The sequence below is a fragment of the Lactuca virosa genome, chromosome 4 (assembly GCF_052849685.1).
Source record: "Lactuca virosa cultivar CGN04683 chromosome 4, Lactuca_virosa_CGN04683_v6, whole genome shotgun sequence".
In the NCBI taxonomy this organism is placed as follows: Eukaryota; Viridiplantae; Streptophyta; class Magnoliopsida; order Asterales; family Asteraceae; genus Lactuca; species Lactuca virosa.
In genome coordinates, this window is record NC_136429.1 from 415,959,502 (window position 1) to 416,031,590 (window position 72,089).

Sequence of the window (72,089 nt, forward strand, 5' to 3'; positions counted from 1 at the left end):
TGGAAGCTACAAGTTGCTGGTCAAATTTAGAAGGCATACTAGCAATTATAGTTACAGACTTATCCAAGTGGGAGACTGTTGGATTAGGTGTCTAAGCCCATAACTATAATTGGTATGTACTTGAATTGATAGCAGCACAGTCCTTTTTGGGTTGCCCTCAACCTAGCAACTGGACAAGGAAATTATGAAAGGAGAGATATTAATTTATAAGATTAATAAATTAATATGTAAATGATTTATTAATATGTTAATAGATTAATATATTAATTATAAATCATTATGTTTAATTAATAGTTAGCCAGAAATTAATCAAAATTAATTTTGGGGTTAAAAGAATTAATTATAAAGTGCAGGGACTAGTTTGCAATTAACTAATAGTTGAGTGGAAAGATCCAGAACCCCCTTGGAAGGAGGTGGACGAAATCCATAGGGGAAACCCTAGAGATTTCGTCCAAGGGGTCCAGATAAGGCCCTTGGGTTTTGCTTAGGCCCTAAGCAAAGGATAATTAGGGTTTTCCCTAAACCCTAGATCCCTCAGCTATTTAAGGAGCCTCCTGGCTCACATTTTAGGTGACTTGTTCTTTGGAAGAAACCCTGGCCGAAATTGCATACTCCCTCCCCTCTCTCCTCTTCTACTTTCCTTCTTGCTAGTTCTTGGGTGTGATTCCATTAGAGGCATTACACTTGTGGTGCTAAGCTTCCAAGAAGATCAAGATCAAGATCAAGGGAATTATCAATTGTTTGCTATAACAATTGAAAGGTATGTATCTCCTAAACCCTAGTTTGTTAATTTCGAAATTAGCCTCTCTCCTCTAGGGTTCTTGTTTTGCAATTCAAAGTTGTATGTTCAATAGTTAAAACATAGATCCAAAGTAGGTTGCATGTGAACTTAGGAATTGTTTCTTGGTTTATTTGTTTTACTTAAAACCCATCAATATGAACATTTGATGGTGGTAGTTTGGTGGTTAAATAAGATGTAATTCACATACGAATTACATGTGATTTACATGTAAATTCACAAGTAATTCACTTGTAATTTACATGTGAATCACATGTAATTCATATGTGATTCACTTGTGATTTACATATGAATTACATGTGATTCACATGTAAATAAAATGTAATTCACATGTAAATCACAAGTGAATCACATATGAATCACATGTGAATAAGATGTAATTCACATGTAATAAGATGTGATTCACATGTAAATCACAAGTGAATCACATATGAATTACATGTGATTCACATGTAAATTACAAGTGAATTACTTGTGAATTACATGTAAATCACATGTAATTCACATGTAAATCACATGTAATTCACATATATTTCACTTTTGTAATTCACATGTAAATCACAAATGTATTAGCAATTTTCAAGATGATGATAACACAATATATATTAGCAAAACTTTCATAATTTACCAAAAGTTGTTAAACTTAGTCATTATAGTGTTTTACAAAATAAAGTGTATACTACAATTTTTTGCCAAAATAGCCCATATAATTAATTAAATCCTAACATTCTACTCGATAACAAGAGCTTTGTTTTTAGACATTCCTATTCCTTTTTTTCTATTACAATTTTTTTTAACTTGTTCTCAGTGATCCTTTCAGAAGTTTTTCTAGTTCTGATCATTTTAGAAGTTTTTCTAGATCTTCCTTCCTCTGTCTTATGGACCTCATCTGTGTAATCCACATGCTCTTTGTTATTAACCTCATTATCTTCCTTCTTTTCTTCTTCACCAATTCCTTTTTCTGACATATTATAGTATAGAAAAAAATAGATGTTAGTTATGTTATTAGAATTTAAAATTTACTCAGAACTTTAAAAATATACCTTTGGGATTTCTTTTGATTTATGAAAGAAGTCATCAAATTCCTTAAGTTGTTCTTTGGTGATATTAAGAATCGAAATGATATCTTGCTCACTGTAATTTGATTGTCTCAAATCATTCAGAAGTTTACGAAGTCTTTCTCCTTCAATGATATGCTCGACTTGAACACATGCTTTTGGAAGATGTTGATTTTCCAAAGTTGTTTGAACTTTTTGAGTAATTTCCAAATTGTCAGGTTCTCCATCTATATTGTAAAATTTGTGCTGCACTCTATCTTTTTTAACTAAATCAAATTCATATAACACTTTTTCCCATTTTTTTAAATCTTCATTTTGCTGAAAATTTTCTTTTGCTTCTTCAAATGTTGATATTAACTTACTTTTCTTCTTACAAAGACTTTCAAAAGTTTTTGTCAAAGTTGACAAATAATCCTGCGTAAAATAAAAACATGTACATATATGTATATTATTTCACATCTGATTATCAAAACAAATATATATAAGTATGTATATTTTGCATTAATATTTATTTATATATGTATATTATTTCACTTCTGTTTTGTATATCTTCATCCATTATTTGCTCAATAATAAAGTATGTGTTATGATCTTGAACTCTCTCATATGGTGTGGTTGAGCATGTCCAGACATAATCTTCTATTTCTTTTTGAAATAATTTGAATATATTATGTGTGTAGAACTTTGATGCCTGTACTTCAAATTGAAGATTTGTTTGAATTGGTGGGTTTTTATTTTTGGAATTAAAGTCATTTGTTGATTGAAGATTTCTTTGCTCATCCATTGCAGATTCAAATTTGCACATGAACATAATTAGATTTGAATATTTTGACATAAATCTTTTGAAGAAGCTATTTACACTCTCTTATCTTGATGTTGTCCTCATCAGACCTGACAGTGCAGTGTCTCTAAAATAAGTCGGAATCCAACTTGTTCGAATATTATACATCTCTTTCAGCCATTTATTATCTTCTAGTTTATATCTTTTTATTAGATACTTCCACTTTTCTTCAAATATATCCGGATCAATACAAGAATTCCAAATTAGACCTTGCATTCTTTTTCTAAAGTTAGTCTCATTTATTATTTTTGCAGAAAACTACAAAAGAAAAAGTTACATTTAATAAATAAATTGAAAACATGATATTTAATGTTCACATGTGAATGTTGTTTTAGTATTATAATAACATAGGTGATCAACTACACTTTTGGTGACAATACAGAGTTGGCTATAAAGTATGTTTTATTTTCATATTTTTGTCCCCTTTATACAACTTGATTTTCTTCCTTAATACATTTATCAAGTATGTAGTGATTCATATGTAAATAACAACTGAATCGCATATGAATCACATGTAAATCACATGTTATTCACATATGAATCATATGTAATTCACATGCAAATTACAAGTGAATCACATATGAATCATATGTAAAAATCAAATGAATAATTGGTTATATATCAAGTATGTAGTGAATCATTGGTCATAATATATTGGATGCTTTATTTTAATTTTTTTTTTTGAAAAAAAAAAATACAGGCTTGTATGCATGTCCGTATACAGCTCTGTATACAGTTATATAAACAGATCCCAAAAGTTCAATGCTTTCATCTGTGAATGAATAAATGGGACATTAAAAAAAGTTTTTAATCAAATTATAAGTCAAATTATAAATGAAAACTTATTTAAACATTATAATACAATTTTACCTTATCTGTTAATTTCTTTCCAATGTGCCACATGCAAAGACGATGAGTTGATTCATTAATAACGGTTTCTACAGCTTTAGCCATAGCTGAATCTTGATCAGTGACCACAACATTAGGTTGTGTACCAAGGCAATTGAGAAAGCATTTGAGAAGCCATGTATAGAATTCTGTTGTTTCTTTAGCTATCAAACCAGCACCAATTGTGACACATCTTTTGTGGTTATCAATTGCAGTAAATGGAACAAAGATCATATTATATCTGAAAATCATTAAAATATTTAACATAAATACTAAATGGAAATATTTTAATATATAAATATTAAAGAAATTAAGTATTACTTACTTGTTTGTTTTGTATGTAGCATCGAATGATACCACATCAGAGAATTCTTTGTAGTTTCTTTTTGCTATTGCATCTGCCCAAAACAGTGCCCTTAGCTCATCATCCTCCAACAAGTAATAAAAAGTGAAAGAAGGCACATTTTTACGTCGTTGTGTTAAAAGATTTATCAACATATTTGCATCACTGTCTCCTATATAGCAGTTTAAGTCTCTTGAAAAATTTTTGTAGTCGATTTTCTTTGCTCCTTGTTTACTGTAACCACCCTTTAAACCAGTAACCATGCTATGTGCTTTGCTTGCTCCTATATTTGATGTGCTTAACTGAGTTATAATTGTCTTGTCATAATGATCCAACTTTCTTTTCGACTTTGACATGTGCACTGTACTGTTTGTGTAGAGCTCATGGTTGTGTTTTTCAACAAATGTATTGATGAAAAAACGATCAATATTTTTTATAAATTTGAAACATATCTTTGCTTCGCAAGACATCATTTGGCTTGGATGTTTTCTTTTTTGTCTGCCTTCTACTCCATTCAAAGTGTCAGCATTTTTTTATCTGGTTCACCAGCCCTACTACATATAATATACTTGTATTGTAAAATACCATTAATAGTTTTACTTGATGCAAGTCTGCAATCAAATCCTGCTTTCTTTGCATATATTTGGTAAAACTGAATTCCATGATCTAATGTTTCAAACACCATATCTTTCTTTGGCAGGAATGATTCATCAACTCTTGGGATCCACTCAATTGTTTTTGTGCTACAAGGAGATTTTACTTCTATGCAGCTTAATTCATCTTCATCTTCTGATTCAAAATGTTTTGCTGCAAATTAAATAATATTAAATCAAATCATATATAGGAAAACATGTCATTTAAAATCAAACTAATATTTTAGTTACAATCAAGATTAATATTAATAGAAACTTACCTTCTTCATTATCATTCGACTGGGATGTCGAAGAAATTTGCTCATCCTCTTCAATAATATCTTTGAAAAATGCATATTCAACATGTATATCGTCATGGTTTATGTTAAATTCAGTAGATTCTTCATCAGCATCACCTATTAAAATCATATATTTATTTATCATCGGTGTATGTAAATCACAAGTGTATTACACGTGAATTCATATGTGAATTACACGTGATTTACATGTGAATTACATGTGATACACATGTAAATCACAAGTGTATTACATGTGATTTACATGTAATTCACAAATGAATTATATGTGATTTACATGTGAATCACATGTAATTAAGATATGAATCACATGTGATTCACATGTAAATCACAAGTAATTAAGATATGAATCACATGTAATTAAGATATGAATTACATGTGATTTACATGTAATTCACAAATGAATTATATGTGATTTAAATGTGAATCACATGTAATTAAGATATGAATCACATGTGATTCACATGTAAATCACAAGTGTATTACATGTGAATTCATATGTGAATTACATGTGATTTACATGTAAATCACATACAATACACATATGAATTACATAATTCACATGTAAATAACATGTAAATCACATATGTATTACATGTGATTTATATGTAGTTCACATGTAAATCAAATATAATTCACATGTAAATCATGAGTAAATCACATGTACTACATCTTTGTCAAGAACAGGTTCCTAGAAATTGAAAGTGTAGCTTGGCCTGAACTGGAGACAACTGATATATCTTCTAATTCAGGTATAAATCACATGAATTTTTAATGAATCAACTATGAATAACATATGATTTATATATGATTCATATATGAATATGTGATTCATATATTATTCATATGTGATTTTAATATGCATATCAATACCATACGTTTATTATTAAAAAAATTATGAATCATTACCTGCTAAAAAATTTATCTCGTTTTGCAGATCTTCAATTATTTTTCCTGAATCCATTAAATTGCTGAAAAAATCTCAATTTACATTCAATAAAACAACGTATTAGAAATCGGAATGCTACTTAGTTAAATATACAAATAAAACGTAAAATATTCGGCAATCTGTTTTTCCTTCATTGATATAATCGTAATGAATGAATCGTATGAATTTAAGATAACATGCTAACCTCGAAAGAAATCAATGACGAATCGTATGAATTTTGCTTTGTAATCGATCTCGAATTTGCGTTAACAACTATTTTAATGACGAAATCAATGACGAAAGAAATCAATGAAGAAAGAAATTATGAATTTAAGATAACAACTATTCGATCTATGTAGATTTGTTATGATTTCGTCGTTGATTTTGATAATTTTGAAGGTTAGAAGATGATATCTTGGAAAGAAAATCGTACAGATGTTGTAATACTCAAATAAAACGTAAAAGACAATTTTACCCTTATGATCTTAAATCCAATCCAACGGTCCACTTTTAGTTCTCGGGTTCTCGGAAAACTATGAGTTCTCAACCGATTTCAACCCTATATATATATATATATATATATATATATATATATATATATATATATATATATATATATATATATATTACTTTTAATTAATAAATTAGTTATATTTAATTAGAATTAAAAAAAACGAAAAATTTAAATGTATATAATAATAGTAAAAATATTCCTTTCTAATATAATATATGGTATTTTTATAATATAATTTATAATATGATTGGTAATAAAAAAAAAAAGAAGAAGAAGAAGAAAAAACTAATTGGGTTGTTTGGTAAGTCATGGGCCTGAAGTTGCTTCCATTCGTACTTATAGTGTATATATAAATATGACCCAATATGATTTAAAAGCTATCCATGAAAGCCCAATATATATGAACGTCAGTTAAAACCCCTTATACAACCGCCAATCTCATTCTCTCTGCCGTTTCTGCCACTACTACCGACCGCCATGGCTGCTTCCGATGACTACACAGACACCATGAACTTAAAAATCGCAGAGCTAATGAAGGAAGTCCAGCTCGATTACTCTTCTACAACTACTAAAACCGTCAACGATGCCATTTCATCTATCAAAAAACGCATCAATAAAATCCCTGAAGATATACAGGTGCTTAAACCTTAACCTTAAACCCTAAACCCAAACTATTAGTTTGTGATAATTTGGTATTAATTTTTTCTGAATGTGTGAATTTGCTAGGTTAAGGCCGATTTGGCTCCGAAATTTATTAAAGATATTGGTGCAGACAAGGTCGAATTCAAGTTCAAAAGGCCTACATCGATTAATATTGGTGGAAGCTATTCGATTCAATGTATCGTGAAGCCTGATGTAAATGTTGATCTTTACATTCGGTTGCCGAAGGTAATTATATGTATTGTGCTAATACTAATTACTAAGAGCAGTCATGTGAATTTATCTGTTATAGTTCTGGAGAAAATAATGCCGTATTTATGTTTTGCAGGAGTGCTTTCATGAGAAAGACTTCTTGAATCATAGGTACCATGGCAAAAGATACCTGTATCTTTGCATAATCAAGAAATATTTGGAATCTTCTTCCATAGCTCAAAAAGTAGAATGGGCCTTCTTTCAAAATGAAGCCAGAAAACCTATTCTTGTTGTCTATCCTGGTGATTTCTCATTCTATCCTTCTGTTTCTAACTTCTCAGTCTTTTCAACACTAGTTTTGTTGATAGAAATGTTCTCTACATATTGTAGCTGTGAAGTCTACTGGAATTCCAGGGTTTTCTGTAAGGTTGATTCCAACAGCTGAATCCCTTTTTAATGTCCAAAAGTTAAACATAGAGCGCAACAATCTTCATGTTTTGAGCCAAGGTAGCGCCTTTTATCATTTAAACACATCTTAATTTATCATTTTGCGATTATTTTCACCTTATGAACTTATCTACTCTTAAGGCGATTCTGAAGCTACTCCTGTGTACAACAACAGTATATTAGAGGACATGTTTATAGAACATGGTGCAGAGTTTGTCAGCAAGGCTTTCAACGGATGGAAAGCTTTAGGAGAGGCTTTAGTTTTGCTAAAAGTATGATAAACTTTATTTAAATTCTAACTGTTTCATGCACCATATCCATGATTTTGTGAAAGAAATTTAGCTTTTTCTTTTAAATGATTTCAGGTGTGGGCCCGACAGAGAAGTTCTCTACACACTTATGACTCCTTAAATGGCTACCTTATCTCAATCTTAGTAGCATACCTTGCCTCAGAATCTGGTAAATTTCGCATTAACGAAGCAATGACAACAATTCAGATCTTTCGTATCACATTGGACTTTATGGGTATGTTTATCTCCTTATGGAAATTCAGTGATTTAGTAGATTCTAAACTTATATTGCTAAAGTTCTGATTTTGAATTTTTCAGCCACCTCTAAGTTATGGGGCACTGGGATTTTCTTCAAGCCTCAAGGAGGAGATGATATGTCAAAGGAGGTATGATAATATCAATGATAACAACACTCTCTCATCTTCTTGAGATTTTTCTTGTTTTGTTTTATGTAGAGTTTTATTTTGCTCTCACAGTTTGACTTTTTTATTTTGTAGGAAAGGAAGAGATATGTACAGTATTTTCCTGCAGTTATATGTGATTTATCAGCTCATTTCAATCTAGCGTACCGCATGACAAAGAGTGGTTTGATTGAGGTACAACTAACACCTCATTATCATTTTTTATATGCCCAAAGACAAAAGACATATACACCCCTAACGTTTTCTCTGAGTTTCAGCTTCAAGAGGAGGCTGCTTTGGCACTCAAATGTATTGATAAATGCAAAGAAGGGGGATTTGTTGAGCTATTTATGACCAAGATTGATTTTCCTGCTAAATTTGACTATTGCATGAGGTAACTCAATCATACCCTTTTCTCCATTTCTTCCAATATTTTGAAATTCTCCATTTATTCTTTCATGTATGCTCTTTTAGATTGAACTTAAAGGGGAAGGTTGAGGTTTCTACACAAGGGTTCTGTTTAGATAATGAATCATGGAGATTGTATGAGAGCAAGCTTCATTCTTTGCTTGTAGAAGGCTTAGGAGAAAGAGCAAAGTTTGTACGTGTGACCTGGCGTAATACATCATCAACACACAATATGAATGATGTATGTTATTTGACTGATTGATTTCATGTATTTGATTACACTTATAATTATAATAATGACATCATTATTATAATTTTAGGGTTTGTCAGTGCTTGATAAAGAGCCATTAATAGTTGGAATTTCTGTAAGTCTGCCAGAAGCTTTTGATGAGTATACACGTGGGCCCTTTTTTGGGAACAAAGAAGAGGTATTTGACTATTTTGTATGATGAATTTATATTGATAGTTTGATACACACAATCACAATCACATATGCTAATTGTATTATTATCTTTATTTTATATTTTTGTAGGCTTTGAAGTTCAGAAAGTTTTGGGGAGACAAAGCAGAGTTGTATCAATTTAAAAGTGGCACCAGGGAATGTGTTTGTAAGTAATTTCCTTCAAACTCTTTCAACTTTCTAACTTTTTTCTTTTTTCTTTCTGCAAATTTAATATATAAATTCCCTATTTTGATAGTGTGGAAATGCAAGGCATCAAAGAGATATCATATTATAAAATGGGTTACTGAGTATGTTCTTAATCGACACCTGTCATTGACACAAGAAAACATTACACATGCTGTTGACCAACTTGACTTTTCATTGGTTCATGATGATGGAGGTAACAATATTACAATAACATTAACACTTATCAATATTACACATACAATTTCATCATTCCAAATATTCAGATTTTCATCATGTGATACAGATTTAGCTTCAGATGGAAGTTTGAATGAAAGCTTTGGAACTTTGTCTAAACGTTTACGCCTTTTAAGTGATGTTCCTTTGTCAATCACCAGTGTGCAGCCTCTAGACTCAGGTTAATTTTGTAATTTATAATTTAATATCTGAATCTTTATCCCAAGTTTCATATTTCATATGTAGTACTATTCACAGCTTTTAGACATACATCTGTTTTTCCTCCAAGACCTCATCCTTTAGCAAATGGAACCAAAGTTGGAAATAAAATCATATCAACATGTATACCATCTCTTGAAGTTATGATTCAGGTTCTAACTTTGAGAAATTACTTTTTATTTTCTTCATATTTGAATAATCTTATGGAGTTAAATTTAATTAATTCTTTTGTGTAAAATGTAGTTGGAAGGTTCAGGAAACTGGCCAATGGATGATGTGGCAATTGAGAAAACTAAATCTGCTTTCTTGTTAAGAATTGGAGAATGGTGAGTTGAAAACTTGAAATATTATGTTTTTTTTTTAGTATGATGTGGAAAATAATTTTGATTTATGCTGTATTTATATTTTATAGTCTTGAGAAGGATTATGGAATGAAATATTGTCCATATGAAGAAGGTGTTGATGTTTTTATATCTGGATACGTTTTTCGCTTGAAGATTTTGCATGAAAGAGGCCTAGACTTGTTAAATGGACAATGTAAGAAAATGTTTTTCATTTTCATTTTGAAATTTTAATGAAAGGTTAAAAATAAGAACTTGGTAGAAACATAATGATTTGGATTTTATCTTTTAATGCAGCTGAAAGTTATCAAGTAAAGAGAGTTTCATCAATTGACAAACATCTTTTTCTTAGAAGTCAACATTCTAGCATGATTAATGGTCTTTCAGGTCGATATCCTTTATATGGACCAGTTGTTCAGTAAGTTTCTTCTTTTCCCATTAACAAGGGCAAATTCGTAAAATGTTGAAGTCTCATTTAATGATTTTAATCCTTGTTTTTTACCATGAAGATTGGCAAAAAGATGGGTTTCTGCACATTTATTTTCAGCTTCTTTCATGGAGGAAGCAATTGAGCTTGTGGTTGCATCAATTTTTCAAAACTCATTACCATTTTCAGCTCCTTGTTCACGAATTTCTGGATTCATGAGGTTTTTGAGACTTTTATCTGATCATGATTGGATGTTCACTCCTTTAATTGTTGATATAAATGAGGATATGACTCCAGATGATGAAAAAGAGATCAATGTAAGCAATCTGCAATCACTACTTTCTTATTTATTTACTATTTCTGACAGAAGTAGTTATAATTATTAATTATTTATTTTAATTTACAGGAAAAGTTTTTGTTAAGTAGAAAAGCTTATGAAGAAGGGACTGGAAGTGTAACATCTGCCATGTATTTAGCCACTGCTTATGATAAAGCATCTGAAACATGGACCACTTTGTCTCCAACTGTTTCAGTAAGTGTCTTTTCACTTTTACCTATTTGCCCTTCTTTTTTCCTCCCTACTCCTCTCATATTGAAATTGAATATTGTGAAAATTGTTTCCAAATGTAAGGGTAAAATGGTCATTTGGTCTCATTCAGATGGTTTATAGAGTATGGAAAAAAACAAATATTTCGTATCCATAAGTGGCTTTTCACTTTTACCTATTTGCCCTTCTTTTCTCCTCCTCCCACCTCCTCTCATATTAAAATTGAACATTGTGAAATTTGTTTCCGAATGTAAGGGTAAAATAGTCATTTAGTATCATTCAGATGGTTTATATAGTCTAGAAAAGTAACAAACATTTCATATCCATAAGTGGCTTTTCACTTTTACCTATCTGCCCTTCTTTTTCCTTCCGACTCCTCTTGTTTTGGAATGTAAGGGTAAAATGGTCATTTAGTCTCATTCATCTTTTTGAACTTTTGATGTGATAGGAGGTGAAAAGGTTGGGGGTTTATGCAAGAAGTAGTTCAAACTTGCTGACTAAACTAATTATGCAAGATCAGGTGGATTCTTATGGATGGGAGGTGAGTTTTGAGTTATTTACTTTTTATTTATTTATTTATTTATTTATTTATTTATTTATTTATATGTTAATGAAGATAATGAATGTTGTTTTGCAGTGTATATTTAGAACTCCATTGAACAACTATGATGCAGTGATTCTTGTACATAGAGAAAAACTGTCTTACCCTGAACGCCTTCTCTTCCCATCTGAACTTAATCATGGTATAATAATTATAAATAAATCTCTTCATTCATATGATGGAATCAGGGAATGAATGGAATGATTGATTCCATTCCTTTGAACAGGGAAGCTTGTAGCACAAGGAAAAGCAAGCAAGGCTTTTCAGCCACTTTTATTGACCAACAATAAGACAAAGGATCCTCAAGATCAGTTGTACATCAACTTTGATCCATTAATGTGTTATATCAAACACTTGGAGGCAAGTAACAAAAAAAATCTTTAAATTCATTTTTAAGATTTATTTAATAACTGATTATTTTTAATCATTGCTATTTGCAGAGTGCTTTTCCAGATAAGTTTAAGTTGTGGTATGATTCATTAGGTGGTGATGCAATTGGGCTCACTTGGGAAAAAGAGAACTCAAAGGTAAAATTAATAGTTTTTTTTGCATAAATTGGTTAAAGGGTGGATAATTACGTATTTACCCTTATGGGTTTTTCAGAAGAGGAGACGAGAAGATGATGGGGATGTAAAGAAGAGTGTGAGGGATACTTTGAAAGATGTTGGTGAAGTTGGAAAAGGATTTGTGAAGAGTGTTTATTTGCTAAAAGAACCAACAAGGTAATAAGGAGATTGGAGGAGGATACCATTATTTTATTTACCACCAAGTTAATGTTGTAGTAGTAGTGCCCCGGTTTTGAAATATTGAAGGGGAGAGTTTCACTATAATTTATTGATTATATGTAAAAAAGTATTTTGCTGTTTTATTAAATTTTACTTGAAAGAGGTTTTTGTAAGAGCACGGCAAGTAATGATTCAGAATGTTGTTGAGTAAGATTTAAAGAATATTTTCATCTAATTTCAACTATTTGTATTAATATTATGCAAAAATATAAGCAGACATGACAAACGTGTATGGGTTGAGAGGGCTTGACTATAACCCGAACTGTTTCATTATCGTGTCGTGTCAATCTGTTTATTTTTGTGTTGGGTTTCAGATTAGTTTTAGTTTTTGAAATATGTTGTGTCATGTAAGGTGTAAGGTCGAAACACTAAACATGTATATTTTTATAAGGAATATATATTTTATGGTACAATGTCTTACTAAAACGTATTTTGACAGTTATAATAGTGTAAACAATAGACAAGGAGTGGGAAAAACGGTATGTTGAGTGTTGAGAATTAAGAAGTTTTTTTTTAAAAAAAATATTTCCATTCTTTAAAATAAATACTAACCAACTACAATTTAACCCTATAAATATTATATCTTCTTTATACAACTTTCACACAACTATTTTACAATCTAAAATTCTACACAAGCACAATTGAAAAATTGGAATATTTTTCATCTCCATCTTTAGACGACGATGATATGTTTTTCAACACATTTTTCAAATGAAAACCGATACACTTCATAGTCTTGTACAAATTGTACCTGGTATCCCACACTATTTCACAACCCTTTTGGAAATACAAAACAAAGAAGCACTCGTCAATCTTCATCAGGATTTGACAGAACACATATACCAAATGCAAGGGCCAACGACAATGAAATCGACGACAACAAGGAATACATTTTTTTATTATGTAATGTAAAATTTTAATTTGTATTATCTTATTTTTTTTAATTTTAAAAATGCAAAATTACTATGATGTTTTTATGTTTAATTGATGTTATATTTTATGAAAGTCATTTTTTATCTTATATAAATGTTGTATTTAAACAATATTAATAAAATAAACTCATCTTTGACTGCTAACAATTCCAATGTTGATAATTCTAATATTCAGGCTATTATGCCTATTTTCTCTCAACCTGATCATGAACTCATAAACAAGATGAAGTCTAATATATCCCTTGTTTGACTTAAATCCAAAGATATGATGCTAACGTTCCAAATGAACAAGCCGCTCCGACTAAGGGATACTTATAGGACTCTGAGAGAAGCAAACACTTCTTTGCTTTGCAAGAATTTTGTTTTTTAGGAATTCTTCTCTAAAGTCTTATGCTTCGATATTCTGATGTGGAGTAGTGAATATTTTCTAAGTATGCAGTGTAGAAGTGAAATTAATGTGATACCGAGGTGACAACACTTTTTAATGTGGATGGGGAGCATGCATACTCAAAATCTTAGGCCGACCGATATACTCACAACAAAGTGAGTTTGTGCCCATGGTGACATACCACCACGAGTGTGCACACCATCTCTGTGCATTGTGGTCGCCATGGTTGTGATGGATTGTGGTCACCACCACATGTGACAACGCCCAATGTTTCTTTATCCTTTTATCTTATCTTTTTATTTTCTACGTCGTAATATCTAATATGTAAACCATTGTTGGTGTTGAAGAAGATGATGGTGATGGAGGCTGAGGTGATTTGTGGTTAATGACATACAATGACCTTATAATTACGGAAAATTTGTTCTCTTTTCATAGGGTGTTTTTTGATTGTTTATTTAACTTAATAGGTAGTTTTTGATAAAAATACTTATTAGCTTATGTGATGATAAAAAAATAATTTATATTGTTTGTTTAAAAAATATTCATACAAGCTTATAGTCATTTTGTTAAAAATAATTTTTTTAAAAATAAGGAGAAAGTTATTTTTTATTTTCAAAAACACTTTTCAAATTTCAAAACATTTTTTAATAAAGTCGATAAAAGAAATTTAAATTTACGATGATCAAAAGGAGTGACATTGAAATCAAATCCAACCTACGAGCTTATTACAGGTTAGCTGCCTCCCCCTGCGCCTGATGCTCAGCGATTGTGCCCAAGAACTCCCCGATTTCAACCCTCAAGATCGATTGAAGCCCCTGCGATCCTCGGCATCTGGATTTTTTTCTGCGACTGCGATTCTCGCCATCTGATTATACTTCCGATCCTTTCCTGCGAGGGTTTTTCACCGAAGATGGGGCTCCTCAGCATCATTCGGAAGATCAAGAGGAAAGAAAAAGAAATGCGCATTCTTATGGTGTATGTAATCGTTTTCTCTCCTAATACAATTATACGTTTGTTTGTGTTAGTATAATTCATCATTGAATCAACAGTGGACTTGATAATTCGGGGAAGACAACAATCGTATTGAAAATCAACGGCGAAGACACCAGTGTTATCAGCCCTACTCTTGGCTTCAACATCAAAACCATGACCTATGATAAGTATAAGCTCTCGCTCTCTGTTATACACACACACACACATTTCCTTTGATTCTGTGATTCGCTGCTATTTTGCCTGTTTTTTCTTTCCATTACTCCATATCTTCGTGTTGTTAAACGCAGAATGAACACTTACACACAAAATCTATGAACAATGTCATCTCATTCCCCCATAGTTTAATGTTATTTACAGAAGTTACAAGTACAATGATGATTGAAAATGAAAACTAATTCACCCTTTTACTTTGAAATGATTAGCAATCCGAATCATATTGTAGCTAGCAGAAACGATTTAGAGTGTTTTTCTCTCTTCTTTTAACTAACTACATGAGTTACTGATTAGTTTGATGATTAGCTTCATCACTGTAGCCATGGAACTTGGTTTATTTTATTGTATTAACTGAAAGTTAATGCTAGGTATACCCTTAACATATGGGATGTTGGAGGTCAAAAGACTATAAGATCTTACTGGAGAAACTACTTTGAGCAAACAGATGGATTGGTTTGGGTTGTAGACAGTTCGGATCTTAGAAGGCTGGATGACTGTAAATTTGAGCTGGATAATCTATTAAAGGAAGAGGTAGGTTTTTTTTTTTTTTTTTTTTTTTTTTTTTTTTTTTTTTTTTACATTCATCTTGTTGTTGCAAATTAGTTATTGCATGAATTTGGAAATGAATCAAATCTTTATGAACATGGTTCTTGAATCTTTATAGGGGCCTTAGTACTTTCACCATTTTATTGATTATGTTCATAAAAAAATAATAGTTCGGTGGCTAAATTGATAAAGTGATGAAAGTATGTTGTGTTTTTCTGTATTTTAGAAAAATGGTTCTTTTTAGACAGTTGGAAAAATTGAAGGACAAGAATTTAATCTTCTCAAACATTATTGATAATTTATATTAAGTAATTTGATTAAAGTTGGATAGAAACAATGTAATTGATATATGATTATGAGAATATGAATCTTCGCCTTATGAAAAAAGAGTGAACATACAGAATTACAGATACATCTTTTTATATCAAATATATGTATGTAACAATACACATGAATACTTAAATAAAAGTATTTAAGATATGGAAGAGAGAAATAAAAAGGGCAAATTGGTAAAATTCACGACTTATTGGGGAGAAATTTTTTGTTCCTAGTTTTTTTTTATCAAAAAGAATCACTCATTTCTTTTTTGTGATGTTGATGTAGAGGTTATCAGGAGCTTCATTACTTGTTTTTGCTAATAAGCAAGATATTCAGGGTGCTCTTTCACCCAATGAAATAGCTAAAGTAAGCCCCTGTTTTTGTTTTTATTTTTCTCATTAAGTGATGTCTGGATAAAAAAATTCTCAACTTTCTCTATTAAGAGCAAAAAGAAACACCCAAAGTTTATTGGAAGCATTAATTAAAACTTTAATTTGGGAGATTGCTAATTGTGTATAAAATCTTTAAAGGTATTGAACTTAGATGCAATGGATAAAACTCGGCATTGGAGGATTGTTGGGTGCAGTGCTTACACAGGAGAGGGATTGTTGGAGGGATTTGATTGGTTGGTTCAAGACATTGCTTCACGTATTTACGTTCTTGATTAGTGGAAAACTTTGAAATGAAATTTGGAATTTATGTGGAGTATGATTAGGGTTTTTAGCCTTGCTCAAATTGTTAAACATTAATAATCAAATCTTGTAATCATGAAATATGGAGGAATCTTGAAAGTTTATTACAAATGGTGCAACTTATGTAAAGATTATTGCAACGGCTCTTTCATGCTTCCATATTCATTTTAGTGGGAAGCATGGAAGAGCCTTTCTTCAATGTATCTTTGACTTATTTTCTTATGTTTAATGTGAACAATAAGTAGTTTATATGTTAGATTTTTTTTTAAAGTTGTTTGACTTGTTATTGATAAGCTCTTAATAAGTTTTCCAATATACCCATATACATTAGTTTTTAGTTTTATATTTAAATATCATGTCATTTTATATTTGTCATCTAATTTATCAGCTACCTTGTTTATCCTACAAAAGCTAGATATTTAGCTAAAAGTTAATTTGCTATATACATAAACTTGTACAAAAAACCATAAATGAGCACAAATCCTTGATTTTGTAAATAGGATTTTTTTTTTCACGAAAAATCATCTCATTCTTGAGCTCTCAAACTTTAACTCTTGAACTTAAAATAGATGTAAGACCTCAAATATTCTTTTATATACAAACTATTTCATAGCCAATATAAGAAGGTAAATCACAATGTCTTCAAAACAAGTATAATCACGTCTACATAAGTGTATTTTTACATTTATACCACTAGAACAAACGTGCATGAATTTGCTTTCTATAATTCTATACAACAACCCAACACAATTGGATAGAGGTACATACGTCATTTCACATTCATTTGATTTTTATAGGGCCCAATTCGGTGTTTAAAGGCTTTTTTTGTCATTTTCTATTTATTATAACTTTAGTCGCATAAAAAAAAAAAACAAAACAAAGAGGTTGTACGGTATTTGTGCATCATGTGATTGTACTATGATGCTTATAAACCTGTACGAGACTAACCGCCATCCATAACCGAACGATGCAGTTGCAGATATATATAGTACGCCACATACGGCGTCGTTGTGGAAACAACCTGACTAAGGTTATGTTCATCGTTGCTCATAATTTGAAGGAGCAACACAAAAATGGTGCACACTGCATACGATTCTCGCGAATTGCTCAATGATTGTCCGAAGAAGATCAATGCCGTCGAATACTACGGCGCAAAGCTACTCCTCGCTTGCTCCGACGGATCCCTACAAATATATGGTTCAGAATCCGCCAATCGATCTTCCTCCTCCGATCGCCTGTATCAAACGCTGGAACTCAAGAAGGAACTGTACGTGCTTGAAAGAAACGTCAATGGATTCTCGAAGAAACAGGTGTGGTCAATGGAGGTATTGGCGTCAAGAGAGCTTTTGCTGTCTCTATCGGAGTCAATTGCGATCCATAGGTTACCCAATTTGGAGCCGGTAACGGTGATTTCGAAGGCAAAAGGAGCCAGTGCATATTCATGGGAAGATCGCAGAGGGTTCTTGTGCTTCGCTAGGCAAAAAAGAGTTTGCATTTTCAGACACGATGGTGAATTTTTGTTTGATTTCCAATTGAGAGTAAGTGCAAATGTGAATTTCGGAACTATACATTTACCCTAAATCTGTTTTTTATCTCTAGGAGTGAGGGGATTCGTGGAGGTGAAAGAATTTGGTGTTCCAGATACAGTCAGATCAATGTCTTGGTGTGGGGAAAACATATGTGTGGGAGTTAGAAGAGAATACACGATACTGAATGCCACAAATGGTGCACTATACGAGATCTTCCCATGGGGGAGGATTGCTCCACCTGTAATGGTGCCTCTTCCATCGGGAGAACTTCTTCTAGGGAAGGTACTATGCATTCTCATCATTTTAAATGCCATCAAAGGATCATAATTACATCATATATGAATATGAACTAATGATCTGACATTTTTGTCAGGATAACCTTGGTGTGCTTGTAGACCAAAACGGTAAGCTCATTCAGGAAGGCAGAATTTGTTGGTCTGAGCCACCCTCAAGAGTTGTCATTCAGAAACCATATGTTATTGCACTTTTACCAAAACACATTGAGGTATCTCAACAATCTACACAACCAAATTGAATACTACTTTCTTAATTCCATCATAATCTTTAAAAATCAGTATCTACACATTCTATTCCACCTAAATATTTCAGATACGCTCTTTGAGAGTCCCTTACCCACTGATACAAACTATTGTTCTACGCAATGTACGCCATATTCAACAAGGAAATAATGGGATTATCGTTTCCTTAGAAAGATGTTTATTTGGATTGTTCCCTGTTCCTCTTGGTGCACAGGTTTGTTTCATACTAATCAAAATAGTTCTGTATGTAATCTTATGTAAGTTGTATGCTTATTTTATTACACCATTTTCTTGAAGATTCCTGGAAGTGTATGCAAATTACCGTATGTTTAATGCAGATTGTACAACTGACAGCATCTGGAAATTTTGAAGAAGCTTTAGTATTATGTAAGATGCTTCCACCAGAAGATTCAAGTCTACGAGCCTCAAAAGAGCAATCAATCCATATCAGGTAATTAAGAGTTTATAACATGAAAACTTTTGATTATGGGTAATGATGACCTGTTTTTTGTCCAATTCTACAGATATGCACACTATCTGTTTGAAAACGATAGCTATGAAGAAGCCATGTATCATTTTGCAGCATCTCAAGTGGAAATAACCTATGTGCTTTCTTTATATCCATCTATTGTTCTTCCCAAACCAGTTGACAAAAGTACTGATGTTAGTGGGGAGTCAACCTTATCAAGAGTCAACTCTGGTACAACTGAATACTATACAGACAGTTCTCCAAGTTCTCAAATCAGTCAAATGGAATCTGATGACATTCCTGCTCTTGAACCCAAGAAAATGAACCACAATACTTTAACAGCTCTCATAAAATATTTGAAAAAAAAGAGGCCCAACATTGTTGGAAAGGCGGCTGCTGAAGGCACAGAGGAAGTTGTTTCAGATGCTGTGGGCCAGACTACACGTTCCAAGAAATCAAACAAGGTAAATCAACTCTAATAACTTAACTTTTTCCACATGGGTAAAAAAAATTGAAACTTTTTTGTAATTTTGATTTCTTTTTGTGTTTTTAGGGACGAGTTAATATTCCTACTGACTCAGGTGCTAGAGAGATAGCAGCAATATGTGACACTGCACTTCTGCAAGCTTTACTTTTGACTGGTCAAATTGTTGCTGTTTTGGAATTACTCAAGGGTTTTAACTACTGTGATATGAAGATATGTGAGGAGCTGTTGCAGAAAGGAAATCATGATGTTTGTTTGTTAGGGCTTTATAAATACAACTCAATGCATCGTGAAGCTCTTAAACTTCTTCATGAATTAGTGGAGGATTCCAAATTAGATCAACCTAAAATCACTACCAAGAATAAGTTCAAACCTGAGATGATAATCGATTATCTAAAAGTAAGTTCATAATTCTCTTATTATGTCAAACACAATCTAAGACAAAGTTTTGTCTGTATTGGATAAATGATGTTTTTGATGGTTTTCATATGCAGCCTCTATGTGGGATTGATCATATGCTTGTGTTAGAATTCTCAACATTTGTTCTTGAAAGTTGTCCTACAAAAACAATTGAGCTTTTTCTATCAGGAAATATCCCTGCAGATTTGGTTAATTCTTACCTAAAACAACATGCCCCTACCTTACGTGCCACATATTTGGAACAAATGCTCTCAATGAATGAAGATGGGATCTCACCACATCTTCAAAATGAAATGGTAATTCATTTCATTTATTAACACAAAATTTAACTTTAACTCTTATGTGAATGAAGTTATGATTTTTTTTTAGGTGCAAATTTATCTTTCAGAAGTGCTTGATTGGCATGCTGACCTCACTGCTCAAAACAAGTGGGATGAAAAACTGTATATTCCACCAAGGAGAAAACTCATAACTGCATTACAGGGTATTTCAGAATATAATCCTGAAGCTTTTTTAAAAAGAATCCCACCAGATGCTTTATATGAAGAAAGGGCAATCTTATTAGGAAAAATGAATCAGCATGAACTCGCATTATCCATATACGTTCATAAGGTATTATTTTGGTTGTTTCTTTTTTACTTAATCTGGACTTAATGGTTCAAAAGGGTAAAACGGTCATTTACTCCAGACTGGTGATGTGGAATTCTGTTACGATTACAGCTTCATCTTCCTGAATCGGCCCTATCATATTGTGATCGAGTATACGAGTTGGGAGGAGCTCATCAACAATATGGAAAAGCTCAAGGAAACATATACTTAACTTTGATGCAAGTTTACATGAACCCTAGAAAAACAACAAAAAACATCGAAAAAAGAATCACGAATTTGGTAACTTCATCGAGCACTGGTAATTTAAAGAGTGCTTGGTCATCAGTTAGGGGTAAAGGAAAAGGGTTAGGTAAGAAAATTGTAGAGATAGAAAGCGCAGAAGATTCTAGAATCAAAGCAAGTAGTGGTGAATCTGGGAGAAGTGATTATGATACAGATGAACTTATTGAGGAAAGAAGCTCAACAGTTATGCTTGATGAGGTGCTGGATCTATTAAGCCAGAGGTGGGACCGGGTTCATGGAGCAAAAACTGTTAGACTCTTGCCTAAAGAGACTAAGCTACAGGTTAGGTTACACTTACATTACAATTTACACCTCTCCTTTCTCTTCTATTGCCAAAAATGGCTAAAAACTATTTTCACTGTAAACAAAATACCATTTTTAATTTTTTATATGGTTTAATATCTGAGAGGTAAGGTACTAAATATACAGGTTACCTAAATTTTAATTTTTACAATTTTGGTCAAAGTTTTAATATTTGTTATGAATTTGGTCCCAACTTTTTTACAAATGTGTACAAAACTTTTTTACAACTTTGTTTTTACATTTTTTTTTACAAAATGGTTTTTTTCTTACAAATTGGTTTCTAAACATTTGTTTTCTAAATTTTTTACGTATTCATTTTTTAAATGGTTTTTATAACTTTTTTTATAAGAATGTTTTTTTTTACAAATTCGCTTTTGTGAAAATGAATATGTGCATGCTTTTTACAACATTTTACATGTTTTTTTCACAAACTTTCATGGTTTTTTTTCACCACCTTTACATGCTTTTTACAAAAAAAAAAAAAAAAAAAAAAAAAAAAAAGGTTATATAAACAACTTTGTAAAAGAACGAATTTATAAACGAATATGTAAAGAAGGTGTTTTTACAATCTTTACATGCATAAAAGCGAATACAATTTTTTTTTACAAAACAAATTTGTAAAAAAAATCATTTAAAAACAAAGTTGGGACCCAATTTGTAACAAAAATTAAAACATGGGCCAAATTTGTAAAAAAGAAAAGTTGAGTAACATGTAAACTTGCTATAACAAGTCACCGTGACCAATTTGGAACAAGTTTCATAGTATCAGAATGTTAAAGTCTGTAAAAAGAATGGCATTTTGGACACATTGAAAATAGTCACTTAAAAAGACCAATTTATTAGGTTTAACCCTTACATAATGTGGGAAGCAAGTATTTTAATTAAATGAAAGCATATTGCTATTCCAGAGGTTGTTTCCATCTCTGGGACCACTCATGAAGAAGACGAGTGAATCATGTCGGAATTTTCAAGTCATCAAGAGTTTGAGACAATGTGAGAACCTACAGGTATATTTATATATGTTTAATTAATTAATTACCTTCTCGTGTTACATATAATGTCATCCAAATACAAAACAATTTTTACAGGTTAAAGACGATCTGTATAAGCAAAGAAAAGGAGAATTGAAGATCACGGGTGATAGTGTATGCTCCCTTTGCAATAAAAAGATTGGAACGAGTGTTTTTGCGGTGTATCCAAATGGAAATACCATTGTCCACTTTGTTTGTTTTCGAGACTCGCAGAATATGAAAGCCACCAGAAAAGGATCCTTTTTAAGGAAGCGATAAAAACATGTTTTTTTTTTCAACTCGAAATCATCGGCTAATTCAATAAGTTAAACATCCAACAGGCTAAAGGCACTGTATATATATATGGTTAATAATGTTTCTTTCATGTTCTAATCGAGCTTCAGTTTTGTCGGGGTTTTTTTTAACACATAATAAGCTTGTGAATTTGTATCTAATTTATGCAATATTTTTTATGCATTTTTTTAATTGTTGCAACAAGATGGTTTATTTTAGGACCAAAATGTGTAATACGTGTAAACTATGTTAAATGGTTGGAACCTGGTGGAAAAGTATTTTTTTTTTTTTACAAATCGGTTTGACAAGTTTACCATTATTGTATAATTGATAAAAAAAAATGGAAAAATTACTCGATAGATAAGACTATGGTGGTGCTTATTCATTTGCCCTTTCAATTAGATTTATATATGGCAAACATCTTTTTAAGTTTGGTTTTTCATTTCCAGTGAATAGAAGCCTATTGGTTGAGGTGTGAAATTCCACACAAGAGGTCTATGGTTCAAACGATGTAACACCCAAATATTACTAATTTTCCGTGAGTGACCTTTCATGTGGGCCTTGAGGAGGGGGTGAGGAACGCTGCTCAGCTGGTACGATTTACCATTTTTTAGATATTCACAAGGGGACAATTTAGGTCATTTGTTATTGGATTATATACATGGATGGAGCATAAATAATATTATGAGCATGCTCGTCGATAACGCAATTTCAAAAGATAAGATGAAAAAATTGTCTAAATATTATGACGGTAGAAATCATTTTCACATAGGGTGCATGACCCATATCTTAAATATTATTGTCAAAGATGGTCTAAAAGGAAAAAACTACTATATGGAATATGTCCAAAAAATTGTCAATATATAAGACAATCCATCCACAGAATTACAAAGTTTAAGAAATGTATGAAAGAATGTGGAGTAAACTCGAACAAGTTCTTTTGTAGTGATTATCCTATGAGATGGAACTCCACTTACGATGAAGACAATCTTGGAGTTAAGAGAGATGTTTGTCGAATGTGAAGTTCTAAGGTATTAAATTTTGATTTTTTTTATTTATAAAAAATTTCAAGTTATATTTTTTATGATTTTCGAATATATTTTATATTTACCAATAACTTTTTTTTTAGATATTTCATATACAAGGGCTTTAGGTAGAGTTTCGGAACATTCAAATTTTGGTGTCGTAAAGAACATATTGGAGAATTCAAGACAAAAACAAAAATTGTATTGACATCGTCAAAACCTTTGGTCCATCTATTTTGGGAAAACTACAATAAAGTCCCTACATATTGACTTCATAATCGATTTAGTCCCTATATTTTTTTTATTCAATTAAGTCCCAAAAACCGATAATCGTATTCAATTTGACCCTTTACCGGGTCAACAGGTCATCCAACTTTCAAAAATTACATTTTTGCCCAGATTTCAAAATTTATTACAAATTTGGTCCAAAATTTACACTTTTGACTCGGATTTTAATTTTTTTTTACAAATTTAGTCCAAATTTTAGAATTTTGTTATGAATTCATCCTAACTTTAGTTTTTTTTACAACTTTTTTCTTCAAAAAAAAAATCGAATGTTTTTTCTTTATAAAATCATATCTATACAAAAAAAACATATTTTCACATAAAAAAATTTATATTTACTTTATTAAACCTTTTTTTTTTGTATACGAAATACCTATTTATAAATTTAGATATTTATTAAGTACATAAATATATACAAATCCGTTTTTATAAAAAAAATGTATACATACATGTATTTTACAAACACCTATTTTATATATAAATATGTTTGAATACAAATGCATTTATTATAAAATAGGTGTTTATAATATTAATATATATATATATATATATATATATATATATATATATATATATATATATATATATATATATACACACACACACTAGTAGCGTATCCGCGCGTTGCGGCGACGACGATTAGTTTCCGAACGAAAGTTAGTGTCATTCGGCGCTCTTCAAATTGTTTCCTTTCGATTTGTTTCATTTCGACGATTTGTTCATTCCATCGATACCTAGACGATTTGTTTCATTCCGACGATTTGAACAAATAGACGATCATAAATCTCACAAAAAGTAAATTGTGGCTTGGAATACAAAATCGATTACCAATATTGAAATAAAAAATCGAGTGCATACATTCAGAAGATAAAATAAAAGAAAATCCTAACTTTAACCGTTGCTAATAATAAAGAAACAACGATAGATCATGGTGTAGCGGTCTGATGTAGCAGATGTTGTAGGCACGACATTTACGTTGGTGGTGGTTATCTTCTATAATAAAGGTGGAGATGATTGTCAGGAGTAGGATGGAATTGAGATTAAAAGAAAATCCTAACTTGTGAAAATATGTTTTTTTTGTATAAATATGATTTTATAAAGAAAAACATTCGAATTTTTTTTAAGAAAAAAGATGTAAAAAAACTGAAGTTTGGATGAATTCATAAAAAAATTCTAAAATTTGGGCGAAAAAGGTATATTTTGGACCAAATTTGTAAAAAAAAATAAAATCTGCGTCAAAAGTGTAAAATTTGGACCAAATTTGTAATAAATTTTGAAATCTGGGCCAAAAATATAATTTTTGAAAGTTGGATGTCCTGTTGACCCGGTAAAGGGTTAAATTGAATGCGATTACTGGTTTTTTGGATTTAATTGAATAAAAAAAATATATAGGGACTAAATCGATTATGAGGCCAATATGTAGGGACTTATTGCAGTTTTCCCATCTATTTTCCAGAGAAGTTTTAGATGTCGACAAACATCTAAGAGACAGTTCAGCAAAACCGGACTTTTGTTACATGTATCTGGTAATATAGTTGGAGTATGACAAGCATTACGGTACATTTAACATACCAAACGATTACATGTACTTAACAGTGTTATTGGATCCATAAATGAAATCATCATTTATGGTACATGCCTAATGAAGATGATTTGGATGGTTGGAATGAAGATGAAGCATTTATTTATAACATACAAAGAAAAGTTTAAATATCATGTATCATATCAAGAAGAAAAACATGAATAAATAGTGGCTTGTGATGATGATAACTAGTGTAACGTCTAGGGGTGTTCAAAAATATCCGTATCCGAAATTCCGATCCAAAATTCCGAAATTCTGAATCCGAATTATCCGAAAAATCGGATATCCGATTTTTCGGAATCGGAATTGGATAGTGTTTTTAAGATTTTTCGGATAATTCGGATATCCGATATCCGAAAATTTTGATTTTTAATTTATACATTATTTGTTATTTTAATCACATGTGTCTTATAAAATAAATGTTAGTAACTAAAACATATTCATAATACCATTAATTAAATACATATATTACTTCATATGCCTTTCTAATTTAAAAATATGTCTTTCTAGTATAAAAACTTTCAAATTTGAACAAAATTTCAAATTTTCGGATATCCGTTTTGGTATCCGAATCCGTATCCGAAATTTCGGATACGGAATCGGATACCAAAAATCAACTATCCGAAATTTCGGATATCCGAATTTTCGGATATTCGGTTATGAACACCCTAGTAACGTCCCAAAATGTTAAGTAAAATTTCATTTTTAATAAGATAAAAACCATCCATATCATTCCATCACAAAATAACCAGAGTATAAAATGTATTCTCAAAACATCAAAGTAAACATAAAATAGATAGTGCAGAATCTCCGGTGGATACAATACAATCACGTCGGAATCTTCCCTTTGCTACCAAGGGTACCTAAAACATTTAAACTTGAAAACGTAAGCACAAAGTTTAGTGAGTTCCCCAAAATACCACATACTATTCATGTACAACCTATTTCAGCCTACGGGCACAACCCTAAGGTCTATTTCAACCAACAGCCTATTTCAGCCATGTGAATGTTACGATCCAACCATAATCTTACAGTCACTTCCGTTGCTACAACCCCACTGTGCAGTCTTTTCTGTCATGATCCAACCATGGTCTTCCATGCAAGCCACAAAGACATACAACATACAATGACACCTAGTGTCCTACGTAGTATAGTGAGAATACTTACCTCTCTACGAAGCAGACTACACCAGGGTTCGTAAAATTGCAAGGCTGGTGCTACACACCACCTAATAAACACAAAAGGCCAAACCTTAGTCTACATCTACAACTACTCATTTAACTAGAACTCAACGGTCAACAGTCAGCCACCACGTAGTGGCCAAATACTAATCACGTCGTGGCAGCTACACGACAAAATAGTCGTGTAAGAAACCCTCCACCACGTCGTGGCGAGCATAATGCCACATCGTGGGAACTGGCCAAAATAGCTTAATGGATTAAGCCCTTAATCCGTTAAGCGCAACACGCATACTTTCCAGAAAGCTTCTTTGTACTAATAAGCTTCATAAAAATCCTTGGTTTATGGACATGCATGTCCAGTGCATATCATGTACTCAAACTAGATCAAAATGAGGGAAATGGGGGTAAAAACCCATGCATGGCAACAAATAAACAAAGAAGTCCAAATATGAACCATATAATGAACTTGGGACTTCATTGATTCATAAAGTTGCAAACTTTATCAAGATGTACCACTAAAATCTTCCCAACATCAAGAACTAGACTCAAAGCCAAGATCTATAAGGAAAAAACAAAAAGGTGATGATTTGAGGGACTTATAAAGGTTCAGAATATACACAAAAGGTTGGAGATGAGCTAGCTTGGTGGTTCAATGCTCTTTAAGACCTTCCTTCTCCTTCAAAAGCCACAAATCACCAAAATGAACACCGAGAGATCACAAAAGGCTAAGGCTTTTTTTTTTTGGGGGGGGGGGGGGTCTTCTAGAGAAATGGGGGCTGACGGTTGATGAAACACTAGCCCTCATATCCTTTATATAGGGACCAAAGCCCGAAACTTAGGGTCTTGTGCCGACGGTGGCGCCATGCCGTGGTCATTAAATCACCACGTCGTAGTGAGGTGGCACCACCAGACCGTAAAAGTTTAGTAGGTTTTTTTTCTTTTAGTTTAATATTTATTTTTACATGTGAAATTTTATTCGGTTTAACTGGTAAACCGAACCGAATAAACCGAAACCAAATTAACCAAAACCGATTAAACCAAACATTATTTGGTTTGGTTATGGTTAGTTTTAAGATGTAAAAAAAATTGATTAAACCGAAAATCAAATAACACCCGATTGATAACGACATTATGAGTGATTTCCTATACGTTGAAGGAACCAATTTGGTTTCATTGGTGTCACAACTCGAAATTTTAAACCTAGCAAAGTCTAAACCCTAATCTAGCTCAAGTGAATCTACATTGCACTCCTTGTTGCATTATAGCCTCTATAACCATTATGGCTTATTTATAAATTAGTAACTAAGCATGGTTTGAAACTTAAGTAATTTATGTTAGTATAAGCTAATATAAATCAAAGGATAAAGGGTTAAAACATAAGTATACTCCATAAATAGGAGAATTCGGTCGATACTTCAAAGAAATAAAGAGAATTCGGTCATGGAAATGAGTTAAAACATGAAATCGTTTTTGGGAATCTTCTCCCTATGGTGTTTTCGGCCACAACATTCAACAAAGAGAGAATTCGGTCTTGGCATGACCGAATTCTCCACAAAATGGCCCATTAAGGACCGAACACACAAGGGCCCAAACCCATTAAGACCGATTTCCCATCTCTCTCTCTCTCTCTCTCTCTATATATATATATATATATATATATATATATATATATATATATATATATATATATATGCTTAGGTTATTCTATTCAAACTAAGTATTGTGTTATTGTATGCATAATTGTAGGCCAATCATTTTACTTAATTTTGGAAAGTGAATAATACATATTATTAAATTAAATATAATTAAAAAATACCATCTAATTTCATTCTAAGGATATTTTAGTCAATTAACATAAATTTAAAAAAGGAAAATTGCATATTTTAAGGAAAATAGATTCTATTAATTTTAAAAATCTGATTGTATGTATGATAATTCTCCTAATTCGAAAATTATGACGGAATATTTTTATCAATATATTGAAAAATAACAAATATAATTAAACCATACAAGAATACACATTCTGACATAATATATATTTTGATTTAATGAACTTCTTGAAGAATAACAAAATTTTGGATACAAGTTAAAAAAATTCATTACATTCTTAGAAAAGAAAAAAATATATATACTATTTTATGAGAATGTTACACTTATTAATAACCAAAAAACACAATATATAAATCATTCTACCAGAATATACTATTACATTTATTTTTTTCATTATATTGTATACTATTCTGGTAGAATAATCCATTCTTTTTGGAAGATCGGTGGTCATTGTTCATCTTCATTCCATACAATGTTCATCTTCAAGATTCTATTCTGTCAGAATCAGAATTCAAGATTCCATTCCAGTAGAATGTTGTAAGTTTCATATGTACCATGTTTTGCTTTGATATCTCTCGTTTCGTACCTACAAAAATAATGGTATTCAACACTTGATCATTATAAACCAACAATATAAGATAAAATTCAAGCATAAAGAAGCAAACCAAAATAAAGTCACGCAAAACCCATTAAAGAGAAATAAAATTTAAACAAAACCATGATGAAAATTGTTTAAAATGGCAAAAAAAAAAAGGAAGACAAAAATACCAAATCTACGCCTAGATAAGGAGAGGTCTTGGTCTGGTCAACACTTTGTTTTCTCAACAGCATGAACATCATCGAGTAATTCAAGATTCTTCCATCATTCCATGGGATTGTCAAAAAAGGACCTTCAGAAATGACTGCTAACAATGGATTATGAATTCCTAATATAAAACAATATAACAAATGTAAATTAATTTTCAATTTTTTTTAAAAAAAGTGAAGGAAGAGAGTTGTTCACTTTGTTGCACCCCCAAATTGACATAATTGTATGAAGCGAACCATGTAGTTGATGTTGTTCATCATGAAAAGGTGCCCTAGGGCTTCGTCTTTGTACAATTTTGACTTTTCCTCGAGGTTGCATTCTAGAATCGACATTAATGATCGGAAATGTAAAGCCATTGGAGATGAAGATGTGTTAATGTTCGAATCGTCTTCGTGTCCAGGGCTTGTTTCAGGTGAAGACGATGAATCTAGATTGTCTCCGACACGGTGGTCACGCATGCACGCGTTTAATTCATCGCTGAAATCAGTTAGGGTTTTGATGTAATTCATAACGTAACGAGCGAGATGGTGGTTTCCACCGCTGGGGAAGGCGGTGTTTGACGTATTCGCCACCACCAAGGACCCCGACTTCTTCACTTCTGTTACTGATCGATTACCACCACCAAGACCACCTTTGTTCGATGATTGATCGCTCGATTCTTCCCTCTCCCGATCTATGAAGAAGACGATGAAGGGCAACCCCACAAAGGGTCGTTGGTGTCGACCGGAGTGTCGCTGCGCTGGAGGATTTCGAGCTCGACGAGACCGAGAGAACTGTACTGCGTTTAAATCTCGTTTCCATCGATTGCTCAATTTAGGGTTTTTCAGAATCGGTTTTTAGATAAAGAGGGGAACGAGATTCAATAAAAGTCAATACCATGATTATAGAGATTATTTTTGGAAGTTATTAAACAAATTACTAAATTACCCTTATTTATTTATTTAATTATTTAATTTTTTATTTAATTTTGATTGACCCACATTTATGCATACAATAACATAATAATTACTTTAAACACCTGAACCTAGCTATATATATATATATATATATATATATATATATATATATATATATATATATATATATACATATATGTTTAACGGATTTCCCAATTCATTTCTCACTTTTGCCACCGAACTCTTGCCAAATTTTCTCTCAAAAGTCATAAGAATTTTGCCCAGAATCTTCAAATCTTCAACCGAATTCCTCATGAACATTCATCCCATCTTCAAATATTCATAATATTATTCAAATCTCCAAGCACTCCTCAAGAACATCCTTCAAAAACTCATATTTTCCCAAGGATACACCGAAAACCCTATATCCCCACCGAAAACCCATTTTTCGCACCGAGTTCACACTTCAACAATTCCAATAATTCCAAATTAATTTTGTAAGTATTGTTTATATAATTAATTATTTAACCCATTATTTAAATTAATTTATTATTAATTTAAATACGATGACGAATACAATTATTTTTAGGGTAGCGTTATTAGCGCGTACGCTTACTCGGGGATCGTCTCTACAACTCGCTACTTCCAGTTAACGCACATTTAAGGTAAGTTCATATCCCTACATTTTCACTATTTTTAAACGTTTTTAGGGGGGGGGGGGAATACAAGTAAAACACAAAGAAATTTTGTGTTAATATTCAAAGGATTTCAAACACTTTCAAAGTACATCAAGTCGTTTCAACTGATTCAAATTATTTTAAAAAGTGTTCAAACTACTTCAAATGTTTTATACTTTTATTTCAAAGTACATGTTTATATGTATATGTCTTATACATATATGAATGCAATTTTATTTAAATAAATCTTTAACCCTTTTGTAACATGTCGAGCAAAAGGGTACCTTTCTCATCGTTTTATTGGGTTATACAAACTGTTTAGTTACAAGGACTTTCAATGCATACAGAAATCACAGAACATACATTTAAACTATAATAGGTATAGTTTATGGAATACTACTCTAGTTCACTACTACAAGGATACACTATTAAAATAATTATTTTGTATTACAAAGTACATCACTACAGGATAATACAAACGATTACTAACACAAGAGAACACTATAACACTACGTGTATACTAGTTAATATAGGATTGTGAGACACTACTTCATTGTACCCCCAGGGTACAGGTTCAAGTCCTATAAATTATAACCAGAGTCTCCCGGACGGAGAGCGTGAGATTTGTGTATAGATCTATACGGGACTGACAATCCCACACCAAAGCTGCTTGCAACAGCTAGGTCGGCAGACCTGAGGTGACAAATGTCATAAAATACTGACGCCTGAAGAACATCGTAGATGCCACTAGGTCATATTAGCATGGTTATATGAAACTCACAATAGTATCAACTAAATGATGCTTACGGGATTAACAGTACTTCACGAGTTTTATCTAATAATAAGACTATACAGTTTTACAAGTAACAAGAGCATACAAAACAAGAGGGACCTATAATGTTAACACTATGAGTTCTTGGTTTATGTGTCAAAGGTTATTTATAATTATAGTGCCTGATAGGTAATAGGATGTGTGGTTTCTACTTTATTTCCTGTTCCTTGTTTAGTTGTGGGCTTAGAACAGATTCACACAATTTATTACTTATTCGATCTTGGTTATATATGACCTGTATAAACTAAGAAAATATAAGGGGTAACAGGTATGGGTCAGGTCGCTATATACAAGTACAGTACACTATTTTCTAATATAAAACATACATTCTTTAGAGAACATACAATAGAGTACATGCATACAAAAAGGGTCGCACTACAAATACAGTCACATTACATTACTTTTCTAAGTATGAGTCAAAGGAACTTACAAGTCGTTACATCAAAAAATATAGGATTTTCTGGGAGAACATACTTACATTTCTAAAAGGGTCATTACAGTTAACTTTGTAAGTACCTAGTGAATACGTCCGGGTTATATACAATGAGGATCCGACAAACAATGGGATGTATGCCTTCCGCCCCATTTCCTGTTCCTTGTTTGGTTGTGGGCTTGGGGCAGAACCATACAATCGATTGTTTGTTCGGTCTGGATTGTATATAACTTGTATACACTAAGTACTCGTAGAAGGAATTAGTATGAGTCATTTTTCATATCATCCATCCTATCAGGAGATATAGGATTTCCTGGAGAAACACATCATGTTTTACAAAGAACAAAGGACATGTTTTCTAAAACAAAACGCTTATGAACTCACCAACTTTAATGTTGACACTTTCAAAACCACTTGTATTCTCAGGGCACTAGTAGACAGGTACTCGCGCAAGTTCTAGAAGACGGAGCATAGTAGCTTTAAGTCTTTATTTTGCTATTTACTTTTGGAGTCAATCGTATGTGATTCAAATACAATGTAAACACTATATTATTAATACAATGGTTGTTGTTGCTTTGATTACTATTATTCAATTGTTGTGATACTATACATGACGTCCTCTACCCCCGAACGTTTCCGCCGTCTCGGTTTGGGGGTGTGACAAATGGATACCGAGTTAAAAATGTATTTGAATGAACTAAAAGTGTCTAATACTAAAGAGTTTGACATCCTTTACTGGTGAAAACAAAACTTGTTACGTTTCTCTATTGTTGCTCGGATGACTAAATGGTAATTTTGAATACTTTTTTTAGTATTCTCGAGTTTATTTATAAAGTAATCGGCCTATAATTTTTAATCGTTATGTTGTTAGATATTTTGGACATATACGTTTTGACCATGGCACTCGAGTCCGCATTTAACACTTGAGGTTATATATTATATGATTATCGAACTTAATTGAGAACACCGATAGTGGAGGCATTGTTTCTTTTTGGTTTATCTATTGAAAGGTACTTAGTGCTACAAAACTTGTAATGTACCGCTTACACCTTAGGATTTTTTTTATGCTTTTGATCCTTGTATTCCATGTTTATGGAATTGTATCAACAACTTAAAGGCTTGTACAATATGAAAATCAGGTTTCGAGGGATGGTACCCAATAGGGATGAGCAATTGACCCGGACATACTAGACCGAACTGGACCAATTTTCATTAAGAGGGCCGGTTTTCGGTTCTTAAATTTAGGAGTGAGCAAAAAACGAACCACAAACCGAAAAACCGTATAAAAACCAAAAAAATGAAACTGAACATAAAATCGATGGTTTGGTTTCCACTTTTTCAAAAACTAAAATATTTTGTTTAGTTTCAGGTTTTTGTTGGTTCTAGGTAAAAAATCGGGACTAGCCTAAAAGGTGTTTGAATTGAATCTGTCATATTCTTTAAACTTCCATAACTCTTTCATTTGAATTAGAAATGATATGATTTTTTTTTCAACATGCAGTTAACTGTTTTTATTTTATTTTAGATTATATAAACACATTATTTGGTTACATATTGATTGAGTTACAGGTCCAGAACACAAGGTATCAAAACTGAATTTATGTTGTTTCAGCATTGACTTATTGCTTGTATTTCATTTTATATTATACAAACACATTATTCTTTTTTTTAATGTATTGCGTTAATTTTTATTGGTTGATGTGGTATTATTTTAATCATTTCAGCTTAAAGCATTAACTAGTTGTACCAACTGCATAAAAACATATATTGGTTCCAATCACGTATTTGACTAAATAACTGGAACCGGTGTAGTCTAACCAATCTAGTTATCAGTTCCCATTACTAGTCAAAAAGTTCATCACTAGTATCAAATACCTAGAAACAATATCGGTATCGATCCAATACCATATATGCATATACCAGTTCAGTGATCGATTCTGGATTTGGGCAAATATCATTTTCGTTACCAATCCCATAGAAGTTAGTTCAAGTCAGGTTTAAAAACGACCCGTAGAGTCCTTTCTATCCCCGGAAGAGTCAACAACAATTTCTAATTTTATTATCATATTTATTAATTACTTATAATTGATCGTTATTTAATATAATATTAACGTGGGAAAAACGATTTAAAATGGCAAACAATGATCGAAAATTTGCTTTTTAGGTCATTAATTTTTTTTTATTGTATCTAATAAACAAACCAACTTTTATTTTGGTTTTAAATACCAACGATTACAATTTTTATCGGTTAAAGTGACAATGAAAATCATTATTGCCCCTGCCTCGTCTAACTAAAAAGCCTATTGTAGTCATTTTTTTTTAAACCGATACTTCAACTACTTCGATTTTTACCGATTAAAATGACAATGTTACAAAATAATATGACGTTGCTAATAGTTATCATTTGTGGTTTGACAAAAATGATTAAAGTAAGCTTTTTTAGTTAGATGTAACAAGGGCAATAATAGTTCTCATTGTCATTTTAACCAAAAAAAAATTGTAATTGTTGGTGCCATGGTGGTGTTATTAATTATCACTTTAAGTCATTTTCCCAATAAACTAATAAGGTTTGAGAGAGTCTCGTAGTGCCGTGGCGGTGTTATTTGCGGTATAATCAGCTCCGTTGCAAGTGATATTTAACTTAGCTGGATTGATGCATCGGGTTTGATACACATGTGAGTTTGAGGTCGAGATTTTAAATCTTTAAACCTGTTAAATTTGGCTCTTGCAATTATGCCCGATATGTAGAAAGTTTTCACTGAAAATCCCCTTTGAGACTGAATTTACCCTGTAAACGAGCCCGAATTTGAGGTCACCAATGAAATATTGTGATGTAAAAAAAAAATTAGCTTCATCCTCCAAAAGGTACTACTCTTATTGAATAAGGTGCACGTGTGGAACACGTGCCTACTTTTATCAAAACTTTGTTCGGTACAATCGTATATATTAGGAGCAGGAGCTATTCGCGACATTTCAAGTCTCATGACTCCAGGATATCCATTAAATCGAGTTTGAGATTAGTATAACGCAAAACCAGGTGTGCATTGATGATTTCTACGTTACAAGTATTATTGCCTATAGAAAGTTAGAGATTTGCACATCTTTAAGAAGGTATATCATCTGAAAACAGCATCTTTCTTCGCAAAACGGTAGACAACAACACCAGTTCTAGAATCACTAGATGGACCATCTTCATGAATCAATTCAACCTGAAAATACTTCTTCGCTCTCTTAAAGAATCCAGATTCCTTCTTCCACCGCCTCAAATGCCCCATCAAAAACACCTTCTCACCGCCATCTCCTCCGCCGTCCAACAACAAGAATTTCAACGTCTGAAGCAAAGGCTCATAGAGATGATCATGATAAACCACGTCAGAACCAATAATCAAGTCGTATTCCCGCCCTATCGCTTCCATTTCTTCCGTTTCCCCCCAACTCATCGGCGCCACGTGGACTTCGCCGCCGCGTGGGGCTAATACTTCGGAATTAGCGTCAGCATTGAACTTGAGATTTACCAGCACGTGAGGGAGATCCGTCACGGTGACGTCAGCGCCGAGAATGGCGGCGGCGGCGATCCCAACGATGCCGGTTCCGGATCCTAGCTCCAGAATGCGAAGGCGTGGACGGCGTTTGGCGGTAGTGATGGCGGCGGAGAATGGATCGGCGTTGGAGGCGTGGTAGCTGTCGAGGAGTTTGACGAAAGTGGCGGCGGCTGGCCAGAGCTGGAAGGAGAGGCCTTGGGAGGGAAGTTGGCGGATTACGACGGTGGAATCGATTGACGTAAGGTGGTAGTTTTGGTGTTGAATGGGTGTCGGAGCAAGTTCGGGTTTCTTACCGTTTTGCTGTTGAGCATCATCGTCGTTGTCTAGTAAAAGCATTGTGACCGGATTGATCTCTTCGTCGTCGCTGTCTACGGCGGAGACGGTGGTCATGAGATGAAGGCGCCGTCGTTTTTAGGGTTGAAGAAGGTTATGGAGACGCTATTTTAAGAAACTTGCTGGGGAAGTAGGTTAAGATTTGGACGATTTTGCCCTTTTGTCCCCGTCAAGTGGATAGCGTTGACTTGATTATTTTGACCGAATCTTTACCATTGGGAGAATCAGGCGAACAAATCTTCTATTCTGTTTCTTTTTCCTCTTTTGGGCATTGAAGTATTTGAGGAGGGAATGGAATGGACGATTCCATTCCGATCCAAAAACACTGTTTACTGCAGAAATAAATCATATTTTTCTATTCGAGTAGGAATGCGTCCCTAATATTCATTCCTACACCATTTTTTTTTTTTTTTTCATTTTGCTTTTTCATTTTCCACGAGGTAAAAATTGTAATCGTCTAATATATTAGTTCGCTATTTTTTTCAAATCCGATTTTGCCATAATAGGTTATCAGGTTTTAACTAAATCCGTTAAATTCTTTATTTTATAAAATATAAAAAGATTCTTAAACACTCCACAATAATGTTTATAAAAAAACATAAGTAGTTTCTGATTTATATTAAAATTAATTACAAAGTAAGTGAGGATATAAATTCTAAACAAGAGCTGTATTTTATAAAATTAATTACAAAGTAAGTGAAACTTGAATCACCGTTGAAGCCCTAAATCAAAGTTAATTTCCCAAAAATAGATGCATTTATGCAAATTCTAATAAATGATGGATTAGAAACCACATCAATTTCATGAAAATAAGTTGAAATTTCAGATTTCACCATTGTTAGGGCTTTGAAGCCCCAAAAAAACCATTTATGCTCAAAATCATGTTAGGAATATGAGAGAGATGGAAGTAGATTAGCAACCTAACAGCTAAAACTAACATAAAACCTTCATTAAACAAACCTAACATAATAAATTTTTGGATTTGGAGTTTCCTCCAAAGTCCAAACCCTAGTTTGAAAATGTGAAGAACACGTGAGAGATTACTTTCTAATGGTCCAAAGGCGATTATTCTTAAGTTACTTCAAACTCTCTCTAAAGCTCATTCCGTGGAGAAAATCACCTTCAACCTTCCTTCTTCCTTCTCAAATATGTTGCATTCGAGAGAAAAGAGTGTGTTATGTCTAGTCTTTCTACATCTTACAAATAACGTCCTCCAATTAAAAATCTTTCTAATTTGACCACCAATAAACATAACTAGGTAGCTTCTCATTATATTTTCATTATCAACTCCTCTACCAAAGTTTCCAACAAAATGATCCTCAAAGAAGTTAGGTTAAATCTTGGTCAAATACCAAGTCTTTTCCCAAATTACCAAATTAACTATCATTAAACATATTAGACTAATACTAAAATTTTGAGCTAAATTAATTGTAGATTTTACTCCACGAACTAACAAATAGCATATCTATTTATTTTATTTTACTATTTTATTTATTATTTTATTCATCAATTATTTAATTTAATAAAATTTATTTTTGTCATATATTTTTACAGTGATATACCCTTAATTTTCATTTTTAGGTTCTCCACATGCCAGAAGGCATCATTGTCATTCTTAAAAGACATAATTGTCGACATCTAACTGTTATTTTATTTTAATTTATACTTGCCAAATTAAGGAGATATCACAAAAACATTTAAAAAATATATTTTCAAACAATTTTTTCATGTTTTTCTTTTTAAACATTTTTGTTCATTGTAGATTTATATCTATTTATTTATACTATCCTACTCTTTTTTTCACAAATTAATGAGATTTTTTCAAAATATGATTAGGGATTTTATTAAATGACTTATTTCATGTTTTCTTTAGATTAGTCAGGTTTAGGGTTTTCAAGATGTCGTAATCACATTTTTCCATAGCTACACGGTGGCGACGTAGCCACATAGATGTAACAGTGAGCCTTGGCCCATCCACACAAATTTGAAGTTATATATATATATATATATATATATATATATATATATATATATATATATATATATATATATATCTTTTTGTTAAATAAAAGGAATTAGGAATCATGAATTGTGATATGATCCATCCATTAAAAACTTCAAATTCTATATAAAGAGAATATTTTTTGCTACGGTATGTTGATGAAAGAATTGTGGTTGCAAGTTTTTGAATAGATCACATCATTGTTCATCAAATTCGTTATTATTTTTTTTTTCTATTTTCTGAATTAATCAATTAACTAAGTTATTTTTAATCTTAAACAATTTTTAAAGAACTGTTGTAGCAAGTTTTTGAATTATTCTGCTAGTCGTTTATATTTTGTAAATTATTTGGCCTACCGTAAAATAAAATTCTGACTACGTCACTGTAGCTACAACCATTAGACCCGAGGGTGTGTGGAAAAGATCCCTCACTTTTTGTCTGTCACATCAGCTTTTATTTTATTTATTTTTTCCATCACCAAAACTCAAAACTCAGAATGTGTATGGGAAGAATCTCACTTTTTATTATTATTTTTTTTAATTTATTTCATACAAATATTATTTATTTTGTAGGGAATTAAAAACCATAAATTTTGATATATTTTTATAGTTTTTTAGAAGGTATATAATTTAATAAATATTAAAAAAACTGAAAAAAAAATACGAAGACAGAGAGTGGGGGATAGACTCCCCTCACTTTTTTCCCATGTTCCAAGATAAAGGGAAGTTTTCCCTCACTCTTTTTCCTCAACAGACGGTTTAGAGATGCAAACTGCAGTCTTGGAGTACAATCAACTTTTATTTTTATTGGCAACTATACTCCACTTATACTTCCCATGTTGATCATTCTATCAGTGTTACTACTTGCACTAACCCAGTTGAGCCCAATTTCGGAATTAGTTGGATAACATGAACATGCAATTTGCCCAAATATCACTCCATATTGCGTTTTCCTTTTGGAAAGATGTGCAACGTGATTTGCATCGATTTCTTAAATTTACACTCCATTCTTTTGTCATTTTTGTCATTATCCCATGGAAAAACAACTTAAACATTATTCCTTCATGGAATTTGCAACAAAATTATTAAATCAAGACACCGTTTACTCATAATAAAAAAACAAGAAGATTTGTGATAAAAAAAATAGATGAAGTAACACTACATGTTAGTACTAGACTACAATCAATGATGATAAACAATTTACCATTTTACCCTTTGATGTCATCTATAACCACACGTGCAGCGTTGCGCCCTGGTGCACCCATCACACCACCACCCGGATGGGCCCCACTCCCACATAGATACAATCCTCTCACCGGTGTTCTATAATTTGACCTGAATTAACAAAAGAGTAAATTACATTTTTGGTCCTTGAGCATAGCTGATTTTGCAATTTTGGTCCCAAATTATAGTCATTTCAGAACAGGGACCAAAAATGTTACAAAAACCTCAAATAAGCATCGAAATTGAAAGACAATACTTTTTGGGACCGATTTTGCAAATTTCAGCTATACTTAGGGACCAAATATGTAATTTACTCAGAAAAAAATTATGATGATTAGAGAGGGCCACTGGTTGTTGACACTTACCATCCTTTTACAGGTCTCATGAGGAAAAGAGAATCCAACCCCATTGCACCATGGAAAATATTCCCTCCTGTCAAATCCAATGTTTTTAACAAAATTACGAATTTACCCCTTTGAAAGTTTCTTTTTTTTTAAACTTATATATTCAATTTACCTGTGAGACCAATTATTCTTTCAAGGTCTGGTGGAGCCAACATGTCATAGCCAATAACCGATGAACTGAAGCCAGGGGCATATTCGTCAATTAATCTGAAACATCTTTGCGCAAACGATTCCTACAAAAAAATTGTTCCCAGTTAATAAGTTCTGAAAAATCAAATGTCATACCACAATAACATGTTGAAAAACATCAGTAATAAACTTAATAATCATAAAATACACAGTTTATCTGTAATTTTTAATAATGTATTTTTATAAAATATAAAAACTCACTCTATATGCAGGATCTTCCCAGCTTCCATCATTAGGTTTATACGGTGTATACTGAATAAACAAGTTGATAACATGCTTCCCTTCAAAAAATCATTCAAAAATATTTTTCTATTATTTACCAAAACCTAAATAAATAAATAAAAACTTAAAAGTTTATACAATAAAATACCAGGTGGAGATATAGTCTTGTCTAAAACCGAAGGAATTGTCATTTCAATTACAGGCCTTTTTGATGGAAGCCCACTCATTGATTCTTGACATGCAGTATCAATCTCCTCCATTCTAAAGAACAAATATGATTATTTTATTATTTTATATAATAAGAATTTAAATTAAATATAAAAAGATGAAAGAAAGAAAAATAGCAAACCTTTCAGAACCAATGTGAATGGTTCCCATATGTTGAGGACCAGCTTCAGGATAATTCAAATTACAAGACTTGAAATTTGGCAATTTGTCAACTGCTAAATTGATTTTAGTGGTTGCCTGTTTAATACATTTTTATAAATCATAAAAATTTATTACAAGAATAATATTTGATATCGAAAATAATAATAATAATAAACTTACGGAACTATAGTCAGAGTGTTTAACAGCACGTGTAAAATCATCAGGGAGAATATTTTCAGGTACTAATTCCTGTTTCAGAATTTATAAAAGTGTAATTAATTTAATTACTTGTAGCTCAAGTTACAAAATATTTACAGAACGAAAATAAAAAAGTTACCATGAAAGTCTTGTAAGGGGTAGCATTTGATAAAACAACTGAAGATTGAACTTGTGTTCCATCAGCTAAAATAACCTGATAAAAAAAGTCAAAGTTAGATTTTGACCAATCTTTCTTCATTCTGATTGAGTGTTGAAAACTTGTAATTTTATAACAAAGCTCACTCACCCCAGTTACTGTGTGTGAATCATTGATCATAAGCTTTGATACCTGAATAACAAATAACCATAAAAGTGGATATAATATTATAAATTATAAACTATAAACTATAAAAATAATGTTTAATTATTCCAAATATATGTTAAAATGACATACCTCAGCATCAGTAAGTATGGTGACACCAGCTTCTTTAGCAGCATTTCCAATGGCCATAGACACTGAGCCCATTCCACCTTCAACATATCTAAACACTTATCAGTTATGGATTATATGAGAATATGAAAGAAAATACAAATACTTCAAAAAAAAGTATAATTTGGTGAAAAAAAAGTATTGATTTATTAATAAAACATTACATACGACCAAATTCCACGTTCACCATCAGTTTCTCCCATCACGTGATGTAACAAAACATATCCACTCCCTGGTGTTTGAGTATTTCCCTGAATTACAAAGTCAAAGTCAAAGTCAAAGTCAAAGTCAAAGTCAACCATGGTGATTGCATAAAAAATTGGATTAATAGAAAGGGTACTTGTTACTTACAGTTGTTCCTATCACTGCATCTGTAGCAAGTGTTGCTTTCAACACCTCACTCTGCATTTTATGCACATATAAAAGATCAAAATTTTATCAAAAGCACATGTTGTCTTTAAAATCATTGAGGAATGAGGAGAAATTAACAACCTCAAACCAACGATTCAAGACATTTGATGCTGGTGATAGTAAAAGGTCCATAAAATCTCTGTAAAAAGAAATAAATACATAAGTTTAAGCAAATATAAACAACAAACTGATGTGATAAAACCTAAAAGTCTTATTTTGCACTAGGGTAAGAAATCTTACACAAGCCCTTGTTGACCCATGGAGACAGATTGATGTAAACAATGTGCCCAAAATTCTGATTTTTGTAACTTGTGTTTCAAACGGGAATTGAAAGATGAAACACCTTGATGAACTTCAGGTGGTGATGAATCGATTAGTGGATCCATAAACTTGCAAAATTTCTCTAGCTGATCCTCATACCTATATGTAAACAACAGAGGAGGTAACAGATTATATTTTGATTTGTAAAAGAAACATACAAATTATCAAAATCAATGAGGTTCTTTGGAGCCCTAATTCTTTTCCACTTGTTGAATCAAAAAGTTGGTTTACAGTCTACATTCTACAATCAATCAATCATCATAAGTCATAACGAATATGAATGAGGGTGAAATCATGTATCTTGTAAAAAAAAATCATCAATCAATGGTAATTAAGTCGAAGTTAGATATGAGGAGATAGAAATATGATCACACCAATTCATCATACTCATATGAGCATACAGGTGGTGTTCTCAATGATATAATAATGTAGTATCGAGACAGGAAAGTCACACAGGAATAGAACCTTGGATAAGCGTCAGCATCCTGTTTTGAAAACTTTGAAATCTCCGAATGATTTAGCTCAGCATCAGGACCTAAAAGAAGATAGCGTCCATCCAAACACGGCGTAAACGATGAAGGACTTCTCTTCAACAGTTTCAATCCATGTCTATGTAACTCCAGATCTCTTCAATTTCATCAAATTAAAAATAAAAATCAATCAAACAGTCAGTATAGAAATAGGTCAATCAGACAATAGAAAAAAGGAAAAAGTTTGAATGATTTAGTGAAACCTGATGATAGAAGGACGAAGGAGGCTCTGGAGGTAGCTGCAACGGGAGAACTTGAAACCGGGGATGAGTTCTTCGGTGATGGCGGCACCGCCAATGAGGTGGCGGCGCTCAAGGACGGCGACGGAGAGGCCTGATTGAGCTAGATAAGCAGCGGCGGTAAGGCCGTTATGACCACCGCCGATTACTAGAGCGTCCCATTTCTTGTTGTTTAAGGCGGAACTAGTGGTGCTGCAAAAGCCTTTTCTCCACATTTGGGACTTTCGCACACTTTTCACTTTTCACTGTGTGTGTTGACTGTGGTGTGTCTCAGTTGCAGTTGCAGGTTTTCAAATCAAACGTATGCGGATTAGCGATGATGTTGAACAAGTGTTACCAAAACTGGTCCGGAACCCAAACCGAATCGAAGAAAAGTTTATGTTACATGGATCGCCGTAAATCGCGTATTACAAGTGTGTCTGGAGTCTGGACTCTGGAGTCTAGACTCTCGAGTGAAATAGTTTTAAGAGTAAATTACACATTTCGCTCGTGTGGTATACCCCAATTCACATTATTGGTCCTATTTTAAATTTTGTAAAATGGATGGTCCATATGGTTTCGTTTCGGTACATGAATGGTCCCTCAACGTAACTCATGTTTATTTCCCCCCCGGTAAAAAGAGTCACATGCTCCTTACGTGACGGAAAAACTATTACTTCCTTAAGGGGGCCTTCTCATGCATAATTAAGAGGCTAGAGAAGTTTCATTACATACCTTCTTCATCTCTTTCTTCCTTCTCTCTTTGCAATTGGTTCATGAAGGTATTTTGAATATGGTAATCTGTATATGTGGTACCGAAGCAGTAATCGTGACATCTTGGACAAATCTCAATCTAAGTAGGAGGTTTTGGTGTTGTTCACGAAGGGGGAAACAATTTATTAGAAGATATTGTATTATTGTTGTATATATTTGTATTTTAGGAAGTTAGCCTAGATGTATCTATATATCCGTTTATTGTGTTTAATGAGAATCATTGAATTATTCATATCACTTTATGGTATCAAAACCTCTCAACCCAAAACCATACTTCCTTCTTTGACATGCACAACCAAAAACGTGAAGATGGCTATATGATGGGTTTCGACAGTATAACATGGATGTGGGTGTTTGGTTGTGAAGGATTTTGGTGTGTGTGGTGTTGTGTAAGTAGGCGGTTGCACGAAGAACATCAACTCACAGGGATAGTGGTAAGGATGCATGAGCAAGTAAAATAAGAACAAATTCATTTAGGTGACGGATCATTCTTTCGACTTTGTTGTTTTGAAAGGAAGTTTGAGGGCAAGCAAATCAAAATGTAAGGCCATGGGTGGATGCAAAATTTTTAAAGTTGTGGTTATGAAACTCGCCATCCATATCACATTGAAAACTTCTAATTTTAGTGTGGAATTGGGTTTCAATAAGTGAATGAAATTGGGAGAAACATGTGAAGGTTTCAGATTTAAATTTGAGAGGGTATACCTACACATATTAAGTAAAGTTATCAATAAGGACCATATAATATTTATAACTTGTTTTGCTTTGTAGGGGAGGTCATAGATCACAGTGGATAATATCAAAGGGTAAGATACAACATACCTTTTATTGTACATAGATGACATTATCCTAACTGCATTCTCTGATTCATTTTTACGAAATGTCATCAACTTGTTATCTCGGGAATTTGCAATGACCAATCTGGGCACACTTCATCATTTTCTCGGTATTCAGGTCACTCGAAACTCGCGGGGCCTATTTCTGTCTCAATCTACATATGCGAGAGATATATTGACAGGGAAAAAATAAAGGATCGCTGAAAGAACCCCTTTCTAAACTTTCGTATTTCTGAAAGACCCAAACTTTCAGACTCGACAATTGTTACTCCAAAACATGCTACATGCATATTTATAAATAATATTTTACATTGATAATGTGATTACAAAAGAATGGATACAAACCGACTAAGTTTTAGTATATTACATAACTACCCAGGATATTGTAATTTTATACAAACATAAACCGAAATACAAAAGTAATAGTAAAAACTATTCTACATCTTCCGACAGTATATAACCATACTAGTTACTTATCTCCTGCAATTGTTAAACACTGGGAGGGGTAAGCGGTGATGCTTAGTGAGTTCAATAATAGATACAATATAACGTTATGTCATATATATATCATTATGGCAGAAGCAAAGAGGAACAACAAAGATATATGTGAATCATGTGACAAACTTTCCATATCAATCAATGATTTGATTCAAAGATATACGATCAATGAGACATGACAATTTCTATACTTGATATACACCAATAAAGCTTCGGCCCAAATGGCACAGAAGACATACACTTTCTGATTTAAACAATTCGGTAGATTTCAGGCTTATAGCCATGTCTAACCATCTGCCAATGCCATAGAATAGAAGTCATTCTCTTACGGAGACATGCTCTACATGGCCAGAGGCTACGTACCAGTACCACAGTGAATCTAAGTCCTTTCACTGATCACATGGTCAAAGGTATAATTTTGCTATCATAAATAGCAGAAATAAAAATAACACGGGAAAATAACCCGGAATAATTAAACTGAAAAGCACATAGCACATATAACACATAACATACAATTGTTCCTATATATTGAACTCACCGTGAAATAACCGGGGGTAAAAATAGTAAATTGGGCAGCACTTCGGCTCTAAATATAACTTCCTTCGTTGAAAACCGGGAGATTTATTGAAAACCGGGCTCTGCGAAGGTAGAGCTTCAAACCGAAAAGATAAATTTCTCGGGCTCTCCGGGCACTTCGGAACGTATTTCGGGCTTTAAAAATGATACCAGGGCTTCGGGGGAAGTCAAAATAATAAAAATATTGAATTTGGGTGAAAAAGTGGCAAAAATCTCATTATACCCGGGAAGGCTCGCAGCCTTCCTATTTATATGGCGAGATTGCGAGGGTCGGTTGAGAAGGGTGAGTCAGCGAAGGCAGGTGGCAGCGAGGGAGAGAAACATGTAGCAGAAGGGTGAGGCTCGGATGCGGGCACCTGTGCGAGGCACGTCGGACACGCACTGGTCCGCGGTTCGGTCCAATCGGAAGGCGACAGGTGTGCGACACACGGCGGAGCCAGCTTCGGATGAGTCATGAATCGGACACGGGACGCGCATGGAGCAAAGGTGACGTGGCCGAACTCAGGCCATGCGATTTTTCTCGGATTTCGCAATTATTCTCGATTTTTGTGCCAAAAACTTCTAAAATCCATAACTTTCGCATACGGGCTCCGTTTTTTACGTTCTTTATATGCACGCTTAGGCGGGAATATACTCTACAACTTTTGTTTAGACTTCGTTGGCTAATTTTGACTTTATTTTTAATATTATTATTTTAACAGACCGGGACTAGTAAATCCGTTAAAAATTCATAACTTCTTCATCCGACATCCGTTTTCGTCTGTCTTTTTACCGTTGTACTACTATTGACGAGACCTTCGATTCTCATTTAGGTTGTGTCGGCTAAATATCATTCGATCTTTATTTCGAGTTTTTAGCTATCTACCGCTAAGCTGAAATTTAGAAAAATCATAACTTCCTCATACGAAGTCAGATTTGGGCGTTCTTTTTGTCAAAATTCCCGGTTTAACAAATACTACGACTTTTGTTTAGATTACTAAATCTAAAAAGTAGTTTATCGAAAACTCACTTTTTACGTCATTCGGCACCGTGCCGGTTTTGTCGCGGATCTTCGATTGGTCATAACTTCTTCGTTATAACTCGGATTTCGATGAGGTTTTCGCCTAAATGTTTCTAAAGAGATTCTTTACAACTTTCAATAATAAAGTTACTTATTTGAAATTTTATATTTTCGTTGAATTTCAATATTTGTCTTTTAATTGGAATCTCATAAGACTTCCAATATTTTCCGATTGATTCTAAACATAGTTTTACTTTATTTCTAGTAAAAACTATCTGTTAGAACTCAATACTCATAATTATATAATATTTCATAATATTATTCACTTTTAAAATTACATAACACGATAACTGAACATGTATGTTACAATCGCAATCCCATCGCTACTCCAGCCGACACTTCATCAAAGCTTAGTGTTACATCCGATCAACCTCTACAAAATTGTACTCTTTATTGGAGCCTAGATGGAGCCCTACAATACTTAACATTCATGAGAGCTGATATTATGTATGTTGTTCAACAAGTGTGTTTATTTATGCATGCACCTCGGGAATCACATTTCAACTTCCTTAAACGCATTCTTCGATATCTCAAAGGAACAATTGATCAAGGGATTCACATTTATGTGTCCCTAAACCTTCGCATCACAGCTTACTCAGACGCTGACTGTGGGGTGTCCCGATTCTCGTATCTCGCTCGAGTGCTAAAGCAGAATATTGCGGCATTGCCAATGCTACTGTCGAAACTAGCTGGCTCCAAAACCTATTACCCGAGCTGCATGTTCCTATTACTAAATCAATGGTCGTTTTATAGTGATAACATTCCAGCTGTTTACCTATATGATAACCCTGTGCAACGTACCAAACATGTCGAAATTGAGATTCATTTTGTTCGAGAACTTGTTCAGATTGGAAGAATTTGTGTGCTTCACATTCCAACAGACCACCAATATGCGGATATCTTCACCAAAGGGTTTCCAAAACAATTATTTCAGTGCTTCAAATCCAGTTTGAGTGTTCAGTGCCCTCCCGCTTAAACTGCGGGGGTATATTAGAAGATATTGTATTATTGTTGTATATCTTTGCATTTTAGGATGTTAGCCTCAATGTATCTATATATTCGTTTATTTTGTTTAATGAGAATCATCGAATTATTCAGATCACTTTACAATTGTGGTTTTGTGGATGCTTGGATCCCCGAATGTGCCAAAGTGTCACAACTAGCAATTTAGCTAGGAAATTCTATTCTCGTGTAACCATTCAACTATTGTAAAACATATACTCTAAGTAAATATCACCCAGTGCTCATTTAAATTCATCTCTCATGTTCAACAAATAGTCTGAAAACCCTAAAAATCCCGGTTTAAGTCCATATTGGATTAGGATATCCTTATTGGGCCTAATGGACCAATAAGCTTCCAATTCGACTATTTTGGGCTTAGGACCCTTAAATGGGCTCTAATTGGACCCACATCCATAAAACTTAGCATCTTGGGCCATTTTGGGGTCCAAAATAAATTGGTTTACTCTTAATAGGCCTTATTGGGCCATAAATTAATTACCTTAATGGACCGAAAACCCATTCACTATCTTATGATTGGGCCGTAAATACTTCCAAGGGCCCAATGGGCTGAAAAATTTATGATTAGGTTCACAAAAGTCCTAACTAAAGTTTAATGGGCTCAAACTATCCCATTCCTATTTTCTTGGCCCAAAAATCTCGGCCCAACATCATTTTAACAAAAAAAAAACAAGATGAATTGTGCACTTGCCACCTCATTAGTGCATGAGGGATATCCATGCACAAACCCACCATGTTCCTAGGAGACTAATACCCACCAAATATCTAGGAAACATTTTCTCTTCTCTCTCTTTATTACTCTCGGCCGAGAGGCAAACTGCCCACACACATAAAAATCAAACACTCTCTAATAACACCCAAGGACACCCCTTCCTTTCCTCTCAAATTTTCGAGATCCTCTAAGCACTTTCAAGAAGGGTTATCAACAAAAATCATCCATCCTCGGTAAGACCTTGTACACTTAAGTTAGGTTACTTCATTCTTTAGCTAAATCACTCATTATCAACATCTATTTTGTGATTTTACTTCCTTGAACTTCTAAGTTCGAAGTCCACTCATGAAAGCTTGCTAGGATCAAAAATCTTCTTCCATTCTTCTTCAAAACCGAAACAACAACCCCAAGGTGAGTTCATACCCCCTTGTTTTCAATTTTTACATGATTTTTGGGGGAGAATACAAGTAAAATGTGTAGATCTATGTGTTATATGCATGTTTTGTGTGAACTCTTAGTTTATTGGTAAAAATGTGTTAGATCTTAGCAAATCTCGAAATTTTAAGTAATATTGAACAAAGATCTATGAACTATGACATTATATACATCACATTATCAAGCCAAAAGTGATTACATGTTTAAGATACAAAAGATCTCAACAAAAACCTTGTTAAAGTTCAAAAATTGTCAAGAAAACAAAAGATAAGGGCAAAAAGTGACATTTATGTTTTTATTGGGACCAAACAGGTCCTACTTGTATAAAAAGGGATTTTTATGATAAACCTACTTTCCAAAGGGCCAAAAATGTAAATTTTAGCTTAATGGGCCAAATATTTTGGCCTCACGGTTTTGGGCCCAAAATTGCGAAAAAATGAGGCTTTGGGGATTAAAAATGTAAATTGGCCAAAGTTCGAATCATAAATGTAAATAAACCAAATTTTGGGGTAAAAATAGCATTTATTCCTAAATTGGACCAAAAATGTAACTTTTATCAGAGATTGGGCCGAAAGTGACAACTTTTACAAACAAGAGGCTGAAAATGCAATTTTCTGCAAAACAAGGCCATAAATGTCAAAATATAAAATTTTGGATTAAATTTGTGAATTTCTAAACATTTGGGACAAAATTGCAATTTTTTATAAATTATGGACTAAAATGTCATTTTACAAAACTTTTGGCCTTAATTGAAAAATTGTAGGATTATTGGCCAAAAATGTCATTTTTACAAAAAGAAAGCTTCTTATCATCAATCTAGTAAACCTCGAGCTAAAACAAACAACGGAACAAAACAAATGAACGAAATACGTCGATAACTATTTATTGGACATAATATTCACGTTACTTGGCCATTGGGCCCTAAGGGCCCATTTAAGTGTATATTGAGCCCAATGTTTTCCATGACGTGTTTATTGGGCCTTGCGACCCACTTACATGTTAATTTGGGCCTAAGTTATGGATTACATGTTTATTGGGCTCTTGTGGCCAATTTACATGCCAATTGGGCCCAAATTACCAACTTACATGTTATTAGGCCTTTGTGACCTATTTACATGTTAATCGGGCTTGGACTGAAACTTACATGATTAGTAGATTGGAATTATACCTTTACATAACTATTGAACTTCGTATACTTATATATGTACCTTTGGATTTGATAACATACAACATACACGTAAACATTAAACATGACATGAAAGGTTGAGAATCTAGTGAGACTTGTCGGTTGACACCTTTGAGTATACAATCGTAGCCTATAGTTATAACCAGAGTTTCCTGGAGAGAGAGCGTGAGTTTGTGTATAGATCTATACGGGGTGACCCCCCACGCCTTAGCTGTTCGCTACAGCTAGACTAGGCCAGTCTAGGGCGACAAACCTTACCTACATCAAAACCGGCACCTGAAAACGTCAAGACAGGCGAATTAGTCATTATCAAGCATGGTTGTAACGGCTCACTTAGAGACTAACTTCATCAAAGATTTCGGTATATTTATACAAATCTAGACGATACTAAAAACATACATACATCGATACACAGTCTTGGAAATTTACGATTACAATACTTTTATAAGCAAAAAATATCGGATTTTCTGGGAAAATACATTTATACATTACCTTCTACTTACAACAGCAAATACATGGTTTTTATCTGGATTACATTTTTGTTCATTTATACATTCTAAAAGCAGCAAACACACATGCATTAATACGTGATTTGACATATTATTTTCAAACTACTTTACAGAAAATATCAGATTTTCTGGTGTTTTACGAAACATACAAAACTTTTCAATCAAACATGCTTATGAACTCACCAACATTATATATGTTGACGTTTTTCAAAAATAACTTGTATTCTTAGGGACTCGTTAGGCAGAAGAATCATCAAGAATATGGGATTTTGTTTTGTGTACTGTTAAACATCTTACATTGAATGTATTGGTCATGTAACTTAAAAGATTGTAGTTGATGTAATCAACGGCAGTTGTATTATATGATGCGTAGTGATGATGATGTTCTGTTTCATTTATATTTACTGTAATGATATTTCAAGATGAAGTCACGCACCAGCCCCCGGACGTTTCCGTCGTCTGGTTCGGGGGTGTGACAGATTGGTATCAGAGCATTGTTTATAGTGAACTGGCATATCTAACCATACAAGATATGCAACTATAAATACAATGGGACTAAACTACTCTGAACATAGTAATTAAAATACATACTTATGTGTACATTTTAGAGTAATAACACAACAAGAACAGTAAAAGTCTTTGGAGGATTTGAACATCGCTAGTAAACTCGGGTAGTTATGTAGTCGTATTGGGGGTGAATGTAGCCTGATCAACTACATTCATTCAAAATACGACCAACATGTGTTCGGGGGTAATTGTGATGGACAATGAATCAAAAACTTACCATTTAATTATCCACAGAGCTTATAGAACCAAACCTAAACAAAATTAAAATACTATAGGAGTATTTGGTGTGCTATTTGTTTATAGTATTTATACCCCTTCGTGCAATACACTATGGACGGGCATCATTAGCCAGGAGACCCCTATCTCCCTAGTCAGGGGAATGCAGGGTGGCTTGACCCAGAAGAAGACTCAAAGGAAGAACCAGAGGAGGAACATGAAGTAGAACTTACAGATGAACCCGCCGAGCCAGTAGTGAACCTCGAAGAGGAAGAGCTCGAGGGCAATGATGATGATGACTCGGATGCAGAGTCCGAGGTCATCAATCCTCCATACATGGCCAGAGTACCGACTTATCGTATGGGCCCCGATGGCCCCACGTCCCATGGGCACACGATATTCGGAGATGGAGTCACCAACAGGGGATAGAACCACACTACGGTAGGAACCGGGGTTTCTTCGATCTTAGTCATAGAGGACCAGCTGACCGGACCCTCCCAGTCATGGCCCGGCACACCCGAGACATTGGAAATCGAGCTCAGGACACCCCCAATCAAATGGACCAAATGCAGACTACTGTGGAAAGAGTTGAGATACAAACACGGGGAGTGATCGGGGACTCCCAAGCAAGACAGTTAGTTGGGAGGTACGACTACGAGATACCGAGCGACAAGTGGCTCGTCTCCGGGGAACATCCACTTCATCAGTACCACCACCAGACACTTTCCGCCATGATTAGGATCAGCTTTTCCCCCACTACTATCCGTTATGACTCTCTTTGGTGTACTAAGATGGTACTCACTAATGAAACAACTATTGTTCTTCTTATTTCGTGTTACTTCATAAATTCACGGGTATGCACAATCGAACCCCCGAAACCGCTAGATACTCAAGGATCTTGAAACCAAAACAACCTATATACTCTCAGGATAGACGTAATATTCATGCCAAATCTATGATTTCCTACTACCATCAATGCGTCATAGGGATGTAGATAGAAACATCGTGAATCATATGACAAAACGCAAAGTTATAAAGTACAACCCGGAATGACCATTGTTACTTACGATCTGGCTTATCATCATACAGCAGGAAAATGACATCCCACAGAAATAACAAGCACAACCGCAAGACACCGTTCCTGCAGATGGACTCTGTTACATTCCAAGCTGCTGTAACAGTGGCAGTAACCGCTGCTATGGCACAACTCAACGCAAACAACACAAATAGAGGTGGAAATAGCATCGACAACTCCAGCCAAAGGAACGAGCATGGAAACCAACAAGTGACAGCTTATCAAGGCACTCCAAACCCCAAGCTTAAGAGTAGGAAGCGAAAGTCTGGAAGTAAGAGAAAGGGACAGCCAACTCAAGGGTTCTCGAAGAAGCAACATGTTGTTGTTGTCCATGCGGCCATGACACCTACTACATCCACACCAGCGAGATCATATGCTGGAAGCCTTCCAAAATGCAACCAGTGCAATTTCCATCATAAGGGAGCCTGTCGGGAGCCGTATTGTAATAGATGCAACAGGAAGAGTCACACCGTTAAATACTATAGAACTTATCCACAACGGAATCAACAGCCAAACAACAACAACACCAATTCTGGGGCCAGTCACACCTGCTATGGGTGTGGAGGAACCGGTCATTTCAGATGCAACTGCCCCAAATCCAACAACCAGGGGGCAGAAGGATCAAGAAGAGTCCTGACTGTGGGTCAAGGAGAGACAACCCAAGACTTGACGGTTGTTACCTCTACGTTCCCACTTAACAACCCTTCCTCTTTCATCTCACTCGATAGTGGAACTGAGCGAAGCTTCGTTAGTAACAAATTCGAGCACTTACTAAAACAACAACCCAAGAAGCTAAAAGAAGCCTTCACGGTGGAGATGGCTAATGGGAAAAACCGAATCAACCAAGGATATTTATGTAGGGTACACCTTAACACTAAACAACCATTCATTTCAAATAGATTTAATGCCAGTAAACATTAGGAGTTTTGATGTGATAATCGGCATTGGTGGATTAAGCCCCCACCATGCTGATACTATGTGTCGCGAGAAGGCCGTTTGCCTTCACCTCCCCAATCACGAAACTCTAATAATCTATGGTGATAAACCTGACGCCAATCCTCGTCTTATCTCGTGCATCAAGGTACATAAGTGCCTGCACCAGAAGAACTACGTTTTCCTCGCTCACGTTGTGGACAAGACCAAGGAAGAAGTAAACGTTAAAGACATCCCAGTGGCATGTGAATTTCCGGATGTATTTCCTGAAGACCTTCTGGGAATACCCCCATAAAGACAGGTTGGATTTCGAATCAACCTCATACCAGGAGCCACATCAATTGCCAATTCACCCTACAGGTTAGCTCCCGCCAAAATTCAGGAGTTATCCAGTCAAATTAAGAAAATTGTTGAGCAAAGGATTCATTGGACCAAGCTTCTCACCCTGGGGAGCTCCGGTCTTGTTCGTCAAGAAGACAGATCCTTCAGAATGTGCATCGATTTTAGAGAATTGAATAAGCTCACTATCAAAAACCGATACCCACTTCCTCGGATTGACGACCTATTTGACCAGCTTCAAGGAGCTAGTTGCTTCTCCAAAATAGATCTAAGACCCAGTAATCATCAGTCCGAGGCCTAGAAGAGGACATTTCAAAAAAAAAAACTGCTTTCCGAATTCGTCACGACCATTTCAAATTCGTCGTGATACCCTTCGGTCTAACGAATGCTCCCACGGTATTCATGAACCCTACGAACCGAGTTTCCCAACCATTCCTAGTCAGCATTTTCATTATTTTTGTCAATAACATACTCGTTTGCTCACAAATCAAGAACAAAACATTGTCAACATCTACCACCGGCCTTGAAAGCATCAAAGCCGGAGAATATCGCGAAGGAAGCACTGCATGGATGGATAAAACTCTCGAAATCAAAAGACGAAGCTATTGTTATAAGAGTTGAGTTGGGCACTATCTGGGTGATCATCGATGGGTTAATCCAATCTACCCACTTCCTGCTAATACATAGATCAAACAATACGAAAAGATTAACATGGATCTATATAAAAGGGATCATGAGACTCCATGAAATATCAGTATCTATTATCTTGGATCGGGATAACAAAATTACTTCAAGACTTTGACAGTCACTTCAGAGGGCTATGGGAACATAGCTAGACATGAGCGTTTCTTACCACCCTCAAACCAATAGCCAAAGCGAACGGACCATTCAACCACTCAAAGTCATGCTCCGAGCCTGGGTGTTTGAATTCATCAAGTCATGGGATACCCGATTGCCCTTGATTAAATTCTCATACAATAACAGCTATCGCACGAGCATCAAGGTTGCTCCTTTCGAGGCTCTTTATGGTCGAAAATGCGGATCACTCGCCAGTACTCTCATGGGACCAGAAACCATTCGCGAAACGACAGAGAAGATAATCCAAATCAAAGCTCGACTTCAAGCATCGCAAGACTGACAGAAGAGTTATGCTGTAAGCCATTAGAATTTCAAGTCGGGGATCACGTGTTATTAAAGATCTCTCCTTGGAAGGGAATGATTCGCTTTGGGAAACGAGGAAAAATTGAACCCACGATACATTGGACCGTTCGAGATCCTTGCCCGGATTGGTCCAGTGGCTTACAAGCTGCAACTACCTGCCGAGCTCAGCAACGTACACCCAGTGTTCCACGTCTCGAATATGAAAAAGTACCCTCACTTATTCTTTCCTTCGTAATCCTAGTCTTCGAAAGAATTTCAGGACGAAATTTTCTCTAACGGGGGGATGATGTCACAACTAGCAATTTAGCTAGGAAATTATATTCTCGTGTAACCATTCAACTATTGTAAAACATATACTCTAAGTAAATATCACCCAGTGCTCATTTAAATTCATCTCTCATGTTCAACAAATAGTCTGAAAAACCTAAAAATCCTGGTTTAAGTCCATATTGGATTAGGATCTCCTTATTGGGCCTGATGGGCCAATAAGCTTCCAATTCGACTATTTTGGGCTTAGGACCCTTAAATGGGCTCTAATTGGACCCACATCCATAAAACTTAGCATTTTGGGCCATTTTGTGGTCCAAAATAAATTGGTTTACCCTTAATAGGCCTTAGTGGGCCATAAATAAATTAATTACCTTAATGGACCGAAAACCCATTCCTTATCTTATTATTGGGCCGTAGGTACTTCCAGGGGCCCAATGGGCCGAAAAATTTATGATTAGGTTCCCAAAAATCCTAACTAAATTTTAATGGGCTCAAACTATCCCATTCCTATTTTCTTGACCCAAAAATCTCGGCCCAACATCATTGTAACAAAAAAAAAGAGAAAACAAGATGAATTGTGCACTTGCCACCTCATTAGTACATGGGGGATATCCATGCAACAACCCACCATGTTCCTAGGAGACTAATACCCACCAAATATCTAGGAAACATCTTCTCTTCTCTCTCTTTATTACTCTCGGCCGAGAGGCAAACCACCCACACACACACACAAAAATCAAACACTCTATAATAACACCCAAGAACACCCCTTCCTTTCTTCTCAAATTTTCGAGATCCTCTAAGCACTTTCAAGAAGGGTTATCAACAAAAATCATCCATCCTTGGTAAGACTGTAATGCCCGTAGATCCGGGCTAGTAAATCTGGAGATAATAGGGGTCGAAAACGACTTTTCGACAAAAGATTATTTAGAATAAATAATCTTAACCAAGTTGTAGAATATGTCTCAAGGGTTTCGTACATATAAAGAATGCCGAAATCCGAGTTATAACGAAGAAGTTATGACCCGTCGAAGTTTCGCGACGGAACCGACACGGCACCGGGAAGCGTAAATAGTGAATTTATGATAGAGCAACTTTTAGCCTTAGCGATCTAAACGAAGGTCGTAGAAAACGTTAAACCGAGAGTGTCCATAAAGAGAACGCCCAAATCTGACTTTGTATGAGGAAGTTATGATTTTTCGAAGTTTCGGCTTAGCAGTGTACAACCTGAAGTTCGAATATTAGATCGAGCGGTTTTTAGCCGACACAACCTAAACGAGAATCGAAGATCTTGTTAATAGTAGCGTAACGATAAAAAGACAGACGAAAACGGACGTCGGATGAAGAAGTTATGGATTTTTAACGGACCAATCCTGTCCCGGCCTGTTAAAAATATAAAATTTAAAATAATGTCAAAATTAGCCGACGGAGTCTAAACAAAAGTTGTAGAGTACGTTCCCGCCTACGCGTGGATATAAAGAACGTAGAAAACGGAGCTCGTATGCGAAAATTATGATTTTTAGAAGTCGGAGTGCGAATTTGCGAGATGCGATGACGTGACACGATCCCAGCCTTCCCTTGCTCCCCATGGTCTCGCGTCCGATAAGGACACCTGGCCTCGCTACGCAGTGCGTACAAGGAACGCCTCGCGTTCGGAATTGCTTGGTCTCCGAGCAGGCCACGTCGCACCATCAGGCTTCGGACACGTCTCGTACGAACGCACCGCGCTGGAAGTCTACGCCCTGCGTCCGAGGAACGCCCAACGTAGGTCCGAGGAGCGCAGCGTGTTCCCAGCAGTTCGGCCCTATAAATAGCATGCGAGGTGCAGCCTCTTTTCTCACTAATTTACTATCTCTTTCTCTCACTACTTTCTCTCTCTAGCCCCCTAAACCCCCCCTAAAGCCTAGGTAAACCCCCTAGCACCCGAAGGAAGCCCCGAGGCTCCCGGAGTCCCGAGAAAAAGGGTCTTTCGGTTCGGACACGCTGCTCCAAGCGAAGTCCGGTTTTCTATAAAACCCGTTGTAAGTGAGCTACGTCTATGCTATTTTTAATATAGCTTTTATTTAATTATAGTAATGTTATTAGGTCCTTAAAATAATTATTTGGGCTATTATTATGAGTTATATTGAGTGTTATTTAACGCTTATATACTAATAATAATAGCTAGACTATTAATTAGTCGCAGTTAACGTTAAAACTAAACTCTAGTGGTATTGATACTAGGTTTTGGTCAAGGAAAAATTGTTTTGAGATAACGAAGTGTTGTAGTACCGAGTCACCACCTAATCAGGTGAGTGCATAGTCCCTTTCATATTACACATAGATATGAAGTATTTAATATAAATTACGTGCTATGTGTGCATATTGTTTGTATACTTGCCGTCTGTGCTGGGTGAAAGATTTTTATACATGTTTTAAATGATTTAAATTGTATATGTATTTTATATCTACAAAATGTGTTGGGTAAAACATGGGTAGATGAAATAGTTGTTGTGTGACAAAAATAAAATGATGAGAAGTGATATAGACCATGAGATAAGGGTGAGAGGTAAACCATGAGAGAAGCCTTTTACCCATGTGTTGGCCCCGTCATTCAGCAGAGTATGGATGACAACCACGGACTATTCTAGACAGTCCAGTGAACACTAGCAGGCTCGCAACCTGTAGGTGTTTTGAACTGTGTATTCACCAGGTGTACTCTAAAAACCCATTGACATGTATTGCGAGTGGATTCTCGGAAACGATACTGTCGATAAACAAACCCTGGCGACTATGAGACTTAGTGCCTAAACCTTGACGACTATGCGACTTAGTGCCTGTTGTATAAACTCTGGCGACTATGCGACTTAGTGCCTGTTGTATAAACCCATGGCGACTATGAGACTTAGTGCCTAAAACCTGACGACTATGCGACGTAGTGCCAATTGAGTAGACTCTGGCAACGATGGATTTCGTGCCGATTCCTTAGGATAATCCTTAGGAATAAATGAACGAGGAATAGTTGATTCTTAGGGTAGAATAAAGAAGATAATGGGGATGGGTAATTGGGTTGATTGTTTAATTGTTTAAACATAATAATTATATTATTGTGGGTTGAAAACCCTATGTACTCACCAGGTTTCCCAACCTGACCCACTCAGTTTATTTGAATCACAGGTGTCGATATGAAGTTACATTACACTGAGAGATCAAGGAGATATAAACCACTAGTGATAATGAATGTAAGTTCTGTTTATGCTTATGTTTCTGTATTGACGATGACATCCCAATGTTTTAAAAAGAATAAAAATACATTTCTTTGGAAATGCTTTGATAACGTATTTATCATGTTTTTCTGGGAACAAATTCCGCAACATTTTTATTAAAAGAGGTACTCTGATTTTTATAAAGCATAAACAAAAGCGGTCTTTTCTGGCCGTGAAAATGGGGATGTCACAAAGACCTTGTACACTTAAGTTAGGTTACTTCATTCTTTAGCTAAATCACTCATTATCAACATCTATTTTGTGATTTTACTTCCTTGAACTTCTAAGTTCAAAGTCCACTCATGAAAGCTTGCTAGGATCAAAAATCTTCTTCCATTCTTCTTCAAAACAGAAACAACAACCCCAAGGTGAGTTCATACCCCCTTGTTTTCGGTTTTTACATGACTTTTGGAGGAGAATACAAGTAAAATGTGTAGATCTATGTGTTATATGCATGTTTTGTGTGAACCCTTAGTTTATTGGTAAAAATGTGTTAGATCTTAGCAAATCTCGAAATTTTAAGTAATATTGAACAAAGATCTATGAACTATGACATTATATACATCACATTATCAAGCCAAAAGTGATTACATGTTTAAGATACAAAAGATCTCAACAAAAACCTTGTTAAAGTTCAAAAATTGTCAAGAAAACAAAAGATAAGGGCAAAAAGTGACATTTATGTTTTTATTGGGACCAAACAGGTCCTACTTGTATAAAAAGGGATTTTTATGATAAACCTACTTTCCAAAGGGCCAAAAATGTAAATTTTAGCTTAATGGGCCAAATATTTTGGCCTCACGGTTTTGGGCCCAAAATTGCGAAAAAATGAGGCTTTGGGGATTAAAAATGTAAATTGGCCAAAGTTCGAATCATAAATGTAAATAAACCAAATTTTGGGGTAAAAATAGCATTTATTCCTAAATTGGACCAAAAATGTAACTTTTATCAGAGATTGGGCCGAAAGTGACAACTTTTACAAACAAGAGGCTGAAAATGCAATTTTCTGCAAAACAAGGCCATAAATGTCAAAATATAAAATTTTGGATTAAATTTGTGAATTTCTAAACATTTAGGACAAAATTGCAAATTTTTATAAATTATGGACTAAAATGTCATTTTACAAAACTTTTGGCCTTAATTGAAAAATTGTAGGATTATTGGCCAAAAATGTCATTTTTACAAAAAGAAAGCTTCTTATCATCAATCTAGTAAACCTCGAGCTAAAACAAACAACGGAACAAAACAAATGAACGAAATACGTCGATAACTATTTATTAGACATAATATTCACGTTACTTGGCCATTGGGCCCTAAGGGCCCATTTAAGTGTATATTGAGCCCAATGTTTTCCATGACGTGTTTATTGGGCCTTGCGACCCACTTACATGTTATTTTGGGCCTAAGTTATGGATTACATGTTTATTGGGCTCTTGTGGCCCATTTACATGCCAATTGGGCCCAAATTACCAACTTACATGTTATTGGGCCTTTGTGACCCATTTACATGTTAATCGGGCTTGGACTGAAACTTACATGATTAGTAGATTGGAATTATACCTTTACATAACTATTGAACTTCGTATACTTATATATGTACCTTTGGATTTGATAACATACAACATACACGTAAACATTAAACATGACATGAAAGGTTGAGAATCTAGTGAGACTTGTCGGTTGGCACCTTTGAGTATACAATCATAGCCTATAGTTATAACCAGAGTTTCCTGGAGGGAGAGCGTGAGTTTGTGTATAGATCTATACGGGGTGACCCCCCACGCCTTAGCTGTTCGCTACAGCTAGACTAGGCCAGTCTAGGGCGACAAACCTTACCTACATCAAAACCGGCACCTGAAAACGTCAAGACAGGCGAATTAGTCATTATCAAGCATGGTTGTAACGGCTCACTTAGAGACTAACTTCATCAAAGATTTCGGTATATTTATACAAATCTAGACGATACTAAAAACATACATACATCGATACACAGTCTTGGAAATTTACGATTACAATACTTTTATAAGCAAAAAATATCAGATTTTCTGGGAAAATACATTTATACATTACCTTCTACTTACAACAGCAAATACATGGTTTTTATCTGGATTACATTTTTGTTCATTTATACATTCTAAAAGCAGCAAACACACATGCATTAATACATGATTTGACACATTATTTTCAAACTACTTTAGAGAAAATATCGGATTTTCTGGTGTTTTACGAACCATACAAAACTTTTCAATCAAACATGCTTATGAACTCACCAACATTATATATGTTGACGTTTTTCAAAAACAACTTGTATTCTCAGGGACTCGTTAGGCAGAAGAATCATCAAGAATATGAGATTTTGTTTTGTGTACCGTTAAACATCTTACATTGAATGTCTTGGTCATGTAACTTAAAAGATTGTACTTGATGTAATCAATGACAGTTGTATTATATTATGCATGGTGATGATGATGTTCTGTTTCATTTATATTCACTATAATGATATTTCAAGATGAAGTCACACACCAGCCCCCAGACGTTTCCGCCGTCTGGTTCGGGTGTGTGACACAAAGAGTAGTTGCAGTTATTCCTGAGTTACTTAGGTCCATGAATGAGTTGTAAGATTCTAAGAAATACAAGTATGTGTTCTTTTTTCATGGGCTTTGTTCCTTATTCCTTGGTTTATTGGCATCTGATAAACGATTAGGTATATATGGGGTGATGTAGGGTTTTAGAGGGAGAATAGGGTTTTGTTGTTATTGAAATTGTAAAAAAAAATGTGTTTAGTTGTATGGGATGTTTATCAAGTTTAAAGTGTATGTGATTGGCTTATTGGTACTTGTTGAATTGTAAATGGAAATCATGATGCAATGAAAAATATTGACTTAATTGTGAAGTTATTTGTGTTTACAATTATTGAATTCATATGTGTAATATGTTGTTGTGATGTTATACATAGTAAGAAGATAATTCCTTACAAATATTTTATTATGAACCAAACATTATAACTTTGAGCATTTTATCAATAATGTATCCATTAGGCAAGAGTTTGACCATATGAAATAAATGAGTCAAAAACTTGTCAATATTGAAGGTTTTGTGATCATATTGATAGGGAAAGACAAAACATTATATTTTTGAGCATTTTACCAATCTAAACAACGAAAACACTAACAATGTAAGTTACAACAATTTTGTAACAAAAGACAAAAAATACCATATAAAGATAGTTAAGTTAAACATTCAGCCAAAAAGAGATAGTTCTAACCCACTTAACAAAGGAATCCATAACTTAACTACCCTACCAAACCAAAAAACTATAGTTATGACATAACTCCCAAAAGATAATAGACAAACATCAAGTGTAATTAAGAAACAACAAACATGCCCTCCTCCTCCAATACATGTTGCATACATAATCTACTTCCACCTCCAAAAATAGTTGCTTTCCTTTTCATGCTAGCCCGTTGAATCCCTAATCTACTCTGTGACACTCGTCAATTTGGTCAACGGAAGTCAACCATGATTAAGGTAAACATAATATATCCCTCACAACTATTATGATATATTAGAAAAGCTTTCAATGAAAGTACAATGCCTTTTCAAATTTCAAACCTTATGTAGATCTGTACATTTAACACTACAATACATACATGACAAAATGAATGATCGGTGAATGATTTATCGGGTTATAACAATACAACGTCCATAGTCACAGGGATCGCCAATATAGCCACGATCCACGTTCCGAACGCCCCGTTCCCAAACGCGGTACAATTTCGTACCAATCGCCAACCGAAACGCTCTTTGGTACGGCTTCCTTGCGACCCTTTCTATTCTCCGATTCGCTACTGGGAACGTGATTTTGCAGAATTTTATTGCACAGAAACGCGATTGGGATTGCCAATTTTGCGTCTGGAACGCCGATTTTGTGTTTTGGCGGGAAAAAGTTTTCCTGTGAAAAACATGTCGACGCTTTATTAAAGTCAAACGATTCCAATGCTTTCAATTCCCACATCTGATTCCTCCAACATCCATCGATTCAATTTATCACATATGATGCTACTCAATTTCACCAACATCACAATCGATATCTGCTTTCCCCTGTATTCTTCCAATACGCTGTATTCATTCTTCCTTTTTTTTCTTATATTATTCAATATTTATTTTCATCTTTGAAATGGTTTTTGGAAAGATTTTTACTCTTCCAGAAGACAGTGAAACAGAAGCCCCTGGAAACTTTGTTGATCTTGGCAAGGATAATGATCTTGTTTAGCTTAATTTGTTTCTATTTTTCTAAGTGAAGTTGGAGTTCTATTTTTTATGTTTTAACATCAGGTTTAGGTTTATGACTAAAATTCTGGAATTCTGTTTTGAATTGTTTTTTAATATAATCTGTTTATGTTTTTTTCTAAGTGCACCAGAATTCTGTTTTCAATTGGGTACACGTATCGGCTTATATGGTACACCGTATCGGAACGTACCGAAATGAGCCTACCCCCCACCGTACCCGATACGTCTAACCTAACGAATCGCGTTCCCGATCCTCGTTCCCGTACCGGAACGTACCGCGAACTATGTGACTATGACAACGTCATACAAGGTATATGAAAATACAACATACACAATGACCTTTAGTGGTTAAGGTGGTAATAAGTATAAATGAGCTATACTAACTTCCATATCATCAACCACTAATAATTATGCGAATAACTATTATACCAACCAATTTTTATAACACTTTCTCTAAGAATAAGAATTGGTGTATTTCTATAAAGGTTATTATATTTATAAATACATACATACACCTCTATATATATATATATATATATATATATATATATATATATTTATTCTCAAATGTTTAGATTTTCAATTTCCTTTTATTACTAAATTATATCCTTTTATGGTTCAAGATGATGGAATTATTACTAAAGTTTTTGGAAAAGAAATTATGTTTAAATTTTGTGAACCTCCGTCTTATTCAACTATTAATATTCTTAATTATAAAACAAAACAAGCAAATTACCTTATCAATGAAATTAATGATTTTCGTATACATAATCAATTACAAGATAAGTATATTCAAGACAAAATTATAGCTTTAAAACAAAAATTTGAAAATAATGTTTGCTCAAATATTCCAAACGCCTTTTGGAACAGAAAACAACATATTGTCAAATTACCTTATATTAAAACTTTCAGTGAAAAAGATATTCCTTCAAAATCAAGAGCTATTCATATGAATAATGAATTAGAAGCTCATTGTAGAAAAGAAATTCAAGATTTATTGGACAAGAAATTAATTAGACCTTCTAAATCTCCTTGGTCTTGTTCAACTTTCTATGTTATGAATGCTGCTGAATTAGAAAGAGGATCACCAAGATTAGTTATCAATTATAAACCTTTAAATAAAGTTTTAGATTGGATTAGATATCCTATTCCTAATAAAAGAGATTTATTGAAAAAACTTTATGATTCAAAAATATTTTCAAAATTCGATATGAAATCTGGTTTTTGGCAAATTCAAATTCATGAAGAAGATAAATACAAAACAGGTTTTAATGTTCCTTTTGGACATTATGAGTGGAACGTTATGCCCTTTGGTTTAAAGAATGCTCCTTCTGAATTTCAAAACGTTATGAATGATATTATCATTCCTATAAATAGTTTTTCAATTGTTTATATTGATGATGTTCTTATTTTTTCAAAATCTATTGATCAACATTTCAAACATTTAAATCAGTTTTATGATTTAATTTATAAAAATGGCTTAGCTGTTTCAGCTAAGAAAATGCATTTATTTCAAAATGAAATTAGATTTTTAGGACATAACATTGTTAATAATACTATTAAACCTATTATAAGAAGTTTAGAATTTTCTAATAAATTTCCTGATGAAATTATAGATAAAAAACAACTTCAACGGTTTCTAGGATGTTTAAATTATATTCATGATTTTTTCAAAGATTTAGGAACTCTTTGCAAACCTCTTTATAACAGATTAAAAAACAATCCAGAACCTTGGACTCAAGAACATACTAATATTGTTAAACTTATAAAACAAAAAATTCCTTCTTTACCTTGTTTAAATTTACCACATCCTCATGCTAATATCATAGTCGAAACTGATGCTAGTGATATTGGATTTGGAGGTATTTTAAAACAAAAATTATCAAATTCTTCTGAAGAACAATTGGTTCGTTTTTATTCAGGTGCTTGGAATAATACTCAAAAGAATTATTCAACTGTTAAAAAGGAGATTTTAAGTATTGTTTTATGTATTACTAAATTTGAAGATGATTTATTTATGAATTTTTTTTTATTAAGAATTGATTGTCAATCTGCAAAATCAATTTTAGAAAAAGATGTTAAAAATACTATTTCTAAACAAATTTTTGCTAGATGGCAAGCATTGTTGGGCAATTTTGATTTCGATATTGAATTTATAAGAGGAGAAAGCAATTCATTACCAGATTTTCTTTCTCGTGAATTTTTGTAGGGAAAATGAGTTCATCGTCTTCCTCCAAGATTGAAGACAAGAAACCAGTTAATCAAAAGCTTGTTCCTTTCTCAAGTCAAAATCGTTTTCCCCATTAACTCCAATTGCAAAAAATTCTCAACTTTATTCAAACATGCTACAATCAAAACTAGCTACTCCAAACATTTCTCCAGTTCAATCAATTAGCCCTTTTTCAAAACCTATTCCTTCTGAAACACAAATTTCAACAAATCCTAAACCTACAAATAAAGCCCCTTATGTTCTCAATCCAAATATCTTGAAAATCCAAATACTTGAAGATTCTCAAATTCTTAAGCTTAATCAAGGTTTTCATGTTCTTACTGAACACCTCTTTGGTCGAGGAAAAACCTTTCATGAAAACTCTTACAAATCTCGAGAATATTATCAAACCATTCTACAAGAATCTGGATCTGTTCAGATTGATCACCGTTCTAATAATAAGGAAGGATCTATTGATTTTAGCAAAGCCCGAATTCTTAAAATCATTTCTCCAGAAAATTGGTCATCCAATCTTTCCTTAGAAAAACCCCTTTATCAATTCCCTGCTTATCCAAGATATTCATATTATGATTACCAAGAAGCTTGGACTAAAGCATTTTTTCTTCGAAACTATTCTCATTCATGGTTCATTTTCTTTGATAAAAATTTCAACTGTGAATACCCCAGATGGTTTGTCAATTGGTATCGTTATATGGGACTTGTTCCTATTTGTTTACCCACTGAAATTCTCAAAGGATTTTCTAAATTCAAAGAACTATTTATTCAACAAATCCCAGAATTTGAATATTTGTTACAGTTCACCATGTTATTCAAAGTTCCATGGATCATGTCCTGGACATTCTCTTATCAAGAAGCAACAGACTTAAATCCCCCTTGGCTCAATAGACAATTTCGTCTAAAATGGTGGGATAAAGTCACAATTTCTCAAGCAAACGAGCAGGCTGTTTTCAATCATTATCAATCAATGTATAATCAAAAGCCAGAAATTGAAGCGAATCTTATCAAGAGTCTATCTTCTCCAGATGCTAATCTTATTAGCAAAATTCGTGCCGCTGCAAATTCTTCCCCTGAAGATCTACAACAATTACTTCAAGAAATTCGCAATTCTCCAACTAATTCAGAAAATTCTCCCACATCTGTCAAAAATAATTTTCAAGATGCTCAAGATCCTTTTGATGATCCATTTGCAGATTAATTAAATTTTATTTTGGTGTTATACCTTCAATGTAAGGTATTCTTTCATTTCGTATTTTGCAAAAGTGTTTGTTATTCAAGGGGGGGTAGTACGTGTTATCAAATTGACGTGTTATCAAATTGTGTTAGTATTTATTCAACTGTTATCAAATTTATACACTGTGTGAGTACATCAATTATCAAAAATATTATCAAATCTTCTGCAGAGATAAGATGCTAAATTATTACAAGAAAACAAACAACTTTTACAAATATGAAAGAAGATGCTCCATTATCGCAAAAGAAGATTTTCCATTATCAAAAAATGACAAAATATGATGCCAATTTGTCAAAAGATTTAGAGTTTTGTCTGCCACATCTACACTCCGACAAATGCAAGTTGATTCAATAATTCTCAAGATTGATCCGGTAATCCTTCGGTTTCCCGTTTCAAGATATTTCAAGACTCCAAGACTCCTATATATTGAGGAGATATGTTTTAATTAGAATTATCCCTGAGTTCTCTAAAAAAAAAAAAATTTCTCTCATTTAATTTCTCTCAAATGTTTAGTTCATGTCTAAGAAAAGTGTTCTACTATCTACTTCTAGATGTTCAAAATCTTTAGATTTTCAAATCATACTTGCTCCAGACGGATGCTCTGATTGTAATTTAAAAGAAGGTAATATATAAAGAATTTTATTCAATTATTGTATTATCTCTATGGCAATTTCATTTCGAGTTATTCTAACTATTAATTCTACAAAATTTGAAAATTTTGTTAAAATAATACTCACATTTAATAATAATCAAGTTAATCAAATTCATGCTTGAAATATTTAAATAACTTTTGTTCTTTTATTATTCATCATGTCTGATTCAAAGATACAAGCTAATCGTCATTATTATTGTAATCAATTAAAAGCTTTACAAGTTCTAATCAATAATCATAAGTTTATAAGCAAAGATAGAAAACAGTTTTATAAAATAATGTATGATTTTTATCATCAAAAAATATCTGAAACTACTTGTTAATTTGTTCCGCACAATTGGTATCAGAGCCGTGTTCTATTTTTGATAGTTATGTATGATATTTCTGTTTGTTATTTAATTAATTTTTGTTTGAAGAATTTTAAGAAAATTATGAGTTTTGTTAAGAATGATACAGAGACCAGACCAGTGATTGGTTGGATTAGCGTAAGACGTGCAAGTATGGTAAGTCGCGGAGCCGGACCACAATCATCGTTGGGTCGATGCCCTCTCTGTTCATCCTAAATAGAACAAGTAAGTTTTCTTATAAAATCTTTAAACTAAAATTAATTAAATATGAGTAGATTTTCACGCATATTATCTAAAAAATATGATACTGGTAAAAATATCATGAATAAAGAACAAGATTATGATGATAACCATATAAACTCTATTGAAGAAACTATTGATAATATAGAACAAAATTTAAATGATTGGACTATACCTAAAACAAATATAAATACAATTTATAGAATAGGGACTTTTGATTATTTTCAAAGTTACTCAATTAAAATGACTGAACAAACCCTATCCATTGGTCAAGACCAACAAAATATAAATTTGTTATCATCAAGATCTATTTTTGAACATAGACAAAAATATAAATTTCTTCATTTAGGTCTTGTTCAAATTGCTATCAAACCTCTTTTTAGAATTGGTGTTGATGCTCCTGTTCTCTTAATATTAAGAGATAAAAGACATACAGATTTTCAAAATTCTATTTTAGCTATGGCAGAAACAAATATCGCAAATGGACCAATTTATTTTAATTGTTATCCAAATTTTTCTGTAGGATTATTTGACAAAAATATTTTAGACACTTTGGTTTTAACTATTGAAACAAAGAATTTAGAATTTAAAAATAACTCTAAACCTTTAGCAATCATTTATCGTGTTTGTTATAAAACCATGACAACTACTTTAGAACCAAAAACCCGTTTGTCAATTCCAAGAAATGAAACAATTATTTACGAAGCAAATACTAATCATACAAAAGTTCATATGCCTAAACGACTTAAATGGTCAGAAATTACTCAATCGTGTAATTGGAATTTACAAAACGTTATTGAACCAAAATCTTTAGATTCTTCAAAACAAATTTCAAATATAATTGAGCATAATGATGGCTCAGTTGATATAAATTTTTCTTCTATAAATTTTTCATCATCTAGATTTTCTACTAATTCTATTCCTGAAATTGGTACTTCTAAATCTTCGTTTTCAAAATCAAAGTCTTTAAATTTAAAAACTGTTGACTATTCTAGTTCTATTCCTAAACCTCTTTATCAAGAAGATCAAACTAGTGATACAAGTTTACCAAGTCCTACTAAATCTGATTTTATTAATGAACTTCAAAATTATAGACAACAATTATGAGTAATAAAGTTCAAATAAATTGTAATTCTTTAAACAGAAATAGAGTTACTGCTATTAAAAGATTAAGAAATTCAATAAAAATATTTAAAAAACTCTTACAAGAAAAGGTATTAGAATTAAAAAATATAAATTTAATAATTAATGATAAAGAACTATTAAAATTAGAACAAGAAATAAATAACATAAAAGCGGTATTAAAAACCTTTAATATACATCTTGATAATTATTTAACAAATTTATCTAAATATACGTGTTAATGAGTTCTAAAAGACAGATTAGTTGTTGTAATAATAATACTTTTTGGAATAATTTATTAAAGACTAGATGGCAAATTATTGCAAGCGTTTCTAAAGAAATAAATAGAATTAAACAACTTAAAGAAGACGAAGAAATTAAATTATCTAATATTGAAAAGGACACATATAATTATAATATTCAAAAGGAAATAATATATTGTTTATCAAAAATGATTAAAAATAAATATATTGTTATTAGTGCTCAACTTAGTATTATTAAAAATATATCTTTCAGATTAAATCAATCAACTTGTTAAAATGAATAATAATATAGATATTTTTAAAATACCTTCATATGTTAATTTTGATTATTTAAAAGAAGAAGAATATTATAAAGATTATAATAATACAAAAAGAATTTGGCATGAAGAAAACTTTTCATATTATATAAGATTTTTACATTTTGGACTTTGGGAAGATTATGTTTTATCAAATCAAATTCACTCTCCGTTTTTTCAATGGTTCGAATTGATTTATGTTCCTAAACATAATATAGATTATCCTTTTAAAATGCAAACTGTTTTTCCTGTTTCTTCAAAAACATACAAGGATGTTATTACTAATCAAGAAATTATTTCTGAATATCCGCCAAAAAAGGAAATCATTATTGATAATAATTTTATTGCAACTCCTTTAGTTAAAGTTCCAAGTCAGATAACAAATGAAAAATGTTTTCAAAATATTATTTATCAAAATAATTATTCGAATGAAACTCTTTTAACTATTTCAGATCAACTAAATAGGATTGAAGAAAATACTATAAATTTACAGTTATCAAAAGAAAATAAAATTGAAACAAAAAAAATTTATAATAATATAGCAAGCTCTAGTAATGTCAGCTTTATTCCTCATCAAATAAATGGAAATTTTAATCTTGGAAATAAAGATTTAATTGATGAATTAGAAAAAAGACTTACTAATTTTCGTATTTCAAAAAACGTATCTATAAATATGTTAAAAACAAATAATGACTCTTTTGACGAATCTGACGAAAGTAATAATGAAAGTGAATTAAATTTAGATAATCTTACTCAACAATTCATAAATGATAATGATGATATAAATCAGCTTACAAATGATTTTTCAAGATTAAATAAGATTAATTCTTTTGGTAATAATCCAAAACCAACTATTAAAAATTACTGGAATAGACCTTCTCTTCCTGATGTTCAAATTGAAGAAAGAGCTTTTCAATATGATCGTTCAGCTTACGATGGTACCTCTGTTTACGAATGGAATATCGATGGTAACTCTGAACATCAAATTCTTAATATTGTTCAAGAAATGACCATGGCAGCTAATGCTTACAAGTCTCACAATAATACTCAACTTCAAATTATTAATATTATTATTTCCGGGTTTACTGGTACTCTTAAAGGTTGGTGGGATTTCTATATTACACCAGAAGAAAAGAATTTTATTATGACTGCCAAGAAAACCGTTATAAAACAAGAAAATAATTTACCTATTCAAACTCAAGAGGATGATATGGTTAATACTTTAATTTTTGCTATAATCAAAAACTTTGTAGGAGATCCTACTACTTTTCAAGAAAGAACTTCTGAAATTCTAATGAACTTACATTGTAGAAAATTAACTGATTTCAGATGGTACAAAGATAATTATCTCGTTAAAGTTTTTTCAAGACCTGATTGTAAAGAATCTTATTGGAAAGAACGTTTTATTGCTGGACTTCCAAAACTTTTTGCCGAAAGAATTAGACAAAAATTAAGAGAAAATTTTAATAATACAATTCCTTATCAAAACCTAACTTATGGAGATTTAATTAATTATATTAATAAAGAAGGATTAGCTATTTGTGCTGACCTTAGATTTAAAGAAAAACTTAAAAAGGATAGAATTAATAGTAAAAATGAATTAGGAAATTTTTGTCAACAATATGGTTATCAACCATTAACAGGTCCGTCTACTTCAAAAACCAAAAAATATAATAAAAAATCTTCAAAATATTTCAAGAAAAAGAAATATAATAAATCGGAAAATTATAAGAATTATAAGAAAAATAAATTTTCAACATCAAAAAACCCTTATAAACAATCTAATAAAAAATCTAAAAGAAAATCAAAAGACATTATTATTTGCCATAAATGTGGTCGTAATGGTCATAATGCTAATAATTGTTATGCAAAAACAAAAATTAATGAATTAAATATTTCGGAAGAATTAAAAGAACAAATTAGAAAAATTATGTTAAATTCTGATTCCGATTCTGATTCTAGTTTTTCCGATTTTCAAGAAAATGATTTAAACATTTTAGAGCAAAATAGTTCAAGTTCGGAAGATTCTGATACATGCGAATGTGTTGGAAAATGTAATTGTAATTATTCAATTAATGTCCTTACAAACAATGACAAAGATCTTTTAAAAAATTTAGATTCCATTAAAGATAAAAATATCCAAGAATTGTTGATAAAACAAATGCTTAATAAGAATGAAAATTATGTTTCAGATAATACAAAAATTTTTAATTTAAAAGACATATATGAAAAATTTTCTGAAACAAAACCCATTTCCATGCAAGAACTTCAAGAAGAATTAAAATCAGTTAAACAAGACATAAAAGAAATTAAAGGCAAAATTATAACTCTTGAAAAGGGTAAAAATATTATTAATTCACAAAATAATGATAATAAAGATGAAAAGGTTATCGAAAGAATTATAAATGATCAAATTTCTCAAAAATGGAATACTCAAATAACTTTAGTAAAGGATAATTTTAAAATGGATATTACTGCTCTAATTGATAGTGGTGCTGATATGAACTGTATACAAGAAGGTATATTTCCCACTCAATTTTATGAAAAAACTTCTTCTAGGCTTACTGGAGCTGAAGGAACCAGTTTAAAAATAAATTATAAAGTTTCCGATGTTCATATTTGTAACAATCAAGATTATTGTTATAAAACTCATTTAATTTTAGTAAAAAATCTTACTTCTCCTTTAATTTTAGGAACACCTTTTATTACTAAATTATATCCTTTTATGGTTCAAGATGATGGAATTATTACTAAAGTTTTTGGAAAAGAAATTATGTTTAAATTTTGTGAACCTCCGTCTTATTCAACTATTAATATTCTTAATTATAAAACAAAACAAGCAAATTACCTTATCAATGAAATTAATGATTTTCGTATACATAATCAATTACAAGATAAGTATATTCAAGACAAAATTATAGCTTTAAAACAAAAATTTGAAAATAATGTTTGCTCAAATATTCCAAACGCCTTTTGGAACAGAAAACAACATATTGTCAAATTACCTTATATTAAAACTTTCAGTGAAAAAGATATTCCTTCAAAATCAAGAGCTATTCATATGAATAATGAATTAGAAGCTCATTGTAGAAAAGAAATTCAATATTTATTGGACAAGAAATTAATTAGACCTTCTAAATCTCCTTGGTCTTGTTCAGCTTTCTATGTTATGAATGCTGCTGAATTAGAAAGAGGATCACCAAGATTAGTTATCAATTATAAACCTTTAAATAAAGTTTTAGATTGGATTAGATATCCTATTCCTAATAAAAGAGATTTATTGAAAAAACTTTATGATTCAAAAATATTTTCAAAATTCGATATGAAATCTGGTTTTTGGCAAATTCAAATTCATGAAGAAGATAAATACAAAACAGGTTTTAATGTTCCTTTTGGACATTATGAGTGGAACGTTATGCCCTTTGGTTTAAAGAATGCTCCTTCTGAATTTCAAAACGTTATGAATGATATTATCATTCCTATA

At 33.0% G+C, this 72,089-nt stretch overlaps 5 protein-coding genes across 5 annotated transcripts; 3 read left to right on the forward strand and 2 right to left on the reverse strand.

The window, feature by feature from the left end:
• Positions 1–6,751: 6,751 nt before the first annotated feature.
• LOC145108929 (nucleolar protein) lies at positions 6,752–12,675 on the forward strand. Its single transcript, XM_079046011.1, has 25 exons — positions 6,752–6,956; positions 7,047–7,208; positions 7,309–7,474; positions 7,563–7,679; positions 7,761–7,891; positions 7,985–8,144; positions 8,228–8,295; positions 8,407–8,505; positions 8,589–8,704; positions 8,785–8,959; positions 9,039–9,146; positions 9,251–9,326; positions 9,417–9,560; positions 9,651–9,761; positions 9,839–9,951; positions 10,043–10,125; positions 10,212–10,336; positions 10,438–10,558; positions 10,650–10,884; positions 10,974–11,099; positions 11,563–11,655; positions 11,752–11,857; positions 11,942–12,075; positions 12,156–12,242; positions 12,319–12,675. The coding sequence occupies exons 1-25, from the start codon at positions 6,798–6,800 to the stop codon at positions 12,439–12,441; spliced, it is 3,138 nt and encodes a 1,045-aa protein (XP_078902137.1). The 5' UTR covers positions 6,752–6,797; the 3' UTR covers positions 12,442–12,675.
• Positions 12,676–14,503: 1,828 nt separating this feature from the next.
• On the forward strand, positions 14,504–16,804 carry TTN5 (ADP-ribosylation factor family protein). Its single transcript, XM_079046012.1, has 5 exons — positions 14,504–14,795; positions 14,870–14,980; positions 15,395–15,557; positions 16,176–16,256; positions 16,421–16,804. Exons 1-5 carry the CDS (start codon positions 14,731–14,733, stop codon positions 16,556–16,558), a joined length of 558 nt encoding a protein of 185 aa, XP_078902138.1. The 5' UTR covers positions 14,504–14,730; the 3' UTR covers positions 16,559–16,804.
• An 850-nt stretch (positions 16,805–17,654) lies between these two features.
• LOC145108931 (vacuolar sorting protein 39-like) lies at positions 17,655–22,636 on the forward strand. Its single transcript, XM_079046013.1, has 12 exons — positions 17,655–18,091; positions 18,182–18,393; positions 18,485–18,616; positions 18,721–18,864; positions 18,989–19,101; positions 19,175–19,583; positions 19,673–20,002; positions 20,098–20,319; positions 20,393–20,635; positions 20,744–21,196; positions 22,126–22,224; positions 22,306–22,636. Exons 1-12 carry the CDS (start codon positions 17,656–17,658, stop codon positions 22,504–22,506), a joined length of 2,994 nt encoding a protein of 997 aa, XP_078902139.1. The 5' UTR covers position 17,655; the 3' UTR covers positions 22,507–22,636.
• A 12,457-nt stretch (positions 22,637–35,093) lies between these two features.
• On the reverse strand, positions 35,094–36,079 carry LOC145169086 (uncharacterized). Its single transcript, XM_079087660.1, has one exon. The coding sequence runs from the start codon at positions 36,000–36,002 to the stop codon at positions 35,187–35,189; it is 816 nt and encodes a 271-aa protein (XP_078943786.1). The 5' UTR covers positions 36,003–36,079; the 3' UTR covers positions 35,094–35,186.
• A 2,815-nt stretch (positions 36,080–38,894) lies between these two features.
• LOC145108932 (FAD/NAD(P)-binding oxidoreductase family protein) lies at positions 38,895–42,990 on the reverse strand. Its single transcript, XM_079046014.1, has 16 exons — positions 42,508–42,990; positions 42,240–42,401; positions 41,694–41,873; positions 41,535–41,592; positions 41,394–41,444; positions 41,211–41,293; positions 41,007–41,094; positions 40,860–40,901; positions 40,692–40,766; positions 40,535–40,603; positions 40,335–40,450; positions 40,134–40,246; positions 39,965–40,044; positions 39,687–39,807; positions 39,536–39,602; positions 38,895–39,281 (listed from the first exon to the last, which is right to left on the reverse strand). Exons 1-16 carry the CDS (start codon positions 42,756–42,758, stop codon positions 39,155–39,157), a joined length of 1,683 nt encoding a protein of 560 aa, XP_078902140.1. The 5' UTR covers positions 42,759–42,990; the 3' UTR covers positions 38,895–39,154.
• Positions 42,991–72,089: the final 29,099 nt, after the last annotated feature.

Coding starts and splice junctions, on each gene's coding strand:
- LOC145108929 (XM_079046011.1), top strand. CDS start 6,798: ATGGCTGCTTCCGATGACTACACAGACACCATGAACTTAAAAATCGCA. Junction 8,506..8,588: donor CAAAGAGTGGTTTGATTGAG/GTACAACTAACA, acceptor TCTGAGTTTCAG/CTTCAAGAGGAGGCTGCTTT. Junction 9,327..9,416: donor TGGCACCAGGGAATGTGTTT/GTAAGTAATTTC, acceptor CTATTTTGATAG/TGTGGAAATGCAAGGCATCA.
- TTN5 (XM_079046012.1), top strand. CDS start 14,731: ATGGGGCTCCTCAGCATCATTCGGAAGATCAAGAGGAAAGAAAAAGAA. Junction 14,796..14,869: donor GAAATGCGCATTCTTATGGT/GTATGTAATCGT, acceptor TTGAATCAACAG/TGGACTTGATAATTCGGGGA. Junction 16,257..16,420: donor CACCCAATGAAATAGCTAAA/GTAAGCCCCTGT, acceptor AAATCTTTAAAG/GTATTGAACTTAGATGCAAT.
- LOC145108931 (XM_079046013.1), top strand. CDS start 17,656: ATGGTGCACACTGCATACGATTCTCGCGAATTGCTCAATGATTGTCCG. Junction 18,394..18,484: donor GAGAACTTCTTCTAGGGAAG/GTACTATGCATT, acceptor CATTTTTGTCAG/GATAACCTTGGTGTGCTTGT. Junction 20,636..20,743: donor TATCCATATACGTTCATAAG/GTATTATTTTGG, acceptor TTACGATTACAG/CTTCATCTTCCTGAATCGGC.
- LOC145169086 (XM_079087660.1), bottom strand. CDS start 36,002: ATGACCACCGTCTCCGCCGTAGACAGCGACGACGAAGAGATCAATCCG.
- LOC145108932 (XM_079046014.1), bottom strand. CDS start 42,758: ATGTGGAGAAAAGGCTTTTGCAGCACCACTAGTTCCGCCTTAAACAAC. Junction 40,045..40,133: donor CAAGACTATATCTCCACCTG/GTATTTTATTGT, acceptor GATTTTTTGAAG/GGAAGCATGTTATCAACTTG. Junction 39,282..39,535: donor ATGAGACCTGTAAAAGGATG/GTAAGTGTCAAC, acceptor TTGTTAATTCAG/GTCAAATTATAGAACACCGG.